The 72,089-nt window shown below is 35.7% G+C and overlaps 1 long non-coding RNA gene across 1 annotated transcript; it reads left to right on the top strand.

The window, feature by feature from the left end:
- Positions 1–12,545: 12,545 nt before the first annotated feature.
- On the top strand, positions 12,546–42,283 carry LOC112661309 (uncharacterized). The gene is made up of 4 exons (XR_003137594.2): positions 12,546–12,592; positions 32,291–32,333; positions 38,566–38,689; positions 42,051–42,283. It is a non-coding gene; the product is annotated as an uncharacterized LOC112661309 (long non-coding RNA).
- The last annotated feature ends 29,806 nt before the right edge of the window (positions 42,284–72,089 follow it).

Genomic DNA, 72,089 nt, shown 5'->3' on the forward strand with positions numbered 1-72,089 from the left:
AAACAAAACAAAACAAAAAACTACCACACTTGGAGAGAGAAAGAAATTAGGTCTTTGTAACCACTAAATTAAGGCAAACCCGGAACTTGTCCTATCTATGGACTTCACAATTTTATGAGTGACTCAATTCAATTTCTTTTTTGTTTATTTAAACCTATTTGCATTGTTTTTATTTCTTTCGACTCCTTGCAACATTAAAAAGCCCTAGTTGACAAATAGGAACCACAAAATTGCATATAATTAAGATACTATCATCTGATGTGATTGAAAGAATAAATGGAAGACGATTTTGAGTTAAGTATGCATTTATGGGAAAGAACACTGCGCTGACATTTAAATTTATTTTAGACCCAGCTGTGAAAAGAACTGGGGCAGAGCAGGGAACGTGACCTGGGGTAAGGGCATAACCTCTTTTGATTTTAGTTTTTTTTTCATCTAGAAAATGAAGTTAAGATTAGAAATCTATTTCAATGGATTTTCAGATGGTAGCACTACAGTTCAGCAGTTAAGAGCATGGACAAACTCTGAATAAAGTTGGATCTTAGTTCAGCTAGCAAATGCATATAATGATAATACTGAGGTCATAGGGCTTTTACAAAAATTAAAGGAGATATTTTATCCAGAGCTTTTTGTAAAGTATATATTTTCCAAGGCTCTTTTTACCTCAGATTTTGTCATCAGTGCTTTATAAACCCAGTCATTTGGGAAGATAAGGGAATTCAAGGAAAACCCAGTATGTGAATTTGTCTAATGGATGTATTTATATCTATCAGAATGACATTTTTAAAAAGATTTTATCTATTTATTTGAGAGAGGGGGGTGGAGAGGGAGAGTGAGAGAGAAAGCATGAGCAGGAGGAAGGGCTGAGGGAAAGAGAGAAGCAGGCTCTCTGCTGAGCAGGATGCCCAATGCAGGGCTCCATCCGGGACTCCAGGATCATGACCTGAGCTGAAGGCAGGTGCTTAACTGACTGAGCCACCCAGGCACCCTGGAATGACAACACTTAAGAAAGAAATTATTCTGGGGCACCTGGGTGGCTCAGTCACTTAAGTGTCCAACTCTTGGTTTCAGGGTCCCAAGATGGAAGCCCTGCAGATCTAGTCCTGCATTCCAGACTCAGCAAAGAATCTCAAGCAGATTCTCTTTCCTTCCCCTTCTGTCCCTCCCCCTGCTCACTCTCTCAATACGAAATAAATAAATAAGCAAAATCTTAAGAGAGAAAGAGAAATTCCTCTGTTGTCTACATTCTCATTATTAGGTTGAACCATATGAAATTGTCTTTTCTAACAGTGAAAAATTGTCAAATAGATTGTTGAACCACCCATTTAGGTTTAGAAGGGAGATTGCTAGCATAAGACTGATTGGGAAGAGATCATTGGTAACAGACAGTGCTGAAGGTAAGCTGACCACTCCATAAACTGAATCGATGCCACCAAAACACCAGGTCCTTAATCTTTGCTAAGGTTCCCATGATGCATTCATTGAACTGTGATTTGAACTCAGTACAACAGAGTCTGTTGCTGCACCATATTTTAAATTAGGCCGTGATAGAAGCCATTTCCCTGTGTGTTTGCTGTGGGCTTGTTTGTAGTAATTAGAATGTAATTTTTATTGTTGTTTTGCTGTTACACCAAGTCATATAAAATTTCTGGTGAGGAGGGAGTTCTTAACCATAAAGCTTTTTATTTAAATAGAAGGAAGAAAGGAGATGAAAGGAGCCTACTCCCCTAACAATAAAGATCTCTCCTATATGTCCATAATTCTGTGCTGGGTCTGATTTGTCTATCTATCTGCCTCCTCTGGACTATTTTATTCAATTTCCTAGTTTTTAAATTACAGTTCCATTATAAACTTCATGAGATAATGATAGATTTTGACTTCTATACCATGTTTCCTGTGGGCACCTGGATAGCTCAGTTGGCTGAGTGTCTCTTCAGCTCAGGTCATGATACCAGTGTCCTGGGATCAGATCCCACAGTTTGCTCCCTGCTCAGCAGAGGGTCTGCTCCTCCCTCCCCTAGCTTGTGTTCTCTTGGTCACTCTCTGTCTCTCAAATAAATGGGTAAAATCTTAAGCAAAGCAAAACAAAACAAAACCTAATCAACACAACATGGACTCAAGTCAAGAGGGCCTAAAGATATTTTTTAATAATCACAGGTAAAAAGAGGCTGTCACACAGATCTCCAAAGTCTGAATATCATCTTAAATTTTGGCAATAATAGTCCAAGACACTTATTTTAATGCTCATGACTTTCCCCTTGGTATTTGGGTACTATGTTCAGTTTTGCTTTGATTTAGAAATTTTAAAAAGTGAAATGCTGAAATTAAGTATAATAATAATAAAATTCAAGTGCTGGTCAATAAAAAAATAAATATAGCTCCTATGATTCCTTTTTTAAAAATGTTATTGGACAAGAAAAAGTTATTCTCAAAATCTGTCTTAATCCTAAATCCGCTTATATTTATGAAAGAACAACATATTTCATCATCCTCCATAATATAGTTATTTCATGTTCAAATCAATATGTTTATATCTATAAAATACTGAACTGTCAATTCATGTTTAAATTGCATGAGAAATATTTAAAGGAATGATGGGAGTTTTCACTTTTCAATTAATCAATATAAAGGCATTTATACACAAGGAGGGGGAAGAAAAGAAATTCTTTAGTGAATTTAAGATACAGAACAGAGAAAATTTAATGACCCAAAGCTCAAAAGATGGAATCAATACTTGGTAGGAAAAGAAGAGTCTCTTAGGAAATAAAACACACAGGCCCCATAGGATGTGTTTCTTGAAGCGTTCCGTTCATGTAAGAAATATTAGTAGAGTATTGTTCACGGAGTGAGGTAAATTTTTCTATTTCTATCTGTAGTCAGTGCTTTCTTTCAGAAATAATAATGCATTCCAGTGGAAGCTAAGAAATCAGCCTTAAATTACTCTCCTATTGATGACTACTGCTGTTTATCAGTCATTATTGATACTTAACAATTCATTGATAAATATAAATGAAATCCAAATGAATGCTGGGTAGACATGAAGCTAAACAGATAAACACAGCAATCCATATTTACCAAGTTTTCACCTGAAATCCATGTGACAAACAATGGCCATGGAGTGAATTTCACATGATTGCAGACAAGAAATGATCTGTCTTCTAGATTATTTTTCAAATTTCTATTTTTAACATTGGTTATAATCTTTTCCATGAGGAATTTTTGAATATGGATATGTGTTGGCTTTTTTTTATTCTTTTAACACAAAGCTCTTCATTTTTTCCTTTCATATTTCAACCTTTGGGATTAAGCTTGAAAAGTCATCCATAAATGCATTGCTTTCTAGTAACTCACATAAAATAATTTACCTTCCTAGATTTATTTTAATTAATAATGTGAGGTAAATACCTAATTTTGTTTTAAAAATAATTAATACGTTATGCATAATTATTTATTGAATTAATATGCCATCTCTCCGCCGATTTTATATAATAAGGTTTTATATCAGAGGCTTGATCCATTCATTGATGACATATTTATTTCTAGTGTTTTAGTTATCAGGCACAGTGTTAAGTTCAGGATGAGATAGCAAGCAACAGACAGATGTCCTCTCATGCTCTTTATCATATGGAGGGGAAAGATATGTTAGCCAAGTATTACACAAAGGGGTATCATAGGAGAGCATATTAAAAATGGAACTTGACCCAAATAGCTTATGATGGAAGTCTTCTCCAAAGAAGTGATGTTGAAGTGCAGTCTACTGGATAAGTAGGATTAAATTAACTAAGCAGAGGAAAGTTCCAGGCACAGGGAACCACCTGTAGATATGCCCTGGGTTTAGAGGGAGCTGGCCTCACTAAACTGTAGAAAGAAAGCTAGTGTGGCTAGACTGGGAGAGAGAGGGACAAGGTGGTACAGGATAAGGTTAGCAAAAGGATGGGAGTCAGACCATGCAGAAATCTACAGGACAATATAAGAGTCTCGATAATCCTAAAATCATCCAGAAATCATTGAAGTATTAGTTTTGAGTCAAATGATTAGCAATCCACTAAGGAAAGGTGATTCTAATAACAATATGAAGGGCAGATGGAGAAATGGGCTAGACAAAGGAGAAGGTAGGGTGTGAGATGATGATATTTTGGACCAGGATGATAATATTGAAATAAATGTTAGTAGATGGATTTCAGAATGCTTTAGATAATAAGGCATAATAATAGATTGGACATGGGAGGTAAAGGTGTACAAGCATGAGCACTAGGTTTTAGATGTACCTGCATGAGTGAATAATGATGTCACTCACAGAGGAAACATTATTTAGGGATGCAGAATATCCAGACTATGAATTCTGTCATAGTCTATGGATTTTTAGGGGACTTTATATCACTTAAAATAGTAGTTAACAAATTTTGTCTGTAAAAGGTAGAATAGTAAATATTTGGAGTTCTGTAGGCCACATACAGTCCCTATTACATATTCTTCTGTTTATTTTTTTACTTGTTTTTGTTCATTTATAATTTTTTAAAAGATTAAAAAAACATTCTAGGCTCCTGGGAAATAGAAAAATGGGGTCAAACTTTGGGCAACAGTCTTAAGCAATGAATATAGGTATGTGGAGTAAGAAAAGGCCATTGCAACCAGCAAGAGGTACGTTCAGCCCTAGGTGCCATCAGTGTTTACACAGTAAACACTGTGAGGCTGCAGATTTTGACGAATTTGCCCTATGAGAAATCACAGAATGAAAAGAGATGAGAGTGGGTCCCTAAGAATAATAGTCTAGTAGAGGCAGAGAATCTTACATAGAGCACTCAGAGGACCCCAGAGAAATGGTAAGATGAGAGTCTGGAAGTTGAGAATGGAGAGTGTTTTTAAGGTGAAAAACTCAAGAAACTTACTTGCTTATGAGACTCACTCCATTGAACAATATTTACTACGTACTGGAGAGATAATTAATAATGAGAGGTTTCCAATAAGGTAGAAGGGGTATAAAGACCAGACTTTATTTGGAGGAGGCATACCTCTCCTATAACATTTTATAAGAAGGGAGGAATGCAGATGGAGGTGGGCTGTAGATAGAGTAGCAAGAAGTTCCCATCTGGAGAAGTTCCCATCTGGAGAAGTTTCTATCTGGAGAATCCAGTAGGAGGACAGGAAGGAGTGAGCGTAGTAGGTCTAAAGAGAGACAGAGAAAGCTAATAGTGCTGGGTAGTGCTGAGAGCCTATTGGAGGTTAATGATCATATATTTATGAATGTACTTGTCTTTATTTCTATGAAATTTTCTAGGACAGTGCTTGATTCTCAGATATAGTACAAATATCAAATGAAAACAAATGAGTGAAATGATATATGCATTTATTCTTTGACCCAACAACATCTCAAATGAACTCTAGCAAAAATATTAAATAACATATTTTTGATATCAAAATATTGCAAACAGTTCATTTACCTACATTTGATGCAGTGAAATAAATTTTCTTACATGAAGTATACTCAAATTACCATGAAGTGTTATGTAATTTATTAGGATGGATGTGGGAAGAATTCTGTGTATGTATTTGTGAAAAAACAAAACATGCAAATCAGTGCCTAAAGGACAGAGGTATGCAACCTTGCTGGGTGGTCTCACATTAACTTTCTGGCCAAAACCTCAAACCATTCACTGTCTCGGTCTCTAGGCTCCTCAAACTCAAACATTTCCCATCCTCTTACTTTCAACAGTTGACTTTGCTTTTTATTTCACTTAGATTAAGAAATTCAGAATAAGCATCTTTATACTCCTTCCACCAAAGCTAATAATGTAACTAACACTCGACCAAATAGGAAGATACTCTGAGCGACCATTGGAGGAAAGTCCCCCAACGTTGGACTAAGTCACTTGTCTCAGGCTTCTCACTGATTTTCCTCTGCTAAGTTCTCCTCCCCACCCATCCTCTTGAATCCTTCATTCATTAAACAAACATTTATATCACATTTACTACGAGCTAGGCAATATTCCAAAATGCTTTACAATTATTAACTCATTTAATTATCAGATTTTTCTTTCTACTAAATTATTTCTATTAGAAAGCACGACCTCATCTCCAATTAGTATTTCTCAAGCACAAATCCTCTCAAGTGCATTTTTCTGCTCAGCTCCGTAGGAAAAGTCTTTGAAAGAGTTGTGTATACTTAGCATGTCCACTGTCTCTGTCTTCATTTTGTCCCTTGCAGCCATGCCAATCAGGATTCCATTCCAACAACTCAAACAAACAACTTTAGAATCTCAATGATCCCTACAATGCCAATTTCAATAGTTGAATTAGCTTTTATTTTGTGGACTCAAGAAAGGCAGCATTTGACAAAACTAATCCCTCCTCTTTTTCAAGTCACTTTCTTATCTTGACTTCCAGAACATCATGCTCCCTTGATTTTTCTTTTATTTCACCTTGCTTCACTTTATTGGACCCCTTTAATTTTCCTTACCTCTATCCAGTGGTCTTTCCATTGACTGCAAGTTATAATCAACTGGGGATTTTTTTTTTAATTCTCAATGCCCAACCCACACTAAAAACCCATTTCTGAAACTGAGACCAAGGCATCTATAGTTTTACAAACTCCTCAGAGGATTCCAGTGTGTAGCCAAAGTTAGGAGTCACTGCTAGGCAAAGGAATATCAAGGATACCACCAATGATTTCCAATGGCACAACCCATTTCCCAACCCTCTCCCCACTGGCTACTCCTCTTTAGCCACACTGGTCTCCCAAATGTGCCACAAACACATCAAACATTCTTTCATCTCAGGCTCTTTGCATTCACCTTGAACTCCGTCAGCATGACCACACTTCCTTCATTCAGATCCCTACCCAGACTCCACCTTGGCTGATGACTTCTCTGACCATCCTGTGACAACTAGGCACTCCTTCTCCTCATACTCTGCCCCATAGCTAGCTCTCCCTACCCTTTCCCCTTGCTTTGTTTTCTCCACAGCCTTATCCTCATTGGATATGTTATGGGATATGTGCTAATCGTGTGTTTCCTTCACCAGACTGTAAGTTCTGTGAGGAAGACACTGTGTCTATTGTCTGTTTTGCTCAGTGTTGAATCTTTGATCAGTGGTAGACTCCACCAGAGAGCTATAGGTAATCTAGAACAGTCTACATAATAAATGGTTGAATTTCTCTTTCTTTACTTAAGTTTACTTTTTCTCTCTTATTTATATTATCATAAACTCGGCCTCAAGTTTATTTTCCTTCCTGTTCAATGATGGCATCACGGAATTAATTTTTCTTTGACAGCCTATGTACATACATAAATTTTGTTCCCTAATGGTCTTGTTATTTTAATTTCTGTTATCTCTTTACATTTACCACTATGATCTAAGACCAGTTTTATCAAACTTCTGGTGGAGAAATGCTTCCTGTTCTCTCTTTTCCCCAAACCCCAATCATCTGATTTTTGTTTGTTTTAGTTATACATTAGTAATTTCACAAAATGAAGATTGCAGTATATATATTCTGATCTAGAGCTTATTGAATCCCTCAATACTTTTTCCATAAGTTCAAAACAAATAAAGTGAATTTAAGATCTATGATCATGCAAATATTTTTCATTGTACAAAAAGTAGAGGGATGATAGCCATAATTTTATCTTATTTTTTTTATAGCCATAATTTTAAAAGGTAACCTTTTGTCTTCTAGATGTATATAGGTTGAGATGAATCCCAGGCATTAAGCTAATTGATTTTATTTTATTGTTGCTAAATATACTCATTTGTTCCGGGTCAAATTCAACCATTGCTCTCTCTTATATCTCACATGAATTCATGAGTCTTTTTCCCTACAGCTTATGTGAATAGTAAACCAGCCTTTGTCCCTTCCATCCTTCACTATCCTGGTTACTGGTAAACCATCTTTGTGTTCTTTCTATACTTTGAGGATTTCCTTTTCATTGTGTGTGTGTGTGTGTGTGCATTCACAGATGTGTGTGCACACATGCAACCTCATCTGGAGAAAGACAGAGACAGAGAAAATGAAAAGAAATACAAACACATTTTTTAGGAGCAAAAGCCAAATTTGAAACCACATAAATATTTAACTGTGGGACTTAAAAAATAAAAAGGCTATAGCCACACAAATGAAAACTATTTAGTAATTAAATAATGATGTAAGTCTACCTCTTATTTGTATGGTTATGGATCTATAACATATAGTGGTATTAAAACAGCAGTGTATAAAAAACTTGAATATTAAAATCTCATTTTAGAAAGTCTTATGTATATGAACATTTCATGGAAAATAATTAAAATCTATACATTATCATCTCAATTTGCCTTTAAATGGGCTTGTAAGTAGTATTGCTTCCTCCTAACTTCTTTTGTAATATTTTAACTGTTTTCCAATGAACATGAACTAATTTTAAATTAAGAAATAAAAGCATTTTGTTAAGAAGTGCCTGGGTGGATCATCAATAGAGCATGGGACTGTTGATCTTGGGGCTGTGAGTTTGAGCCCCATGATAGGTGTAGAGATTACTCAAATAATAAACTTTTTTAAATAAGCATTTTGTTAAATGTTGGATAGAATTAGCTCTTTAAATTACTGATGTGTATCTAAAATTCCAAATCAATTTCTGATCAAAGCACACTTAATATTCAATAATTGTGTCTTAATTATAAAACACAAATTTAAAACTACCATTGGCCTTACATTTAACCCCCAAGTTCCCCAAAGATTTCTCCTAAAATAAAGCTTAAGAAAAGCATGCCTGAATTCATTTACATTTCTAAATAAATATGAGAGTTCTAGCAAAGCAATATGACAAAAAAAAAGAAGAGGTTCTTAATTGAAAACAGAGGAATTTTTTTTTCATTTTTTTATTCATAATATGATTGCATTGCCAAATACCAAAATATAAATTTTTTTTTAAATAATGGAAGAGATAAGAGTACATGAAGATGATAAGTTATAGAATAATGATACAAAAATCAACTGTTTTCCTTTATATCAGCAAATACTCTTTAAAGACAATAAAATTGATCTGTAGTTTATTCTAAGTTTTGATATTGAAATAGGGTATTTTCCCCACCAGCTTAGTTATCTCAGTAGAATTATTTATAAAATCCACATTTTCCACTAAATAATAACTACTGAATATAAGAAAATGTTTTTGAAATGAAAAAGTTTGAGATTTGGCTAACACAGACAAGTACTGATCTTATAAAGTCAGATATCAGCACAGTACTTCATCACTGTAGTGAAGTTGGCAGGTCTCAGAGCTCCCCAGTAATGATCGTCACATAAACCAAGTCCGTCTACACAGAAAGCCTGCTTCCTCACACAGGTCAATCCCATCCTTTAAATAAATAATTGTTACTTGTTTTCCCGATGCTTCACCAATGCATTTTAATACATATATGCCAAAGGGAAGAGAATACAATTGATATTTGTCAACCTTTAATGATGAGGTTTTTTATGAGACTTGCAGATTTACCAATAATTTACCTTAAAAAAAGAATGAATAATTGTTAAAAGTCTAAAAATTTTGAAGAGAAAAATAGTTCTTTCAAGATTAAAAAATAGTATATTTGCTTTCTTCCTTTTGGTGGTAATTACATAAAACTTGCAAAAATTGTATGACCCATGTCAAATGTTTTTTGAAAGAATATGTTATCAACAAATCTTCTAGACAAGAAATTATTACATAAATAATTCATATAGTTTGAAGTAAAATGAAGAAAGCAAGGAAAGCTGCAATGTGATGTGTCATAATCTGTTTCAAAGTTTTGTAGGCTTCTCAACACGACTTATATATGTTAACTGAGAAAAAATAATACAGAAGAAAAAAACACTATCCTTTAAGAAAAATTACAAAGAAATAAGGTTTAGTATATTCTTCTAGTTTTATATCACTGGCTCTCTACTTCAGAAGTCTAGGAAAAATATTTTTATTGCTATTCCAAATGAAGCTGTATGCAATGCTATCCAAAGTCATCAATACTTAATAATGCTAGGGTGTGTAATGAATTCTGTATAAGTGTTTTAAATATGCCAGTTTGATTTGTCCAATGACACAAGAATGCTGCAATTTACCAAAGACATCGTAATAAAGTTGAGGACTGGTTATTCCATTGGTACAATATGCATCACAGAGCTAAAGTAAACTAAGGCAGACCAATCTGTTTGTCGCCATGACTAATGAGTCACTTTTTTGTTTGAAATCTATATACTTTATTTCCATTAAATAATCAGACAATACTTTCATATATAATATGTTGTTTGGTTTCTGCTGCTTTACGTTTTCAGCAAATCCCTGAAACACCGTAAATATGTAATGGACAGTCCAATACAAATGTTAGTAATTCTAAATGTCAAGGATCTGAATAATGATCTTCTTGTCATAAAAAAATAAAAATCATGTCAGCAAGATTTGTCATCATGTGACCCTGAAAATCAATACCTGGCAATGCTTCCAAAGCATCACAAAATCCCTTATGTATCTATTTTCAAATAAATGTGACAGGGAAATGGTTTATGGACTTCAGATAATATATAGACTATTTGCATTGAGTTTTAACTCTACTTAACTAACTTTCAAAAAAATGTTTTCTTATGAGTTCCATTTCATACCATCTTCCTAATTTTAAAGTAATACTGTGGAAAATTAGAGAATATAAATAAATTAATATTTTATAATTATGCTCTATTTTAATCTGCATATAAATTTAGATATTAATTTGATTACATTGTACAGAAAAATTTACAGTCTGGTTTTCAAACCTAATCTAATAGTGTATACATTAGTGCAAAGTTTTTAAAAAGTGTCTATACATATTCTGGAGGGGATAGCATTTTTATGTACAAAAGTTGATTGTATGAATCTCAGAATGTACGTAAAATAGAGGGAAATGTTGAAAAACTAGCACTCATGGGCTCAAAAATATCCTCAGCTAAAACTATGCTGTATATTTCAGATTCTTTAATTTTCTTAAAGATTTACCTATTATTTATTATTTTAGAGAGAGAGGGAGGGGTAGAGGGAGAGAATCTTCAAGCAGACTCCTTTCTCAGCATGGATCTGGATCTGGGGCTCCATCCCACAACCCATGAGGTCATGACCTGAACCAAAAGCAAAAGTTAGACACTTAACCTACTGAGCCACCCATGTACCCCTCTTTCTCTTTATATTTATCTAGATGTGAGTATGTGTGCATGAATCTGTGAGTACACTTTATACTAACGATTTATTGTAAAAAGTTGAAGCTTCCACATGTAAACTTGTGTTCACAATCCAGGTCATTGAGATAAATTCTTAAAGATAAAGATAAAATAAAAACTATTGCTAGTCCCAGAAGTAAACAAGTACTATTATTATAAAACAACTACCATTGAAATGCTATACATACTGCCTGTAATTCCAGTTGTTCAATTATCTGCATGTACCAAGATATACTAAACCCCAAATACCTACAGGAGTACATTAAGATGCATTCTTAGAATTTTTTGTACATATTACAATGTAACCATGGAAAAATGAACAAATAAATCTTTAAGGCCATAAGCAGTGAATGAAAATCCGCAGTCCTCATACCTCTGTCAATATTGTATATTTTCTCATGTATGTTTGCTATCTTAATAGTCCATAAATAGAATGTAATTGTTTTTGAAGTTGCTTTTCTTTAGTTACAAGGGAATTTGACTATTTATTTGAAAAAAAAATTAGCATCCAATGTGTTTCTTTAGTGGATGACTTGCTAATGTCTCTTTCTGTGATTTGTTGGTGTGTCTGTCTTGTCCTCAGTGATTTGTGAGAACATTTTCATTAAGGATGTCATCTTTGTTATACCTGCTGCATTCTTCCAAGTTTGTCACATGACTTAATGTCATGCTAATGGCAGTTTCTGACACACGATATATATAGTTTCATTTTTGTTATTCTTAGGGAGTTTTTTTTTCAGCTTCAAATTCATAAAAGTATTTATTGGCATCTTACTTTACTATGGATGGTTTACTGTTATTTGCTTTTAACTCATTTTCTATATTTTGAAACATGGAGTGTCTTAACTATTTTTGCTTATTTTTTTCTAAGCAGCCTTTTAATATAGAACTACTATATGAATCATCCATTTTTCTCTGTGTGTAAGTGCTATCTTTATGGTACAATAAAAATAATATCCATTTTACAATTCTGTGTACTTAAGGGTACTTTCAGACATAAGAAGATATTCACTGATAGTCTCCCTTATCTATGAGAGATACATTCCAAAACCCCAATGGATGCCTGAAACCATGGATAGTACTAAACCCTATATACTATTTTATCCTATACATACGTATTTATGATAAAATTTAATATATAAATTAGGCACAGTCAGAAACTAATAATGATGGCTAATAATAAAATAGAACAGTTACAATAATATACTGTAATAAAAGTTAGGTGACTATGTGATCTCTATCAAAATATCTTATTGTACTATACTTACCCTCTTATGATAAAATGTCTATGTAATGAGGTAAAGAGAGGTGACTGATTTAGGCATTGTGACATAGCCTTACAGTAATACTGACCTAACAAAACATCAGAAGGATCACCTGCTTCTGGACCACTGTTGACCAGAGGTAACTGAAACTGTGGAAAGTAAAACCCTGGGTTAAGAGGCGTGGGGATTACTGTATTTCCTTCAGCTCATTGGTGATAGGGGGCACCTGGGTGGCTCAGTCAGCTAAGCATCTGACTAATGGTTTAGTTCCAGTCATGATCTCAGGGTCATGAGATGGAGCCCCATGTTGGGCTCTATGCTCAGTGGGGAGTCTGCTTGAGGATTTCTCTCTCTCTCCCTCTGCCCTTCCCCAGGCCCCACTCACTGTCTGTCTGTCTGTCTCTTTCTCCCAAATAAATAAATAAGCCTGAAAAAAAAACCCACAAGTGGATAAATAAACAAATTTGGCATCTTGACATACATGATGAGATAAGGCTGCTCACTGGTCTCAGACCACCTTAAATTACTAATAATTAAAAGGTACTTTCTAAATGATCTTGCACAGTGTGACTTTATCAATTAGGATATGTCTTGTCCAATATCTATCCATATATCCTGACATAACATACGAGATTTCTTTAACTCAGAATTTTATCAAAACAAGTGGAGAATGACTCAACATCTTGTGATGAATACTCCAGACAATTTGTTATAAAGATTCATGGGACAAACTGTAAAGGATTCAAAGTGGACTGAAATGTGTGTCTTTAGTTCCTTCTCATTAAAGAACTAATGATATTTCTTCAATACAGTGGCTAGAATCTTACTCCATCTGAATTTATTTCTTTTCTTGTTCCTCAGTTGAAGCTGGGAGAGAAGTTATTTCTGTCAGGACTCTTATTTAGAGTGTCAGGCAATTGTTTTCCTTCATGACCAAGCAACTATTTAGACAATTATGCATTGCTCTGTATATAAAAGTAGAGTGCAAGAGACTGCCTAGTTTGGGGCAGCAGTGGTTCACCTGTGTGATCAGCTACCCATGGGGTGGCAATCAGGGGCAGTAGGAGGATGGGTGGCCCTTCCTTTTTACAGAAGCAGCTACCTCTTGTTTGTTGCATTTAGGAAAAACCGGTAGCTTCGAACTGACATAGTTTGTATGTATGAGCCATCATGAGATGATATCCATCAGTCAACAACTTGCCTGACATTGTATATGCTACAATGCTAGTTTTTATTTTTTCTACTAAATACACCAGTTCTATTATTTAAATTCGAATAGTTGGCTTATGAAAATATAGCTTCTGCCAGAACCCAGAACTGCCCTAAACCATATCAAATGAACAATGAATCCTCAGGGGTCAGTATTGCTCTGTGTTCACTGACAGCTCACATTATTAAAGAAAATGTTTTTTTGTGCCTTTCTGTCAAATCAAAATGTTTCTCTAATATGTCAAGCAATTGCTTGTTTCGAATATCTGTCGGATTTGCCATTGCTGCTAGATTAAGGTCAAAGTTGACAACTGAGCAAGACATTGATAATACTTCCCAATAAGCAGAGGGTATGATCCTGACAGCATATTTTATGTTGGAACCTTAGTTCTTATTTGATTCTATTTAACCACTTAAATATTGTACCAAGTAGGAATATATCTGCTAAAAGTATAAAAAAGCAAGTTTGACATTTAACAGAGATTAAGTTCTTCAAACACAGTCTACGTACCATGTTTGTAATCTTGAGTGTCATTATGAATTCAAGCCAAGTGTCTAGAAATATTTAATCCATGTGCATCTAACAGAGAGGCAATAGTTCCCAAAGTATGTTTGTTGTAAGCACACATCTGTTGGTTGCACATGACTTGCTAATCCTATTTTAGGACTGATTATGTAAAAATACTTGCACCATATGTCATTATCCTGGAATATTTGTATAGGCAAGATCATTAAATTTTTCAGATGTCCTTTCTAAAAAAAAATAAGATACAATTGTTTGTAGAATTAAGAGCAATGTCGTTTTTTTAATATGCATAAGTTTTGATGAAGATAACATTTGTGGATTATATACTGATACATATACTCATTCAAATGAAACTTGTTCAAAGTCACCTCTAAGACACTACAATTGATTTTCTTGCAAATGTCATATGATAAGATTTAATAGCAAAAGGGAAATGTTTCACAAATTAAAGGATGAAATTCATTTTCAAGTACTTCAATATGTCTGTTGATTAAATTACTTTCAATAAGGTGACTTTATTTTGAAGGTCAAAAGATTTCCAGCACTGTAAGGAAGGGACTTTCCCAACCTCCCAAAAAAGGTAATTATAAAATGTCTCCATTTTTACTAGAAAAACTTAAAATCATTTGGGACCATAATATACTTTATTTTTTATTTTTATAGTATTTTCTCATATACTTATAAACAAGTTTCCAAAAACTTGAAAAGAGCTATTTTTCTTGACCTTATTTTTTAAGAAATAAAGATAAATGATATAACTAAAACTCCACCTCTATATTTGTTGAATACATTCATTTTATTTGTATCTGAGATAAAATATGTACTCTAAGTACAATCACAGTTCAAGATAAGTCCACAAAGGAACTCATCTACAATAGCTTCCCCCCTAAAACTTCCCAAAGGCTGCTTAGTTCACAATCATCCATAGTAGATAACAGTCCTATATTATGTTCTTTCACTTTGATCGAATACCAGGAGAATCTCTGAATTGCAAAGGACTGAGTAAGTAGAATTCTGTCAAAAGGAATATTCTGTTAGGTTGTGTATATTTGAAGTAACTCCAGTCAGAGCTGAGAGAGTTAAATTTTCTTATATTCTAAGAAATACCAACAGATAGTTTTAAGTTTTTGTTTTGCACTGTTCAAGTCTTGCACGCCTTCCCACATTTTATGGAAATTCAGAAGAAAAATGCAGTTGGATGATTTCACACTGCTTAATATATTCATTGTGGTCATTAATAAGCAAGAATATCTTTAGATGTAATTAGTGGGCACTTCTACACTAGGTTTTGCTTTAATTTAAAATACTTTAAAAGTTTAGTTTCTCTGATTTTACTCTATATTATAAACTTTTAGGAGAAAAAATTACTATTACCAGTGCATCATTAAAGCATCTCACATATTAAAACTATTTACAGATATTCATAGGTCATAACAACCAGAAATATTTGTACAGAGAAAAGCTCTTTTTTTGAGAGAAATGATATTAACAAATTAATTTATTATTTAAAAAGTGATTTTAAAATAAAGAATAAAAATTATTGAAAAGTTTATTATGATTAATAGCAAAGTCTTTCACTGTAATGATATTCATTACATTGGAAGAAATCAGTTTCTGAAAACTAATGATGGTCAATATGTCAGATAGATAGATAGATAGATAGATAGATAGATAGATAGATACCAAAGGAGACTAGAAGAAAACAAATTTTGAACGTTTTTTTTTTGGTCTCTTAACACAATGTAAAATTCACATAGCATAAAATTTATCATTTTAAAATTTATAATTCAGTGGCATTTAGTGCATTTACAGTATTGTACAGCCATGACTTCTCTCAAGTTTCAAATGATCACCCCTTCTTATCTCCTCCCACTGCCTGTCAACCTATAATATATTTTTTGTCTCTGGAGTTGCCTAGCCTGGATATTTCATATAAATAAAATCATGTAATATGACACCTTTTGTGTAAAGCTTCTTTCACTTAGCTTAATGTTTTTAAGGATTATCCAAGTTGCAGCACGTGTCAGTACTTCATTCCTTTTTGTGACTGAATACTTTTTCATTGTATTGTACACCACAATTTGTTTATCCATCCATCTATTGATGGATATCTAGAAGAACTGTTTGGCTGGTGAATAATGGATAATGCTGCTCTAAACATTTGTGTATGTGTATACTTACTTGTGTCTGTATGGTCAGAAGTTTTCATTGCTCATTGGTATACACCTAGGAATGGAGCTGCTGAGTTATATAGTAATTCTACATTTAGCTTTTTGAAGAATTGTCCATATGTCTTCCACAGTGGCTGAGCTATTTTGAATTCTCAACAGCAATATAAGAGTTCCTATTTCTCCATGTTCTTGTCAATATAGCTATTTTACACTGTTTTTATTATAGTCATTCAAGTCACTGTGAAGCAGTGTCTCATTGTGGTTTTGACTTGCAATTCTTTAATCACCAATGATGTTAAACATCATTTCATGTGTTTGTTGGCCATTTGGGTATCTTCTTTAGAAATATGTCTATTAAAAAAAAAGAAATATGTCTATTTAAGTTGTCTTTTTTAAAATTGAATTGTCTTTTTGTTGTTAAGCTGTAAAAGTATAAAACTTCTTTAATTTAAAGTTAGTATCTTTGTTAGTTATATGATTTTCAATTAGTTTTTTGCCATTCTGCAGGTTTTCTTTTCATTTTCTTGATAATTCCCAACCGGTTTTAATTTTTATGAAGTCCAATTTATCTGTATTTTTCTTTTGGTAACAAATTTAAGAATCCATTGACAAATCTGAGATCAAGAAGATTTACTCCTATATTTTCTTTCTAAGTGTTATAGTTGTAGCCCTTCTGTTTAGATCACTGATCAATTTTAATTAATTTTAAATATGAAATGGGGTTAAGAGCTCAATTTCATCCTTTTGTATTCTATCTCCCACTAAGTAGTCTTGGCACCTTCATGAAAAACCAATTGGCCATATATATTTGAGTTTGTTTCTGAACTCTCAATTCTATTCCATTGGTCAATATTTCTATCCTTATGCCATTATACACTGTTTTTATTATTGTAGCTTTGTAGTAAGTTTTAAAATCAGAAAATGTGTCTTCTAACTTTATCTTTTTCAATATTGTTTTGGCTATTTAATACCCCTTGTGATTCCATATGAATGAGTTACTTATTTGTACAAAAGAGATAATTGGTAGACATTGCCTGATATTCAAATAGAACCTTGAGGATAGGACCCATGTTGCTTTTCATTTGCATATTTTCATATTTTGAATTTCAAGGTTGTTGGTAATTCAGGCTGTGTCTATTCTAAAAATGTTTTCAGCAAAATCCAATTTAAGGGCACATTCTAAATAGTCTTCCTATTTTATTTTTAACTTATGGCTTTTTGATTATATTGTTGGGATTAAGATAGGACCCATATTTATTGTAAAAGTTTTTAAAAAAATAAAATAAAAGTTTAAAGACTTTGAGACAAATAGGTGGCTCAGTGGTTGAGCATCAGCCCTTGATTCAAGTCGTGATCCTGGGGTCCTGAGATTGAGTTCTGCCTCAGGGTCCTTGCAAGAACCATGCTTCTCCCTCTGCCTATGTCTCTGCCTTTTTGTATGTGTGTCTCTCATGAATAAATAAATAAAATCTTTTTTAAAAAGTTTAAAGACTTTCAAATAAACATTGGGCTAAAGTATATCTGATGAAGAATAGATGACATGTCAATGTTTTGGCCAGAAATTAGCACTGTCCTGGCTATTTATTATTATTATTATTATTATTAAAAAATACTTTTGGTTAAAAAATGCTAACCATTGTTTGAGCTTTCAGTGAGTCATAACATTTTTGCTGATAGAAGGTCTTTCATGTTGAGGACTGCTGACTGATCAGGACGGTGTTTCCTGAAGGTCAGAGTGGCTGTGGCAATTTTTTAAAATAAGACAATGATGAAGTTTGTCCCATCAATTCTGAATGCCACATCAAATGTGCAGGAATACTCCTTGGCCTATACCCTTTCAGGGAATTTCTTTGATTGGGTATGAAATTTCTTCCACAAATACCTAGATTGCTGGATCTATGAGGCAGTAAAGAACAAGAGTAAATTAAAAATATTCTTCCCATCCCCTTACCTTAGATTCACACCTTTAAAATGGTATGGAAAACCCATCTAACTACCAAATATGGGATAAAAACAGGTGATTTCATGTAAAGGTGAGATGGAAGAGAAAGTAGTCATAAATAAAGAAAAGGATTGGGATGGCTGGGTTGCTCAGTGGTTGAGAGTCTATCTTCAGCTCAGGACATGATCCTGGAGTTCTAGGATCGAGTCCCACACCGGGCTCCCCACCGGGAGCCTGCTTCTCCCTCTGCCTATGTCTCTGCCTCTCTCTCTGTATCTCTCCTGAATAAATTAATAAAATCTTTTTAAAAATGAAAGGATTGCAGTTTAGAATACTGTATCACTTTAAGAAATCAAACCAGATTCTTAAAGTTTATTTGAAAAAATAAGAACTTTTTGGAAAATGTTGCCACAATGAAGAAGAATAAACTATCATGTAAAAGAAACAATACAAAGAGAAAGAAGTTATACAACTATCTTCGTTTCTATCCAGACGTTCCCTGGATAGAAACGTCTCTCAGTCGTTCCTGAAGTTTGTGGCTACAGTGATCCTTGCAGAAAGAGAGGAAACACCTGGAAGCCTATATGTGGCCTCTCTTGCCTTCACTAAATATACCTTTTTCCTAATATAAGTATTAGTCAAATGAAAGTATGAATAAACAAAATGAAATTCAGGAAGATAATATGTCTAACATAAATTGCACTAAAATCCCTGCACAGAGATTTAACACTTGTTGTGACTCTATAATTATAAAACCAAATAAATATTACTTGAGGAAAAAAAGGCATCAGAAGGCAAAGATATGGTAAACTCAGAACATACAAGCCAAAGAACTCTCCTAAAGGAAGAATTAAAGGTAAAACAAACAACCAAAAAGCAAACAAACAAAAAATACAAGACAACAACAACACATTCCTGAAAAGTTACAAAAAGAGATACCACATCTCACCACTTGAAGAGAAAAGTCACAGTGGAAAGGGACAAAGTGATAAATTTCAGATATCCAATTAATAAAGCTGAGGGTGATATTAAGCACATTAATAGAAGCAAAATGGTTGTGCAATGGGGGAAAGTTAGAAAGGACAAAAACGGTCAATTGGGGACTTATTTTCCATATTATTATTAAGGTAAAATTAGGAAAAAAAGGTTATTTTGCAATGAAGTTGTGACTATCTGGCCCCATTCATGGCTCTTTTGTCTTCTTTAATCTGTAATACTTCCTGGGTCTTTCCTTGTCTTTATCATGTGGACACGTGGACAATTCCATTCAAGTGTATCTGATGTTGCCTCATGACTAGGTCCAGGCTGTGCACTTCTAGAAGGAGGACCACATGCTCAGGGTATCCTATCAGGAAGTACATCTCTCCCATTTCTGGTCACATTAGTTTTGACCTCTGTGGTTAAGGTGATAGCTGTTAGATCTCCCACTGTGAAGTAAGTAAGTTATCATTAACATGTACTGAGGGGTTAATATTTTGAAGCTATGTAGCTATGTTGTTCCTCATCCAACTTTTACCACCAGTTTTAGTATTTGTTAAGGTCCTGCCCTGAGTCAATTATGGCCCATGAAGGATGAAGAAGAATGAAGATTCAGTTACAAACCTTGGTTCTGAAAAAATAAAATGAAATAAAAGTTAAAAAAAAAAAAAAAAAAACCTTGGCTCTGAATACCCAAGACCCTGCTCCAGGAGGACCAGCTTGAAGAAGGGTGATGAAGGAAAGAGAAAGGAAAAAGGATAAAGCTAATATTAGTGCATATTGATTTTATAATAAAAATATAAATGTTTCTCAAATCATTTGTGATTATCTTGGGTATGTTCCTTCCAGAACCTACCATGCTCTACGTATTGTAGATTATTGTATTAGGCAGAAATTATGCATCGGAGAAGAGGACAGATTGTCGTCTGGCAGTGGAAGTAAGACAACTCACTTAAGTAAACGTAAACAGTGATTAAATGTGCCGTGGGAGAGGGAAGTTGTAAGGACTCTTATCTAATGATCACTGTTTTCCCCACAGTAGAAGTGACATTTATTTGCAGAACATGAGCTGGAGGAAGTTGGAATTTAAGCCTGCAAGGATAGTCTCTGCAGGCTGGACAGGTGCTGAGGGCCCAGTGGCTTGGTAAACTGGCTCTGAGAGGGAGATTTGTCTGCACCAATGCAAGGACAGGATGGGCAGGGGGAGGCGTGGAGCTATGACATCACAACGGGCTCAGCCATCCCAGCGGAGCTCTGGGGCCAGATGCTCGCCCCTTTAGAGTCTCTCGACTGGATGAGGGGCCCAGGCCTTTATCCATCTACCACTGGTCCATCATTGGAGAACAGCTGCCTCTGGGAAGGGAGTGTGACCCTTGGTCATGACAATTTTCTTCACAGAAGGATAATCACCTGGAGGGGCAGTGCAGCTCTAAGCTCCCAGATGTCCTCACAGCTGGTCACTGTAGTAAAGGGTGCTTAGTCCTGGAAGGGAGGAGGGGTGGGAGGGATGGGAGTAAAGCACAGCTACCGTTACACAAGAACCCAACACTCCTTAAGTGCAGCGGGATACACCAACAGAAGGGAAGGGCCTGCAGCAGGAGCACGGTGTACACAGATCACCGGAAGCAAGGCCTGTTTGTCATACCTTTGCAACTTCCACTGAGTTCTATGCTTCCCTTATGGTAATCTATGACAAAAGTAAACTTGGCTTTAAACACTTGTTTACAAAGTGCTGGCACCTGAATTTCTTGGTTGTTGTAAATTAATTTATCTGTGGAGAGGAGGGAAATATCTGAACGTTAAAATCACAGCTGAGGATGCTTTATAATACTCAGAGGAACATGCACGAGGAAAAACTGGTGCCAGAAGAATGGAATAATTACAATCTCCCTGTCGATTGGCTTTGGGAGTGAAATATCTTCTTCCTGTGTGATAAATAAATAAAATCTCAATATTTAAGGCCTCGTCAGAAACATCCAACTCTGAGCTACAGGAATTTCCATGCTGCCTGCAGGGTGATCGGTTGCCATTGAGGACCAGTGACTCTTAAATGATGAGATGAATTAAATAAGTGCTTACAGACTCTTCAATTCCTGATTAGACAATGAGACAAAGATTAAGATGATATTTTTAAAAAGGCATTTTACGGTTTCTATTTAGAAATCTTTGGGTGTTGAATCTGTGTTGACATTAAATACTACATCAATGTTTAAACTCATGACCATTCTTTCTCATTGCATTATATTTTGGAAAGAACATATTCTCATGTATTTTAATACATCTATACAGACAAAATAAACTGTAGTTTCAGTGTGTTTGGTGAACATTACCCACCGTCTAATTTTGGAGTTCTCAAAAAAATTTTTTAGTTGCAACGTTTTATTAATATTTTTTTAAATTGGCATAAAAATTCTATCTGTTGAGGCATAAGAGATTGGTTGATATATAAATATTTGCCTCCACAAGGAAGTGAAATTATTTTTTTTCCTTTTCAATTAGTTCTTTTTTTTTTTTTGTATATATTTTATTGGAGTTCTATTTGCCAACATATAGTATAACACCCAGTGCTCATCCCATCAAGTGCCCACATTGATGGTCTTTCTGACCTCTCCGACCATTAAAAATGACCAAAGATTCCAAAGAGCTTTTTTAGGTCATGTGAGTTTTAGTTATCATTACTTACTACGTATCAATCATTATTGGAAACAGAAACAGAAATTTTCTAAATATACCACTGAAAAATAGCAGCTATAAAATTATGTATCACCATAAAAACATATTTTTGAAGAAAAACAAACATTTTAAAAACAAAAGTGTACATACTGAGTACAATGGCATCGCTTTACATTTTTGCATTAAAAAAAAATAAACCTGGCTAAAGAGAAGTCAGCCATTTGAACTTCTACAGTCAATGATTTGCCAAATGGTGTTTTGGTTGAAGATATGAGGAAAATTTAGCCTCATACAGAAATAGGTTAAAAAGAGAGAATTTTTTAATTATCTTTTTTCTTATTTTCTTATTTTGAGATAATTATAGACTTACATGCACATACTGGAAGCAATGGGAGAGATCTTTTGTGTGCCCTTCACTTAGGTTCACCTGGGGGCAACATCTTCCAGAACCAGAGTCCAACATCGCAGCCCAGGATATTGGCTAGAATGCTGTCAGCATCTAGGTATCCAGTTGCCTCTCGTGTTGCCCTCTTCCAGCTGCACCACATCCCTCCTCCACACACACGGCAACCATTAGTCTCTTCTCCCTCTTGATGGCACATCATTTGCAGACTATTATATAATTGGAATGTCACCTCTTAGGATTGATATTTTCACTCAGAATAATTTTCTGGAGTTTCATCCAGGTTGTTGTGTGCATCAGTAGTTTGTTCCTTTTTATTGGTGAGTATTCTTTATAACGTGAATCACCATAATTTGCTTTGAAGGACATCTAGATTGTTTCCAATTGTTTTGTTTTTTTGTGTTAGTTTTGGTTTTTTGCTATTATAAACAAAATTTCTAGAAACATTAGTGCCCAGGTTTGTATGTCAACACAAATTTTCATTTCTCTGAGATTGGATCATATGGTACATGCATGTTTAGGTTTTTAGGAACTGTTTTCCAGAGTGGTTGCACCATTTTACCTTCCCAATGTAATATACAAGCAAAGGGTTTCTGTTAATGCTCATCAGCATTACCATTGTCACTATATTTTCCTGAGAAATATGTGGAAATACCTCATTGTGGGTTTAATTTACATTTACCAAGTGGCTAATGATGTCAAACATCCTTTCTTGTGCCTATCTGCCATCTCTACATCATTATCATTGACATGTCTGTTCATGTATTTTGCCTGTTTTCTAATTGGAATTTTTTTTTTACCACTGGGTTTAGAGAGAATATAAAATATTCTAAAGACTAACCCTCTGTTGGACATATAATTTGCAAATATTCTGCCCCCTTTGGTATTTGATTTTTGGTTTTTAGGTTTTTTTTCCCTCTAAACAGGGTTTTGATGGAGCAAAAGTTGTTAATTTTAATGAAATTCAACTTTCCAATTTTTCTTTTATGGATCATGTTTTGGTGTTAGGTGTAAGAATTGTACAGTATAGACATTTTTTTGTTTGAAAACTTTGTCTTATTTTTCCCCCTTTAAGTGTTGTATTTTTCTATTTTACACCTAAATCTATAATCCATTTTGAATTATTTTTTGTATAACAAGTTTATACACTAATACTTTTTGTATAATTTTATTTTGTATTGATTTAGGTTGAGATTTTTTTTTATCTTATTTTGTTTTGTTTTTTGCCAATGGATGTCCAGATACACAAGCACCATTTGTTGAGAAAGAAACTTGTGTCTGATGAATTGCTTTTGGACTTTTGTCAAACTAATTTTGTTATATTTTTGGGGGGTTATTCCTGGGTTCTCTATTCTGTATCTATATCTTTCTCTCTGTCAACATCACACATCACCTTGATTACTGTAACTATATAATACACTTTCAACGTGGGTAGACTGATTATTCCCACGTTACTTTTCTCAAAGTTGTTTTAGTTACTCTACTTCCTTTGTTTTTCCATATAAATTTCATAATAACCTTGTTTCCTCTTACAAACATTATTTCTGATGTTTGAGTAGAAATTTTGTTAAACCTGTACATCAACTTTTGGCAAATTGACATCTTTACTATATTACCCTTCCAATAAATGATTATAGAATGTCTATCCATTTATTTAAATCTTTTTTTAAACACAATCTTTCATCAATATTTTGTCATTTCTAACATACAACTTGAGTACAAGTTTTGTTAGATTTTACACCTATTACAGGTTTACACCATTGTAAAGAGCATTATGTTTTTGACCTCAAAACCCATGTGTTCACTGCTACTCTATAGAAGTATTGTTGGAAAAAAAAAAAAAAGAAGTATTGTTGATCTTGTATCCTGTGATCTTGCTGAACTCAATTATTAGTTCTGGGAGTAATTTTATAGATCCCTTGTATTTCCTATGTAGACAATCGTGTCATCAGCAAAGAAGGGCGGTTTTCTTTCTTCCTTTCCAAACAATATGACTTTTTTCTTGCCTTATTGTCCTAGCTAGAATTCCACTCTTGACATCTGTAAGCCCCTCTGGTACTAGCATGTTAGGGAGAATGAGTGAAGCCATCTGGAAGGGATGAAAGTCTCTTCTCCCCGCTGCCAGAGGCTTTGTTGTCTCTGTGAGGATGGAGACACAGTTTTGTCTGGGTTTTTGGCTAGAATAGAGCTATTAGTGTCTAAAAGTTTTCCCTTTCACTCTCCTTGGCTAGAGAGCAGGCTTCTGGGAGGCTTTATTGTCTGTGTCAGTTTCCACCGAACCCACCACCTAGAGACAAACAGGATAGCTAGGAACTCACTCTCATGCATTCCTTTTCTGAGGTCTCTGGTCAGTTGCAACCTTTCAGAATATTCTTAAATTTTATTTTACATAGAGCCCATGATTTTTATGGATACGTAGAAGAAAAGAATAAGGAAAATATATATCTATTCCATCTTCCTAGAAGTGGAAGGCTGAGTCAAAGACATCTTGAAGATGCTTTCCTAAGAATATATATTTTTAATTTTTCTCATTACTTTTTCTCAAAAATGAGACCAATTAAAATAATCTATTTGGAAAATACCTTAGTGATATTAGCTTATGTAAATCTGTGACAATGTAGAATGCTATTTGTTATCAGTATCTATTATAATATGTTTTTAGACCAAAGCATTTCAGCAAGTGCTTATCTAAAAAGTAGACATTTATAGAATGCAGTTCTCAGATAAATATTCTTCTTTAAACCATAAGAAAATGATTGATAGTTTGAATTTATCCAACAGATTCACATAAAACATTTATAGGTAAAATGCAGTTGGGTTTTAAAGCATAATAATCAAAATAGGATTTGGTCATTTGACAGTTTACATAAATCAATAATGGTTTTGAGGTTAGTTTTTTAGTCAATGCAACAAGATATATCTTGATTCTAACTCAGCAATACCATTGATACCTTATGATACAAACCTGGTGTTATCAGGAACTCATACTACTTTATGTTTTTTTATATTAAATTTCAGTTAGTTAAAATACAGTATAACATTAGTTTCAGGCATACAAAACAGTTGAGTCAACATTTCCATACAAACCCAGTGGTCTAAAAAAAAAAAAAAAAAAATACCCAGTGGTCTATCATAATCTCCATCACCTGTTTCACTTATCACTGTCTGAACCCATACCACTTTAAAAATCATTGCTAATATTACAACTTGTTCAACACATATACGTATTTTTTAATAAAATTATGATTTGGACAGTCTGGGTGTTTCAGCGGTTTAGCGCCACCTTCAGTCCAGGGACTGATCCTGGAGACCCGGGACGGAGTCCCACTTTGGGCTCCCTGCATGGAGGCTGCTTCTCCCTCTGCCTGTGCCTCTGCCTCTTTCTGTGTGTCTCTCATGAATAAATAAATAAAATATTTTTTAAATAAATAAAATAAAATAAAATAAAATAAAATAAAATAAAATAAAATAAAATAAAAAAGTAAAATAAAATAAAATAAAATAAAATAATAAAATAAAATAATAAAATAAAATAAAATAATGATTTGAGTGTGCCTGAAAATATGTGGAAATACCTCTTAGTGCAAAATAGAATGTTAATGTCAGTAAAAAGAGAGCAATATTAAACAAAATTCTCTGGGGAATATTTTTTTTTTAGACTTATTTATTTATTTGAGAGGGGTGGAAGGACAGAGGGAGTGAGAGAGAGAATCTCAAACAGACTCCCTGGTAAGTGAGAAGCCCAATGTGAGGCTGGATTCCAGGACCCTGAGATCCTGGTCTGAGCCAAAACCAAGAGTCAGAAGATCAACTGACTGTGCCACCCAGGTGCCTCTCTGAATAAAAAATATAGAGATATTTTATCTCTGATTGCAATTTGAATTAATTTTGAGATATAATCCTTCTGACATGTCTAGCTTTACCCTGAAGTAATCAAATATTATTATTATTATTCCAAACCTTTGAATTCCACCTCTCATTTTTCAGTTCTTTCCACATTTCAAATGGCAAAGCAAATTTCTTTCCAGGACTCTTTCCTTGCCTAGGTTTGCCCAAGAGGAAAGAGGAAGGCTGTAATGATGAATAGAAGCCACTATTCCTACACTGTAATTATAAAAGTCTCTGTGTTATGTTCACATAAAGAGGAGAACTTTTCAAATGTGTCCCAAGGGAACATTAAAAATGGAGTGTAGGACAAGGCAAGAGCTCCAAAGAAAAAGAGAGAAAGGGAGAGAGAAAGCAGAGGTGAGGTGACACGAGCAGAGAGCAGAGAAGAAGCAGAAGAGTGGGCACTCACATTCACAGGCCCAGGGTGGCCATTTACACCCCACAAGAACAGGTGTGCAGCAAACTTTTCTCTTCAGGTAACTTACTCCCTGGAATCTTATTAGAACACATTGTTACCCTAGTTATAATCATCTCCCATACTCCCCTGGAGAACCAACTTCTGGCCAGGCACCTCAAAGGACTCCATGCTCCTGCTCAGATCTCCATGCTCTGCCAAGAGACAGGGCCTCTAACTCTGAGGGGCCATGGAAAAAATTGAGTACAAGTCAGATGGTTCATGTCTTCATTGGGAAAAACATTACACTGTTATTTTCCCTAATGTCTGAAAAGGCTGATTAGGGAAACTGAATTTTCCCTAAGGAGTCCCATGCCATTCCCTGCTCCCCATACCCGAATTCCACAGTCAGTGGAGACCACCTCATCCAGTAGGAGGAGGAGCACACAATCAAAACTACTATAGAAAAATGAGGCTATAGGTCAGGATTTTCCTGTTTGGCGGATTTTTTTTTTTTCCCTAACTGCTCAGTTTTCCTAATGAAAGTAGGTTTTAAGAACAATAATAACAAGGTCTGTCTATGTTTCTCACATTCTGAAACACAATAACAACATTGTAGGAATTAAGCAGAACGTAGGAAAATACAGTGCTACTACCCTTTGTTCTATTCATAGCTCAGCAGCCTAATTTCTAATCCACTCAAAGAAGAGGCAGCCATTCAACAATTTAGGAGTATTTCCCCTTCCAACAACTGGTTCACCAGAAAGGGAAACTGGTGGTAATTTATTCCATCCCAACATGTGTAGTCTATACATTAAGAGGTGGAGACTATATGCGTATTAGGTATAGAATTTCATATCCTGCATTTTTTAGAAAAACCAGAGTCCCTCTTATTTTTAGTATGTGGGTTTTATTTCTTATCAGTGAACTAGGTGACCGGGAGATTTTATCTTGAAGTTGAGCAGTGCTACAGTCTATTACAGTGACAGAATTGGGACGAACTTGTGACAACCTGAAACAAAAGACAGAGGGTTGAACATCTACAGGTACATAGCCCCTGTTCTCTCTGAGTTCCATGGAAAGATGCTTGCTCACAGCACCTCTGAATGTACTTTGGGTCTATACTCCATCAGAAGGACACGTGGCCCCTGTTGCTTCCTCCTTTTGGAGGGGCAAGCCTGATGGTGGCCCACAGAGATATGAGACACTCTGGGCTCAGGGAGAAAATTGTAGATTTTAGGTGCCTCCTACTGGTGTAGGAAGCTCTAGGAAGGGGGGCCTGTCCTACTCATTTCTCTTTTCAGGTAACTCATCAAACTCCACTTCTCAAAGTCCATCCCCTGACCTCAGGGGCTCCTTAAATATAATCCCGTCTTCAGAACTACAAATGTATTGACCTTCTCTTATTTAAACTAGGAAGAAACTGGGTGATTGGCCTCATCCCACTTCTATTTTCTGGATGAACCAAGCAGGTTCTAACTGGATTTGCACCTGGGAATGCAATCACCAATGTGGGATGGTGAGCAGTCTAGACCCAGGCAGCTCCTACTAGGAATGATCACACAACTGGCTCCACCTGGTGGGAAGGTGGATGGCTAAAGGCAGGACAAAATGAATGAGCTCAGTCCGGCTGGAAAGGCACATCAGTCCTTTTTTCCTCCCCTCGGGAGTCTGTAGTCCATGCTGAGGTATCCTAGCCCCAATCCCCACCAATTCCACAATAATCCAAGTCAGTGCTCTACCATGTGGGGCCAGATAGGAGCAGAGGTCATGGCATGTGACTGGAGCACTTTCATCCATGCCAGAACTCTAGAGAATCCATGTGAGTTTGAAAAGAAGACACTTAACAGGAGTTAGAGGACATTATCCCTGTCCCAGGGACCCTTCCCCCATTCTCATCTACAACCCCATGGACACAAGAGCTCTATTAAGGCAAAGGGGCCAGAGGTCTAATGGGCCCAAAACCAAAACCGTATAGTCCAAAATCTCTAGAAATGGGGCACAGGTCTGACCTGAGTGTTTCTTTTCAGTGACAGCACAGCAGATGTCATCTTTGGAATATGGGAACGATTCCTGTTTGCTGGAAGAAAAGAGGAACTGGCTAGTCCCTGATGGGACTCCTCAGTGATCTTTTGGTTGATCCCCCCTTTCCCACCCTTGTGCCTCTCATGGCCCTTTATTTAGCTTCTGGGCACGTGACCCCTAGTGAGCACAGTTGGTGATTCACATCTGTAACAGCTTGCCAGGGTTGTATTCCCTCAGAGAATCTGGTTATTGGCACCCCGCTTCCATTCCAGACTGACCTCTGGGTTAGCAGCAGTCAGAGTTTGAATACGAATTCCCCAGTTCAGGTCACTGGTCTCCCTACTTTTCCCACCAGGCTTTGTGTCTGGTCCACAGCGCTGGGCAGGCAGGTCAGGACGGCCAAGCTCTGGGCACTCTAGGAAAACTCTCAGGAGGAAACCGGAGGTCAACTACTCTATGGGAGCTTTTGCTTTTTGAGCAAAATTTGAGCTTTTGCTTTTTCTCTGCTTTTCCCAGATCCTTACCACACAGGAAGCTGCAATCTTATCACTCTGGGTTCCCCCTTTTACAATAAATCCAATGCTCTGGGATTTCTGTGAACCATTAACTCAGGAATGTGGAGGCTCCACAGTGGGTCCTCAGAGCCAGGTGGTCACCAATGACCCACCCATCCATTCTCAGCTATAGTGACCATGGACTGAGCCTCCATGGTATCCTTCCATAGCCCCCAGGGGTGCTGCTCCATAGTCCTCGGATACCCATCAGGACTGTGTTATCAAGCCTACATTCAGCACTACTCCATCCAGAAAATGACTCAGAAAAACACTAACACCATCATTTGATACAGCCTAGCATTCCCAGATAAAAGAACTGATGCAGGGATCCAGCTTCCTGTGGAAAGGAACCCATGAAAGGATACATACAGTCCATAATGGGGCTCTAGGCATTGTGTTGCTGTGCTGCAGCAGACAGACCTCAGACATGTAGGTCAAATGCTGTCCTCTACATAGGACACACATGGGAAGAAACATACATGGATGAAATAAACAGGTAGGTCTGAGGCATTGAGCACTCTGAGCTTAGATGTCACCACAATAGGAGTGTTACGTTAAGTTGGGTGCTCCCAGAAGCAGACTCTTTAGACAAAGATTTAAACCTAAGTAGTTTCTTTGGGAACTAAAGGACAGTGATCAAGTATAAATAACATGGCTATCCCTAAACCCTTGCACATCTGTACAAACATGACACAACTATCACCAAAAGATGGAGCATATATTTGTTCCCTTTGATTTGGGGCTGGTTCTGTTTTCTTGGATTCACCAGTATAAAATGGTAAAGGTGGCATACTGAGACTTCTAAGCCCACACTTTAAGAGGCAGCTTCCGTTTTCAACCCATGAGTATCCAGTGAAGACGCTTAGGTTAGATGACTCTATGATGAGAGATCATGAGCCCAGCTGTTCTGAGCCGTCCCAGCTGAGGCAACAGACTTGCGACTGAAGACAGTTGGGTAGCGTAGTACCAGCTGAGCTCTCAGCTGAAGACAGCTGTATTAGTGAGCCCAACTGGTACCGCTTATCACAGAAAAACTGCCCAGCTGAGCCCAGAAAATACAGAGATGTAAGAAATTGCTTGAAGCTATTACTTTTGGGGATTGTTTGTTACATAACAGGAGTTAACTAATACAGGAAGTGACGTCAGACAGTACAAATGGGAGAGTGGGGAATTGGAACTGGGAAGGGAAAGAAGCCAAAGACTGTGCATTGATGAACACATTCTTTGTATGCACCTGGGGCTCTGCTTTGTTGGGGACCTCAGGCAGCAGCATTAAGCATGCCTCTGTAGTATTCCGCCTGTTACGATAGAGAACTGGAGTTATTTGGTCATTGGTTGGATATCTTAACCTGGAGATTAATTCCCCAGTATATTGGCTGTCACAGCAAGAAAAACAAAACAAAACAAAACAAAACAAAAACCCAAGTGAAGAATCCTGGGTGGTGCAGTAGACTGGTATGAACAGGAGCCATGACCACTGCAGAAATGCTTCTCATCAGCTGCCCATTCCCTGGAGATCTGGAGGCCTGGCCCCATGGGATAGGTGAAGGATTAGTCTCAGCTTATCCATTTTATTGCTGGAGAAGCCAGAAAACATTCCCAGATCATTTATTCCACTTCCTCCAAGATGTTATGGAAGCCTGAAGCTGGGCTGAAAATAACAGCTCCATGAGAAATGAGACATTTTTCCTGTGAATGTGCATTCTTTCTACATCTAGATGGACGATAGGCAACAGATGATTCCTCACAACATTTCTTTGTACCGTGGGTCACTTAGTTCTAATTTCAACAGATAGTTAATAAGCTGGAAAATCCAAGCACAATACCATGAGCAGGACAGGAGACACTGAGATCTGCCTGGAAGAAGCAGGGACGTACCCAGATGAAGGGGACCCACCAAATAACCAGATGGCAGGAGCTTCTTGGCGGCGTTAGAAACAGAAGCTGGGTATCGTATATACGCCAAAACAAGTGAGGGATAAAACAACAGTTAAGGGAAAACAATGGTAAACTAAATGCAGAATTGAAGGAAAAATAAAAGCTAACATTCAAGTTAGAAGTAGTTGATAATATAGAGGATCGAATCAGCCTTATGACAAAAAAACATGTGAATCAAGGTTCACAATAAAAGGGCACTTGACGGGATGAGCACTGGGTGTTATACTATATGTTGGCAAATCAAACTGCAATAAAAAAAATATACACACAAAAAAAGGGATGCAGAGAAGATGACAGAGGGAATGGAACATATGAAACTTGTGGGATAGAGAAATGTCAATAAATAGGTGAAAAACAATAGTTAAGTTTAAAAGAAAGCCTCTCATATCTGAAACAGGTATCCCACTCCAACTTCTGGTCAAGTTGGATGCAGAGAAGCTTATTTTCTGAGTGAATGTGGAGAAAAAGGAGCAGTGTGCAGAGAGGCATCACGGAGGAATGATTGAAATTACATGTTTTCAGGACTTGAATTTAAGCTCCTTGAATTATCAGGTTGCAAAGCCTTGTTTTTGTATTTTTGTTTTGTTTTGTTTTGTTTTTTGCTTCTGTCCTTATTAACTCATTTGTAAAAGGGACACAATGGCACTGATTTCATAAAATCGAATGTGTTACCTCTTTTATTTTATTTTATTTTATTTTATTTATTTTATTTTATTTTATTTATTTTATTTTATTTTATTTTATTTTATTTTATTTTATTTATTTTATTTTATTTATTGGAGTTCAATTTGCCAACATATAGCATAACACCCAGTGTTACCTCTATTTAATACATATAACAGTGTCTGACACATAGTATTAAATAAATATTAGCTCTTATGATTTGAGGAATCAGTGTTCAGCTTCAGAGGGAAAAAGATTTAGCTGGTAGCTGCTAATTTAGCATTCCATTGCCATCAATGCTAAAATCGGTGAGCGTTCCAGCTGGACATGGGCTTAAACTATTTATACATTGGGTTCTGGTATTGTTATTAAGGGCTATCTTTACAATAATGACACTAATTATTCCTATCATTTTATATATTTTAATGAGCATTTCAGATAAAGTAAGTTAAAAAGTTATTGTCTTCTCCTAGGCTAATCCAGACTTTTCAAGTCAAGATCTAAGCAAAACAACAGGTAGGGATACTTGTCTTTATTGTGTTATTATCCTTTAAAGATACTATCATAGTCTCCTTTAAATATCTTTCCCAGAATTGCATTTATCCACACTTTTCTTCTCCTATCAATAAAGAGCCTTTTGCTCTATGATGCAATAGTTAATAAGTTAAGTCCTTTCCACGTGGTTTTCAAGTGAGAGAATCACCCTCAAGTACCAAGGAATGGCACAAAGGAAATAAACATTTTTTTAAGCTGGAACATTTTAGCTACTACGCAGATAAATGAACAATGAGTAATCTTGTTGGTCTGTATAGCTGAATGCGCATATTATTATCAAATTCCACATTCAGATATCTTTTAAGACCAAATATCTTTTCCTGAATACATTGGCTTCTGTCCAGATCTTAACACAGCTTACTTAATACATTCTGTTTGCCAACACTTTTATCAATCGTACTAGTTAACATAAACCTTTATTATTACTCATAAAATTACTGAGACTTGATATTTATTTAGCCATCTTACCATGACCATGAATTCCACAAGGTGACTATCTGTTGCATAAAGAAATATTCATTTTACTATGCCCTGTATTTACTACCCTCTTAATTTCCCTTAGTGTCTCTATGACAAACTTTATACTCAGGCATTTGGAATGTCACACTCATTCATCGTGTTGCTCATAATTCATTTATAAACCAGAATAACATTCATGCTCTTGCCAGTCGCTGGAGTGCTGCCCTAGACCTTAACAGGTTTAAATGCCAAATTTTAAAACCACAATTAAAATATTTCATCACCTCATGAGGCTGAACTCTTCCTTTTTTATAAGTGCTTTAGATAATGTGGCTCTTTTTGCCATCTTCTGCACATTTTGTTTAAGCACACTAACAGATAAGATGATTCAAATAATCATTCATTTAGATGTGAAATTATGCTTAAAATAATCAAAGTAAACAGATTTACACTACATTTCAAAAAATTGTATCTATGCAATTTACCTAAGCTCTTCTCATCTCATCTTTATTACAAAAAATTATCCTGACTTAATGGAGAATTAAGAAGTTATACTCTAAAATGTGCACTGCTACAACTTCTTGGTAATTTTTTCTCATTATTTTCAAATATTCCTCCATCTTCTTATGTTTGTTCCTATGATTTTTACTATGAACTCAAAATATTTATAAATAAATAACAATGTGAATTAAACGCCCGTGTTTGTGAAAACACTGTTGTAAAAATTAATATCCATTTATATCTTCTTGTATGAGGACATACATTGTTCATACTGTTGTTCTTATTTTTTCTATCTCTTTATTAGTAGCTTTATTGAGATATAATTCACATACCCTACAATTCATCCATTTCAAGTCTTAAATTCAATTGATTTTAGTGCATTCACAGAATTGCACAACTGTCACTATAATTACCTTGAGAACATTTTCATCACTCCAGAAAGTCATAAGTAATCATTCCCATTCTCCCTCAAGCTCCCAGAGGAAGAATAGGACATGTGGTGATGGAAGCAGAGAGTAAGAAGATGCAGGGAAGGGGCCATGAGTCAAGGAACCCATGTAGCATATAGAGCTTGAAAAAAAACAAGGAAACTAATTCTCGCCTGGAGTCTCCAGAAAGGAATGCAGCTTTGCTGACCACTGGAATTTAGCTCATTGAGATATATATCAGACTTCTGACCTATAGGACTGAAAGATAATACGTTTACTTTTTTAAGCCACAAAAATCGATGGTAACTTATTACAAAAGCAATAGAATACTATACTAGTCTATAGAAGAAAATTAATTTTTGTATATTGATCTTGTATCTTGCAACCTTGCTTTACTTACTTATTTGTTCTAACAGATTCTTAGTGCATTCTGTAGAATTTTCTATAACAAGATCATATTATGTTCAAAGATTTTCTTAGTTATCCTATCTAAACCTCCAGCATAATCATGAATAGAAGTAGCAAAAGTGACATCCTTATCTCGTTCCTGAGCTTAGAAATAATCGTTCGGTCTTTCACCATTAAGTATAAAGTTAACCGTGGGCTTTTTGTAGATGTTCCTTACTAGGTTGAGAAAGTTCCCTTCTAATCCTAATTTATTACACACTTTTCTCATGAAAGAGTGCTGGATTTTTTCAAGTGTTTTTTTCTGTCTATTGAAGCAATCAAGTGTTTTTGCCCTGTGTTTTGAGGGTACCTGGGATTTCTTGTAAACAGGTATGGTAAGATATGCAGACTTGAGGGGATCCCTGGGTGGCGCAGCTGTTTAGCGCCTGCCTTTGACCCAGGGCGCGATCCTGGAGACCCGGGATCAAGTCCCACATCGGTCCCCCTGCATGGAGCCTGCTTCTCCCTCTGCCTGTGTCTCTGCCTCTCTCTCTCTCTCACTGTGTGACTATCATAATAAATAAATAAAAATCATTAAAAAATATTGAAAAAAAAAAGATATGCAGACTTGGAAGTGACTGCTATGAAGGAATAAGTTTGCTCACAGTTCCCTAGAAACAGGAGGCCTAGAATGTATGCAGGGCCACACAAGGGGACACCAAGGTCAGTAATGAGGCAGGAAGAGTTCAGGAAAAATGTTGGTAAGAGACTTCATTGTCGTATATACAGGAAGGAATGGGCTAGGCAGGATAATCAGGTTTAAGATTGACTAATTTGAATAATTTCAGTGGGCTCTGGAACATAGGGAATATCTCTAGTTGTCTGGTACCTGCCCCTGAGGTGATTAGGGCAGGGAGATAGTACCCATGGGTTTGACAGCCAGATAAAAGAGGTGTGTGAGGGGGTGGCCTTTGGATTGATTGGCTTGCATATGAAAAGCACACTTACAGGCAAGTTGTTATTTCTAGGAATTAGCTAACCTTGGGGGTGGGGGGCAGTATCTACAGAAGCAGCAAAGCCCCAGATGGCAAAGCACAAAAAAGCAGAACAACAAAAAAGACATGCTTAATACACTGTGTATTCCAGTGAAATGGTGTTTTACATCAATTAACTTTTTAATGTTAAACCAACATTGTCCTCTTGGGATAAATTCCATTTGATCATGATGTATGATCCCTCTTATATGTTGCTGTATTTATTAGTTTTTTAAGGGATTTTTGTATCTAAGTTTCTAAAAGATACTGTTCTACAGCTTTTCTTTTTTTTCTCTTTTTTGGGGGTTTTAGCAGAGGAGAGTGGTTTGTTTGGTTGATTTTTGTTTGTTTTTTCCCTTGGGATGCCTTAGCCTGGTTTTGTTATCGGGGTAATGATAATCTCATCAAATGAGTTGGGAAGTGATCCCTAGTCTTTAATTTTTTTGCAGACATTGTGAAGAATTGATATTCATTCATCTTTAAATATTTGGTACAATTCACTTATGAATCCATCAAAGTCTAGGCTTTTCTTTGCGGGAAGTTAACAAATTAACAGTTCAATCTCTGTTTTATGGGCTTAATCAGATTTTCTGTCTTTCTTGAGTCAATTTCAGTTCTTTGGGTCCCTTTTCGGTATTTTCCCGTGCTGAAATATTTTCAGTCAAAGTTTAAATTATTACGTTATTACATGAAAGTTTTCAAACTTAAACACAATTGTATAAACATTTCTCAAATAAGTTGTATCTAATTTATATTTGGTGTTATGTCCTCTCTCAGTGAAACACAGTGGGAGACTATGCAGACGGGAGAATCAAGCTTAGAGTTCCTTCAAAACAAAACTGCAAATATTTATTAAGTTGTTTCAAATGAAACTGCCTTTTACAAGAGTGAAAACTTGACAAAGGTTGTCAATTTCATATGTTTGACCTTATTAGTTACCCTAAAAACATGTCTATCTTGATCTGTTAAAATCCTTTCCTTCCCGTTGGCTGTTGCTATTGTCTTACTTTACTCTGCTAAGGTATTTGAATACCCACACAAACACAAGTGTTACTTCAGACTCCTTAGTCTTCTAGTTTTTCTCCTTCTGTACCAAGTCAATCTTTAGTTACTATAGATTCTTACACTCTAACATGCCTCCATGTCTTTTGTCTGACTCCTCTGGACACTCACAACATGGTTTTGGTTGAAGTCCATGTTTTTTTCTCCTTTGGATTATTTCTCCTATTCATTCCCTCTTCCATCGCCTGAAATCCCTCCTCTTCTCCACAAATTGAGAGATTATTCTTCTCTTAATATAAAACATATACTTCCATCTGCTTCAAAAATCTTCACTAAGACTTCCAGGGAAGATGGCAGAGTAAGAGGACTCTAAAGTCACCTTATCCCATGCCTACAACTAGATACAATCAAATCAGTAAAGATAATCCAGAAAATGATCCAAAAAAAGGAAAAGCACACTTCACAACTCACTGTAGAGGAAAGGCCACATCGAAGAGGATAGGAAGTGCAGAGACATGGGTGGGGGTTGTGGGGGGACCTGTACCTTGAAGGTCTGGCTTCCAGGTAGAGGAGCTACAGCAAGGAGAGGGGCAAGAAACCCACTATCACCCTGAAGAGCCTGGATGAGAAGGACAAATCCCCACAGCATTTAGCTTTGAAAATCAGAGAGGCTAAATTTTGTGAGTTCTTAACAACCCGTGGAACTTAAAGCCTAGAACTCTAAAAATTAGAATGTTCAACTCTGAGAGATCCCAGAGGGTGAATAGAAGCTGAGTCCATGCCTTTAAGAGAGAACACAACAAACACGCCTCGGAGTTAACAGTGTAGAAAGAGCAATTTGACACATGCCTGGGGCATAAGAGAGGGAGTTAGTTATTAGTCTCAGAGTTTACTTAAGGACTTCTCCAGGAACAACAGAGCTGGCAGGCATCATTTCCCTCCCCCACCCCCAGTATAATCAAATAGCCACCTGTGGGAACAAACACAGCAGAGGCATTCACTACCTAACTTGGTTACACCACACCCCGGCCCCTTTAGCCAGGCCTGCCTCAGACCTAGCAAGGCAAGTCCCATCCCCTAGAAAACCAGCACAAACCCTACAAAAACTGGATCTCTTGAACTCCTGTAAAGGACACATGCACCTTGTTAAAATTGCACCCCCCCCCCCACACACACACTCAATTTGTAGAGCCACTCATGATGCCCCAGCCTCTGCAGCAGGTATGCATCCCCTGCACCCTTGTACTTCAGTGCTTTGTGGAGTGGCCCAGCTGGGTCAGTTTCAGTAGCAGCTGCACATCCCCCGTGAAAGAGGACCAGCTCCACCTTGTTAAAAATGCATGTGCCACCCACTGCTTTCAAGATCAAGAGACATAGCTGACACAAAAACAGACACAGACAGGCAAAACAGGGAGACAGAGGAATATGCCCCAAATGAAAAACAGAACAAAATCATAGCAAAAGACAACAAATTCAGAAAGACTGAAGTCATATTATACATTTTTTCTTTTTTTTTTTAAGATTTTATTTATTTATTCATGAGAGACACAGAGAAAGAGGCAGAGACACAGGCAGAGAGAAAAGCAGGCTCCACTCAGGGAGGCTGATGCAGGACTTGATCCCAGGACCCTGGAGTCAGGACCTGAGCCGATGCTCAACCACCAAGCCATGCAGGTGCCCCTGAAGATCCCTTAAAAAGTTAAAAGTAGAACCATCTTATGATTCAGTAATCTCACTACTAGATATTTACCCCCCCAAAAATACTAAAACTAAATACTAATTCAAAGGTATACGTGCACCCCTATGTTTATTGCAGCATTATTTGTAGTAACCAAATCATAGCAGCCCAACTCTCCATCAAGAGATGAATGGATAAAGAAATAGTATACAATAGAATATTACTTGGTCATAAAAATGAATGAATCTTGCCATTTGCAACAACATGGATAGGGCTAGAGAGTACAATGCTAAGTGAAATAAATCAGAGAAAGACATGTGGAATTTAAGAAACAAAACAAATGAACAAAAGATAAATAAAGAGAGACCAAAAAAAAAAAAAAACCCTGACTTAACAATGAAGAACAAACTGATGGTTACCAATGGGGAGGTGGGTGGAGGGACAGGTGAAACAGGTGATGGGCGTTGATGGGCAAGTACGCTTGTCTTGATGAGCACTGAGTACCATACAGAACTGTTGAATCACTGTATCGTACACCTGACACTAATGACACTAATGTAATGCTATATGTTAACTATACTTGGATTAAAACTTTAAACTTAAAAAAAAAGACAAAGCAGGGGTTTGGGTCCCACTGGCTTTTTTTTTAAATTTATTTATTTTTTTATTTTTTTTCCACTGGCTTTTCTTGATACCCTGGTGAGAGAGGAGAGCTGAGCCAAAGTCAGAGGCCTCGTATCTGTAGAATGAAGACCCATGAACACAGAGAATCTTGTTTGATTTGTTTACCAATGAGCCCTCATGCCTAGAACTGTGTTTGGTAACATGGTAAGTGCTTAATAAATATTTGTTGAATGAAAAATGCGCACATACACACATACATATAGATATACATTCACACATACATACATACACAGTGCATCCATATATACACGCATGCATATGTATACATATGGACACACAGACATACATGCACATATACATTCACATATCTACATATATACACACAGACATATGTGTATACACGCATACACATACACACACACAATCATCTTCACTGACTATAGAATGTAGTCCAAGTCTACTTGAAATTTTCCCTTCAATGCCTTTCCCTTGCCTGGGTCTGCTTTCTGTACCTTTTTGTTCTCTAAATTCCAGTGGTCACAAGTTACTTCTGGTGCCTGAGTCCTTTATGATTCCACTGCTCATTTTTACTTGACTGCACAGGATGTCTTCCATGCTCATATGTTAACTGTTAGCTCAAATATCTAAAATGCATGTATGTACACTCTCCTGCCATCCCTTCTACCCCTATAAAAGTTTATCAATCACCTACATATCTCCATTCCACCCTGTACAGGTTCTATCATAAAAACTACAACATGTTCTTTATAAAACATATGAGTGCGCACACAGTCCGCCTTCCTGTTTCAGATTCTAAGCTCCTTCAAGCCAGGAACATGCTCGATTGGTATAATTTTACTTACTGTTTATAATTTGATAAGAGTTACAAAAATCTGAGAAGACAGACTTACATATGCAATAATGAGTTGCTTTTGTCGTTTAACAAACAAAAAGCTTCAGCAAACAAATGTGTTTTCTTAACAATGGAAGTGTGCAGAGGGATTACACAGAAGCCCTGAAGGGAGGGGAGGGCTAATGGAACATATAAGTGATAATCAGTGAATAAAGTTATTAATCAAGGAAATAATTTTCACCAAAAGGAATAAAGTAGGCCAAGAACTTTTTTTTTTATTTTATTAATTTATTCATGAGAGACACAGAGAGAGAGGCAGAGACAGAAGCAGGCTCCCCACAAGGAATCTGATGTGGGACTGGATCCTGGACCCTGGGATCATGACCTGAGCCGAAGGCAGACGCTCAACTGCTGAGTCACCCAGGCATCCCAAGTAGGCCAGGATTTGAATGGGATCTATGTTATTTTGAACCCAATATGTACCAGATACATTATATTTTGTTTGTTCACACTTAATACAAAAAAATTCTTATAGGGTGAGTAGATTTTTCTCAGGTTAGCTGTAAAGTGTGATAGTTAATGATAATTCAAGGACTGCTTTAAAGAAAAAAAAAAGCTTCTCAGTTTTATTTGTATTTTGTGCAGGCTTGGTCGTCATATGTTACCTTAAAGGAAAATGTCTTAAAATTGTAAATATCATTTTTCTGTAATATTAAATTATGAAGACTCCGAATATCATGAGAAAATTTTATTCATTAAAACAAGTGACTTCCCCAAAGTAAGTTATTAAATAGGAAAAATAACCAGGTGTGTCTCATTCCAAATTCTGTAGCACCTCCCCCTGCATTCTCCTGGGCTAGATTTAGGCATTTGTTATAGAGGGAAGGGGATCATGGATAGAGCAACTTCTGGCAAAATTAATCATCAAGTTTGTAACATATTACATGTCACTAGTATACTTTAGATTAATTCCCATATAATAGAAGGGTTTGCATTGGCAAACTATGGATACTGCTTCTCCTGGCGGATGGGTTAATGGGCCTGGAGAAATGCTTCACAACATAATTAGAGCAGAGAATCCATCCTGAGGGTATTTGCAAGCTACATTCTTTCCATTTGTTGGGTAGGGAACCAAAAGTCAAGTACTCTCCTTAGACTGTGAGGCTCTGTCCTCTGGGTTCCACCGGGCTACTGTTGTTCCCTGAGGAATTTAGGCAGGTCACACTGGAGTGGTGCAAATTTCACAAAAGCTTATGGGGTGCTGAGAATAACATTGTCAAGACCCGAATAATTGGGTCCCACCAACTAGGGGTTATATATGCTTGGCCCTTTCAAGTCCTCTTTCTTGGTTTGACTCTTTCATTACTAAAACAGTGAGAATAATTTGTACTTTACCTATTTCTCAAGACAGATGTGAAGATTAAATGGGAAATTATGCATAAGTGTCTTGGAAACTATAGCTATCTTTCCAATATTAGGTGTTATTATGTAGAGCAGTTGAATAAAAGATTAAATTTCAGTAAAGGCAAAGTCAGTCACACAGCATGAAGAACATGCAGCTGTAAAAGATTATACCAGAGAGAGTAGACATCAAATGTTTTCCCTAGATTAAATGTAGATTGTACTTTTAAGCCTCTTAAACATCATTTAATCCTTCTATGTTTTAAATAAACTATTTCATTTTCAAAATAATTGTTCTTTGAAGTGAATGTGAAAGATAAAAAAGAGAGAGAGAGAGAGAGAGAGAGAGAGAGATACCCAGTTTATATAAGATAATAGAAAGTACCTGTATCTAAATGCTGATTTAAAATGCTGAGGCTGGGCAGCCCGGGTGGCCCAGCAGTTTAGCATCGCCTGCAGCTCAGAACGTGATCTTGGAGACCTGGGATCAAGTCCCGTGTCGAGCTCCCTCTGTGGAGCCTGCTTCTCCCTCTCCCCCTGCCTCTGTCTCTGCCTCTCTTTGTGTGTTTCTCATGAATAAATAAATAACATCTTTAAAAATAAATAAATAAATAAATAAATAAATAAATAAATAAATAATAACTAGAAAGATGCTGAGGCTATTCCCAACCTACATGGATTTATTTTTAATTGTATTTATTTATTTGAGAGAGAGTGGAAGGAGGAGCAGAGAGAGAGGGAGTGAGAGAATCTCAAGTAGACTCCCCACTGAGCATGGAGCCTGACACGAGGCTTGATTTCATGACCCTGAGGCCACGACCTGAGCCTAAATCAAGAGGAAAATGCTTAACTGACTGAACCACCCAGGTGCCCCTATATGAGTAGTTTTTTTTTTAACAACATACTAATATTTTTCTAGAGTTTTAAACATGTCCATGTGCCTTTAAAATTCCATGTGAATTTTCATTTAATGGCTACAGAAAGTTCCTATAATGCACATTTGACTTCTCTTCTTTTATTTTTTGTTTAATACCTGTCCTCCCTTCCCTTAGCCAGCTCCAGTTTCAGAGAACTTTACTTTACCTGAGCCCATTGTTTTTCATCACTGTCCATTCTCTGCATATGGTTTCATGGTATCGTTCGGTGGAGAAATGTACTCCTATATGTACCTGATGGAGTTCAGGACACACCACCCGAAAGATGCTGTCTTGGCATATTAAATGTGCAGTTTCTCAAGGAGTTTGAGAAAACAGCAGACAAGAAGGTCACGTTGACCTTCCTCACCCCTTTGTTTTTCTTCCCTGAAAGCAGAAGATAAATCTCCTTGAAAGTTACCATCTCTGTACCGGGAGGAAGAAGATGTCCTCAGCACCAGAGACAGAATTTAGGGCCAAGAAGATTGTAAAAGCAAAAATTGTTACTTCTTCATCATTTTACCACCCCTAACTCAAGCTCTTACATCTTATCGATCCTTCACAAATTTATTGTTTCACTGTCTGAAAGGTATAAAATCAGCCTGCTCTTTTCAGTTCTTTGAGTCTCATATCATGGGGGGGGAGGGGGGCTTCCTCATGTACACATGTAATTAAATTTGTTTTTCTCCACTTAACTTGTCTTTTTACTACAGGAGGGTCTCTGCCAAGAATCTAAAAAATTAGAAGGAGAATTATTTTCCTTTTTTTATATATCCAACTCCTGCCTGGATTTCCTGTTGACGTAGATAAGAGATTGAGGTCAGAGAGACAAGCCCCTATCCTCCCCCCTTCAACACACACACCTGGCTCATTCTGTAAGGGCAGCACTGAGGGTCTCCCTCTTTCCCACCTCACACTGAATGCTTCAATCCCCATCATTCCCATTAAAATAAACAATGAAGTTTCCATGGCTGATTCACTTTCTAGGGTCTAGACTAAGACCAATCACTTATCTGTTCTCCCCCATGTACCCACATGCTCTAAAATCCCAGGATGCTTCAAAGGATAGATCCATTTCCCTCCCTCCCTGGACTTGGGCTTTCTTTGGATGTGGGAAGCTGGCCGCGACAGGGAAGACTGGGCTTGGGGCTTTGAGCATCCAAAGACAGGATGGGTATGTTTGTCTGATTTTGCGAATCTTCAAGCAAGAGGGCTGCAGGGCAGGGACACCTAAATCTGTCTATTTCTGGGAATGGGAGTTTGATTTATGGGATTTCAGCATCTCAGCTGATTGTGTTTCTGCTTCCTCTTTCACTAGCCCTTTGATTGGCAGAAATCCTTTCCTGATCCTGGGAATAAGTATACTGGTAATCTTTGCATTCTTTCTTGTTGTGACTTTGCAGCTTTTTTCCCTATCTTTTCACAGGTGGAAAAACATTTTGAGAAGCCATGGCTAACCACATACATTTTATCCTGGAAGTATAAATCATTTTCTTTATGTATTAGGGAAGAAAACATTCATTTTGGCTAGAAGAGAGGTAAAGTATGATACCGAATGCTTTATACGATGTAATTATAAAAGATATAGTAGCAAAGCAAATAATTTCCTATAATTACTCATGCTATGTCACAGATAATTTGGCACAATGATAATTGTATTAGTTTGCTAGGCTGCCATAACAAAGTATCACAGACCAAATGGCTTAAATAACAGAAATTTATTTTCTCATAAATCTGGAGGCTACAAGTCCAAGATCAAGGTATTGGCATGTTGGTTTTTCCTAAGGCCTCTTTGCTTAACTTGTAGGTGGCTGTCTTCTCTCTGATTCCTCTCTCACAAGGTCTTCCTTTTTTGAATGTCTGTGTTCTTATCACCTCTCCTTTAAAAAAAAATTATTTGAAAGAGAAAGAGAGACAGAGAGCATGAGTTGGGGAAGGAGCAGTAGAATATGGACAAGCAGACTCCCCTCTGAGCATGGAGCCTGACATGGAGCTCCATCTCAGGACCCTGAGATCATGACCTGAGCCAAAATCGAGTCGGACATTTGACTGACTGAGCCACTCAGGTGCCCCTCTTATCTCTTCTTCTTATAAGGACATCAGTCACTCTGGGCTAGCGTTCACCCTAATAACCTCCATTTAACTTAATTACCTCTCTTAAGACCTTATCTCCAAATACAGTTACATTCTGAGGTACTAAGGATTACAACTTCAACATATGCATTTGAAGGGGACACACTTCAACCCATAGCAGATGTGAAGATGAATCCAAAATGATTTTTACAAAACTGATTAATATATAATAGTATTATACTTTATTGAAAAATAATTATCTACTTTAAGTAGCTACTGATTTATTTTAAATGTAAATTCATACATCACACTATAATTGTTATTAATTCACATAACACTTAAGCTATGCACTCAAGTATTATTTTCTTCAAGTTCATATCAAGACCATGATCATTCATTATGAAGTCAAAATGAAAATGAATTAGTACCAGAAAAAAACCCCTTCCACTGGGTTTCATAAAAGTTACTTTAAAATCTAGCACTCAAGATAATCAAAAGAACCAGTGTTGTACGTTCTGTTTCCAATTCCCTTGTCTGCTGGAAATGCGGACAGACAAGTTTCCTTCAAGGAAATGTTTGTAATTATTGTACTAACATGCTTCAGTATTCTGCATGTTAAGGAAATACAACCGAATCTTAAGTAATAGAATTTTAAAACCGAGCTTACTTTTTATCATCATCAGCATTCTAATGGTCCCTTGCCAATAATATACCAGGATATTTTTTAAAGCTTTGCAGATAGTACTAAGAAATGAATGCTTGTTTTCACTCCTGAAAGAAAAATCACATAAAAGAACTTAAATATCCAAAATAAGATATATATAACAAGCCTGACTTCTACAATAACTTTCTCTATTATGATAATTTGTAAAAACAAATGTATTTGGTATTTTAGAAGGAACAAGGAAAGTTCAAACAATTTTTGGAATTTGGAAATTAAGTATGTCATTTATAGTCAGACAAAAAGTTTCTGTTCTGTGATTTTTTTAATTCTAAATTCTTCAGTATTGGATACTGAAAAAAAATGAATTTTTTATATCCAATACTCCATGTTTGGTAGAATTGGTTCTTTTAATATTAAGCTATTAAAAGTTTGTGTTTTGTAATAGTTTTAAATTTTTAATATTAGATTTATTTATCTTAAAACTGGAAGTTTGTACCTTTTGACTACTTTAACCCTTTCCCTCCACCTAACCCCATCCTCTGGCAATCACCAATCTGTTCTGTTTCTATAACTTTTATTTTGTTATTTTTAAATCTTTTTAGTTTCTGCATATAAGTAAGATCACATAGTATTTGTTTTAGCGTGTCTGATTTTTTTCCATTTAGCATAATGCCCTCAAGGTCCATCCACGTTGTTGCAAATGACAGCTTGTTTTTGTTTTGTTTTGTTTTGTTTTGTTTTGCTTGTTTATGGTTTTTCTATGGCTGAATAATATTTCATTGTATACATAGACCACATTTTCCTTATCCATCCATTAAAGGACGCAGGTTTTATTCATGTCTCAGCCATTGCAAATAATGCTGCAATGAACACAGGGTTGCAGATATCTTTTTGAGATTCCTTTGATTCCTTTTCCTTCAGCTATATACCCAGAAGTAGAATTGATAGATTGTATGGTAGTACTATTTTTGATTTCTTGAGGAACCTTAATACTGTTTTCATGAGGTTTCTCCTTTTGCCACATACTCATTAATGTTTATTATTGTTTTATTTCATAAATCTTCTATGTATATGCAATAACATTGACTAGTTCAGAAATATTTTAAAATACATAAACATTTATGGTTAATTGGTTTTTCCTAATAAACTCCACTATTGCAGCACAGAATGATGTGAAAAGTTGAAATTTATTTTATTCCATATTTATGTAGTCTATTATACATTCCCCACATTAATTTTGAACACTAACAATTTGAAATACTTCATTTTACTTATCTTAATATGAACAAAATAGATATATGTGCTATTTTTCATTATAATTTCCTCTTCTCATCCATTTGCATATTCTTTTGTTGTGCGGTGGGAAGATTAATAAGAAATATTGTAACAACAAAGTAGAAGACTTCCAAAGAGTATTATAGTTGACCCTCAAACAACATGGGTTTGAACTGCATAGGTCAACTTATACGCAGATTTTTTTCAATAAGTACAGTACACTACTGTAAAATGTATTTTCTCTTCCTTATGTTTTTCTCAATAGCAATTTTCTATAGTTTACTTTATAATAAGGAGGAGTATATAATATATATATAATGAATGTGTTATTCAACTGTTTATGTTATCAGTAAGGCTTCTGGCCAACAATAGGCTATTAGTACTTAAGTTTTGAGAAAATCAAAAGTTATACAGAGATTTTGACTATGCAAGGGGTAAGCATCCCTATCCCCCCATTGTTCAAGAGGCAACTGCAATTATGAAATATTACTCAGCCATAAAAAAACAATGAAATCTTGCCATTTCCAAAGGAATAGATGGAGCTAGAGTGTATTATCCTAAGTGACATAAATCAGTCAGAGAAAGACAAATACCATATGATTTCACTTTATTTTAATTTAAGAAACAAAACAGATGGATACAGGGGAAGGAAGATAAAAAGAGAGAAGGAGGCAAACCATAAGAGACTACTAACTATAGAAAACAAGCTAAGGGTTGCTGGAGGGGAGAGAAGGGGAAAGGAGGGACGGAGGGGAAGGAGAGGGGAGAGGAGGGGAGTGGGGGATGGATTAAATGGGTGATAGGTATTATAAGAAGGGCACTTGTGATTAGCACTGGAGAGTGCTAATGAAAGACATGAATAAATAAATGAAATATTTATTTCATAAATAAATGAAATATTTTTTTAAAAAAGAAGATATATAAACACTTGAATATAAATGAGAAAACTGTTGTTAAAATTACTGTATTGACCTTGGAAAAATCAAGTAGCCAATTATTTAAAACAATAAGAGTCCAATTAGGGGGCAGGTAAGGGGTTGAAAAAAAAATGTCCTCCACCACAGATAAAAAATGACTAGTTTGAAAACATAACATAAGAAAAAAAAATCCATACATAATGGAAACAAATATTATAACTTATGGAAGTTAACTTGAAATACACCAGACCTTGTGAAGGATATGTGAATAGAGAGCTACTGCGTGTGTATAGATGAGAAAGCACAACATGCAAAAACTCAATTCTCCCTAAATTAATCTATAAATTCAGGGCCATAACAATCAAAATTTCTATAAGATTTTTTTAAAGAAAGTGGCAAACTGAGTCTACATTTATAGAGAAGAGTAAATGTACACAAATACCATATACATGTATGTGGATAAAATATATTTGTGTGAAATGTAATAGAGAAACATAGACTATTTATGTAATACACAAATATAGGCTCTCAGGGATAGTAAAAGTCTCTCTTTTTTTTTTTTTTTTTTTAACAGAGACAGAGTGTGTGCAGAGGTGAGGGGCAGCAAAGTTAGAGGGAGAGAGAGAATCCCAGGTGCCCCTAGTGAAAGTGATTCTTAAATGGAAAAAGTAAACCATAACAGAAAACAATTAGTAATTTAACTACATAAGCAATTTGTGCAACAAAAGCTTTCACAAAATCAAAACAAGTAAAAGATTTGGGGGATATATATTTAAAATATATAATAGACAAAGGATAAACATTCAGATTATATAAAGAATTTCTATAAATTGATACAAAAACTGAGCTATAAAATAAGGAAAAAAATATATAGAATAGAAAGCACAATGACTAATTTATACATGAAATTATCTTAACCTCACTAGAAATTAAAATAACACTGAAATATTCTTTTTCATTGATGAAAATAGGACAACTTGAAGTTTGATAATATCGAGTTTTGATTTATGAAAGAATAAATTGGTATAGCCTCTCTGATGAGTGATCTGGAAGCAGGAATACATTTGCTCCCACCATTTAATTTCTGGATATCCATCTTAGCAATAGTCCTACAGCTACACAAAGGGGCACAAACAAAAATATCTATTGAAGAGTTCTAATAGCAAAAAAGTTAGAAATAACTAACATACCCCTTAACAAGGGAATGGTTTCAGAAATTGTGGTATATTCATACTTTGGAATACTTTCACACAGTTGAGTATAAAGACAGGCAGATCCAGATAAATCTCTTGTATATCTCACCAAGATACACTGTAAAGCAAAAGAATAATGTAATACAAGATACAATATATGCCTTAAAAATACCCTCAAAACAATACCATATGGTTCATACAAGTACATATGTGTGAAGAAAAATGTCTGAAAATATCACATGTAATTAATATATATAATCAGCTCCAGAAAATAAACAGGGAACTGGAATTGAATTAGAAGTCAAAAGAGAATTAGCCATCCTCTATAGCAAATCTTGTGTTTATTTATATGTATTTGCTTGTTGTTTGTGTGTTAATTATGTAATTAAAATCTATTTAAAAATAAAATTCTGAAAAAAAAATAAAAATAAATAAAAATAAAATAAAATTCTGCAACATGAACTTAACTTCACACACTATATTTGGGACCAAAACCAAAGTTAGCTTCTGCACTGTTTTCTTTTTAGAAGTACCTCAAATTTAAATGTAATATCCTGGGCTTCAGGATGTAAAGGCTAGACAAGACAGAGGTATATCACTGAGGTCACACACCCTTGGCTGGTGCCAGCGGGCAAGTCCTCCAACAAGGTAGGCGTGGAACAACGTAGCAGGGAAGTGGGAGGGAAAGGTGCCAGGGACACATGCCCCTTTCAGGGAGAGGCAGATTTTCTGCTGCTGCCCTGGTGTGTCAACAGCCTGTGCTTGAGCATTTCTTCCTCCAGCCTGTGCAAGGAACTCAGAGTTGCGTTACGATCTGCCTCATTGTCATGGTCCACAGGAAACCCATTTCCACACTCTCTATGAGGTGCAGAGATTGACGCTTTGTCAATAGCTTGACTGGCCACGCTATTATGCTGACACTTTTACCAAGTAGCACAGGAGCCTTCTTGCAGATCCTTGAGTGTCTCCATGTCCTTTCTTTCAAACACATGAAACTTGTTTACACATAAATAATAACATAATGAAAAGTATATCATTCCCAATAACTAAATTATAAAATAACTAAAGTTTAAAACCTCTGTAAGACATATAAATACCACTGAAATTCCCTCACAAATTGAAGGAATATTAGTAAAGTGACTGCACATAGGTTTATTGGTGAACTTTATCAATCCTGAGAAGCTATTGATTATCCCCAAATATACATGAAAAAATTGTTCTTATAAAAATTTTATTAATTTCTTCCATTTTTAGAATAATTTTCCTCTTGTGCTTTTTTGGAATTTTCTCAAAATTTTGCATGACAAACCTATCTAGGTTTTGGATCGAGCACATGTCACTTCTGCCGAAACTCCTTTCCCATGCTACACTCTTCTCAGTTTGCCAAATAATTGTATAGCTACACTTTTGCTTTCATGTCTTTTGCACATCTGTGAGGTTCGGGAAGGCTATTGTAACTTATCCGTGCCATTAATTTAAGATGAGGAGGTCACTGATTTTGCCTCACAGGATATCTACCCCACATGTATGTGAGAACATTCTCTGTCTATTCCACTCATGACCCAAGACGGTTGCATCTCCCTCCCCTTAGCATATGCCTTAATTTAACCTATTTGCAAAGCACTTGGCTGGCTTTTCTTAGGTAAAATTGTGTTTATAGGTATTTCCTCGTTTCAAAGAAGAGTTTCCTGATCCTTGTGCTCAGAGTAGCATGTTATTAGTTTGAGGGTACAAAGATGGGCATAATTTGTATTCTCTTATTACCTAGACAGTGCACTGTATTTTTGTGTAAATGTAGCCCAGGTTACTATGTATATAAGTAACTGTTTATATATATAAACATATATCTATATATATATGACATTGAAAAATTAAAGAAAAACATCAGTTTGTTATAAATTGCAATATTTTGGTAAAATAATATAATTGAGATAATATGCTTGTTTTGAGATACACATATCCTATGTGCTATGTAAATAAAAGCCATCTTATATGTAAATATAACTGTGAAATATGATATGCACATATACCACTAAGTGAAAGATATTAAGCAAAAGCCAACAGTTATCTATAATAGAGAAGTATGCTTGATGAATTCTGAATTCCTAAATTCTTGTTGATTATTTACAACTGTGACTGACATGTTAATTTCTGAATTTTTAGCCAAATCTAGGGTGGTATAATTTGTATTATATATAATTTGTGATATAATTATTTGACCTTTCTCTGAAAAAAGTCAAAATAAGTCTTTGTCACCAAACTTTATTGAGTCTTACCATAATAATAATAAAATGAAAGTACTGCTTACTATAGGATCCTTGCCTGATTCTTGTTATGGGAATTGGCAGAAATAGTGGTGACTAGCATTTTATCATATAGTAATGACTAGCATTTCTTCATACTCAAAAATATTTAGAGTCTGGCGCTTACTGGAAAATTGGAATGAATACATTCCAAAATCAATTTTTGTTTCTGAATGTACAAATTTTAGAATCAGACCTGTCATAGAACATGCTTCATATTATGGATATCTATGTACTGAAGAAAGTACCACTTCATTGGGCATTGAGCTCTATGACACTAAGATGAATAATTGAGTATCCCTCCTGGATAACCCTGAAGTTGAAATTTCTAGCATTAATCATGGCTGGGGAAATTTGGCTATGTCATTGGAACAACCAGAGTCATTAGGGCCAGGGAGCTTGAATTTCAGGTTGTTCTGATCCTTCAGGCAAGATATTCAATATTTCCTGAGTAGGATCTTACTCTCAAGCAAAATCTTTCCCCTATACAGAGAACTCTGAACCTTGGATTTTTCCATGATCCCAATGAGGTCTTACCTGAGAGTGTCATGGCATCTTGATGCTGAACCACGATGTCCAGGATAATTTTGTTGCATTGTTGTTCTACTCTAAATGAGATTAGATTGGTTTGTAGGACTATGACATATTGAAATGTCCATGATTCTTTTCTGTTTCTATTCTCTAACCTTTTTCTTTCTTTCTTTCTTTCTTTCTTTCTTTCTTTCTTTCTTTCTTTCTTTCTTTCTTTCTTTCTTTCTTCTTTCTTTCTTTCTTCTTTCTTTCTTTCTTTCTTTCTTTCTCTTTCTTTCTTTCTTTCTTTTCTTTCTTTCTTTCTTTCTTCTTTCTTTCTTCTTTCTTTCTTTCTTTCTTCTAAACTTTGAGCTCATTAATGATACGTGGTCTCATTGGAGGCTTACGCAATAAATAAATGCATTACTGACCTCTGCTTTGTAATGAAGAGAGAGAATCCAGAAATCTGAGTTCTCCCAATGATTTCTTGCTTTAAACATTAAAAACATACGCAAGCCTGAATGTAAAAGAGCTAATTTAGTTAATCCAATTAACTTCATAATGCAAGTGCAACATATCATTAATGCTATTTCCTCCCATTTGTTTAATGGATTATCTAATTTGTTTAATATAAAAAAGTAAGACAGAATTAGATTCAGATGTTGACAGGTTTTATGGAGAATGTGGGATGGAAAAGGAACAATGCACTAATCTGTAATGCCAAAGCTAGACATGAAACACATTTTATGCATTTCCTAAACCTTAACTAGATTTAAATTTAACAGAACTAAGTGATGTCATTTATATAAATTATTTGCATTGCCATGTCTGCTTTACCATATGTTTCCCATATATGGGCTCATCTTAAAGTCATCTTTACCTTAAGCTCATCTTTACCTGAAGCTCATCTTTACCTGAAGCAGAAGAATTTGAGTAAATCCAGAGACAAATTAGGTGATTGGACGTTGTGTCAAACTGAACGCCATTGCCTCATTTCTCTTGTTCCCTTCATGCATCCCGAAATTAATGTTCAATTTTGAAAACTAGACCCTTAGAAAGACTTCTCCCACATGTTAGTATTATTGGGATATTACCATCTACCCTCTCTCTCTCTTTGTCTCCCTTTCTTCTTCAGTTCTTTCATTTTGAGAAGGTAAATACCTATTCAGGTAAATTTTAAGCTTTCAAAGTATAAAGTATCATAAGTCAAAAAAACAAACGAAAAACACATATTAGTATATTCTGGCAGCAGAGAGAACCTCTCTCAAAACTTTGTAGCTAAAATACAATCTTTTGTTTTGTTGTGTTGTGTTTTGTTTCATTTTTTTAATTTGTTTTGTGGTGGAACAAGAACACAGGAGCTATGTTTCCTGGGTCCTTATATACCAAATATGCACTCTTGCTCTCTTACCATGTCACATTAATCTCCTATGCTTTAGATATAACTGTCACATAAAACATGTGACCCTAGCCTTAATGAAATTACTTTTTCAAACAGAAATTATCTTATTTAACATTTTTAAGAAGATCTTATTTATTTATTTGAGAGAGACAGTGAGAGGAAGAGCACAAGCAAGGTGAGGGGAAGAGAGAGAAGCATACTCCCCAGTGATCGGGGAGCCTGATGTGGGGGTTGATCCTGGGACTCTGTGATCATGAACTGAGCAGAAGGCAGATGCTTAACCAACTAAGCCACCCAGGTGACCTTATCTTCTATTTTTAAGATTTATTTATTTATTTGACAGAGAGGGAGAGAGAGCACAGAGGGGAGGGCCAGAAGGAATAGGAGAGATAATGTTAAGCAGGCTCCATACTTAGCACAGAGCCTGACTTGGAGCTCAATCTCATAATCCTGAGCTCATTACCTGAGTTAAAATCAAGAATCTGACACTTAACCAACTGAGTCACCCAGGTGCCCCAGAAATTATCTCTTTAAATAAAACATATGCACTTTAATTTTGTTCTTCTTTTAAATCTTATATATATATTTTGTACTTTTTCTTTCTCCATATCTGTTTTTGTTAGTACAATTTTTTAAGTTAATTTTTCTATTTTGTGTGCTATTTTATCTTCCTAATGGACACCCTTCACGTTGTATAATTAATTATCAATCCATATTGTTCTAACAATCTGAAAATTTATTCAGTGTCTACAAAATAGAAAAATGTAGAATTATTTCCTTCCCTCATTTCTTGGTATACAGAGTTTGTTGAGATTAGCTAAAATTTTAGTTCCAGATTATTGCTTGTGTTTATGTCAATAACTTGCATACCATTCTCTTTCACTTTACTTTTACTGATGAAAAAAAAAAGTTGAAAGGTAAACAAATTATAAGATATTTGCAAAACTCATGTGGAAGCAAAATATTCCATTCCCCTTATAATCCATTTTTATTTCTTTTTTCCAATTTAAAAGTCTTTTGTTCCCTTCACATATCACTGTTTCACCAGCGCTAAAAAATGGGATTTCGTACAGAGCTCTGAGACCACAGGCTCTCCTAATTAGCAACTGCTTGTGAGAGAAATGCAGGACAGATACAAAAGAGGAAAGAGTGGTTGACTGTGGTGGATGAAATAGAATTTTAAACAATGAAAGCGTGTTGAAGGAAATAATTTATTAGACTTAGAAAATGAACTGATATACACAAAGACTATGATCTTTTTTTCTGCATGAAATAATCATAAAATACTTGCCCTTGAATTTCCTCTGGTAGGTAACCTTTAATCTCTAAGGAAATTTCCCCTCTAATTAATCATTATGAGTGATATTCAAATTTCTAAATTTATGTATATAATTTTAAAAGATATATAAACATCCTTTCTTTTTTTTTTTTAGTTTAAAGAATCTTATGTTTTCTTATCTTCTTTTATGCCAAAAAAATAAATTGATGCCGTCTTTTTTTAAAATAATGAGTATGAATGATTGTCACATCTTCTGTCACACATAGGAGATGAACAGCTTCAGACACATCTATTATTTTGGAACATTGTATATATCAAGAATAATACCTAAGTTATTGGCTTTTTATTGACCTTTGATCCCATAGAAAGTGATCTCAACTGCATCTCTGTTCATATGGAATCTATACCATGGGAATAATCTATGGAAAGTTCAGTTAAGAACTTCTACTCATGTAAAGTACTGTTGATATTGTTATTATTTTCTTTTCTTTGTTATTGGTTTCTAAATTACCTGATAATCTTTTGAAGGAACTGAAGGCCCACTTCAATGTTAAAAGATAAATGCTATACACAAATTGTATATGCAAGTGATAAAGAAGGCCCAGGGCAGATGAGTCTAAGAATTGTAACATTTACTCCTTTGGTCACAAAAAATAACAACATTTTAAGAGAGAAGATTCATGTTAGCCAAGCATGAGAAAAAAACAAATGACCAACTAATTCTCTGGTTTCTAAACTTCTACAACACTTCTATCTTAGGAAAAGCTCTGTCCACTTGTGCCACCTCAGCCGCTGTTTCTATACTGGAGTCTAGGGCCAAAGCCCAGCTATGCTTTTAAAAAAAAAATGTTCATTTTTTAGTCTTTGTCTTATGTACATGTAATTACTTTCTGGGTATTAAAAGGATATAATTCAGGTGTTCTTGACTTGATGTGCTTTCTTAATATCACCCCTTCCCTAAACTTCACACACACATACACACACACACACATGCCTGCACACACAAAAACCCTATAAGCAAGTTTGCTCTGTGATTCCATTGGATACATGTGTATAACCCGCAATACACTGTCACTCATTATTTAACAAAAGCTCTGTCAAGATGCACCTTTCAAAGCAAAGTTTTTGAAAGAAATACAATCCATCTGCATTCGCACTGTATTCTAAAATTTACTTTTTCACATATTTTCCTTTGAAGACCAGAAGCAAGTGAATAGTTTGAACAAATCATATTGACCCTCTGTATAATTAATTTTATGGAAATGAATTTTGACTTATTGCCAGCACCCTATATTCATATTTAAAAAAAAACACTCAATAAAGATATGCTATTTATATAAATAGCAAATGTTTAAGAGGATTGTCATCTAAAGAAGCACGGTTGAATATCCATCACCAATAATACAGGTAATATCACCAATAAGGTCACCCTTTTGTCATTGCTTGCTAAGAAGTTTAGAACCAAATTAAATCCTCATACTTAGCTAGTTTACAGATCAGTCTGTTACACATTTTGAGGTCATTTAGGTCTCATTTCTAAACTCACTGTTCCTTGTCATTTTTAGCGTTCAGTAAAGGGTGATGAAATGACTAATTTCTTGATAAAATCGTGTCATTACATGTATATGTGTGGGTGTGGGACATGTTATATAAATATCCTTAAAAACGTTCATGTACTTTGACTCAATAATTTAATATCTGAGAATATACTTACGGTCATAACAAAATATGGACATGATGACTTATGAGTGGTAATTTGTTATAAAGATGTTAAAATTATAAAATAACATCATAATCCAACAATAAAAGAATCGCTAATTAAATTCTGTGCCAGTCGCATAAGATATGTTATCATAACACATTTAAGGTGAAAGATAAATTCTCATGATGTTAAATGAACAAAGCAGAATATATACATAAAGTAATACACTATGGTTTCGATTTTATGAAAACTGTGTGTATTTAATGGAAAGATAAACTGAAAATCCCTATATTATAATGTTCTCAGAGGTTTTCTGAGTGACAGGATTTTGGATAATATTGTTGGATTATTACATTTTTCTTCATTTTCTGGATTTTCTAAAATGTATTATCTTCTATAAATGGAAAAAAAGAGTATATTAAAAAGGTCATTATGCAAGACTAAAAAAAAAAAGAAAATTACGTGGAATATCTAGAAGAAAGCTAGGTTTCGTTTTGTTTTCTTTGCACTTGCCCTTCCAGTCTGCAAAGACTAAAAGAATAAAAACAAACATTTGACATTTGTCTCATGCATTGAATGATTACATTGCTACAGAAGAGACAGATAATTTACTTATGAATTTGAGTATATTTTACAAATTCTAAAACATTGCTAAAACATTTTCTGGGAGCTGTACAAAAATTCAGAATACAAAATCAATCATAATTAAGAAAATTACCAACAAGAAAAGACATAGGATTCCAACATTACCATTTGGACAGCTGATCAGGCAAGGCAAGTAAAACAAAATATTATGTTTTGGGATGGAAGATTAAGAACTGACCTTTGTGGCATTAGTAAAAAATAAAAAGAATAAGAATCTCCTAACTACAGAAAGGTGACTTCGCATATGCATTGATTCCTTTTGAAGTTAAGTGGATATAAAGCAGTTTTGAAACCATGCTCAGTCCAGGTCACTGAGCGAACTTTGTGCACGTACCTCAGTCTGGTAAACCTTCTCTCAAGATATAGGATACTACACAAAAGTATATGTGAAGAACAAAATGATATAATACTCTATGTCCTATACTATAAACATTGTGACTGAGAACAGCAAGCAAACAAGAAACTTGATATGTTTCTTCATAAAAACAAATGAATAAAATCAATCCATGTAAATTTAAAAACATATTGAAAATAAAGTCTTGCCTTCAGTTTCTGAGTGTTTTTTATGAAGAAATAATCAAAGATGGAAATACGATAACAACACAGACTCTTTAAATTTATATAGTGGTGGTGTCGTCAGCAAGATGGTGGAACAGAAAACCTAATCTTTAGAAAGAATGAGGTTGCTTTTAATTCAGGGGTTTAGAAAAATATTACATGAAAGATTTCAATGAAAGTATATCTTTAGCCCAAAGCAAAATATCCTGTAGTTATATATGTAGATGTATATGCACAGTATGTTTATATTCAGAAATGCACACAAACACAAATCTACCTAAATTTTTAAAAATCTTAATTAAAATATAGACAGTAGAGTTTAATAGTGAGAAACAAACAAAAAAAAAAACAAAAAAAATTTTTTTCCACAAAATTTTGCCATTCCTCTGCTAAAAAGTCTTCTCCAATTTTCTCTTAATCTTCCTAAGAAAAATTAGTGCTAATAGCTAAGTATTTTGAAAGTTTGTAGTATTAAACAGACTTAGATATTACTTTAGAAAATCAGCTGAAGCTGTAATGAGCCTGACTATGCCGGTCTTTTTTGACTGATGATGAGTTATTTAAACAAACAAACAAAGCCTCAAGGCAGCTATTGAAGTAGACACAGTAACCCATTAAATTATTTCAAGATAAAACCATAGTAAATGTCTCAGGCCGTAGATTATAGACATGAGATTTCCCTTATTTATTTTCATGAGAGCAAGGTACATATTTCAAACCTTTATGTTAAGAACAGTTTTCATTTAACTCTTGTTTTTATTTTGAACTATTTAGTAAGTTGGAAAGCAAGATACAAAGTTAAGTACTGGCAATTGACAAATCAAGATATACTAAAATGTATAAATTACAAAACTACTGTAGATGTAAATTGGTAATATATTTCTTATAAATATTATGTGTAGAAAGAGATAAAAATGTTAGATCAAAATCTGCATTATCATGGCAACAAATGTTGTCACAAAAAGTATACTATATTTTTCTTAGTAATTTAATTGCCATATGATTCTATTCCATAAAACTCTGAGATCTTATCATTCTAATTATGGGGGAGAGAGCAAGATCTTATTCCCTTGTTCCATCTTAACCTACCTTGGAGCATACATATAAAACCAAATGATTGCTTGGGACATTTCTAACTAAACTGCTTTCACTCTATGCTCTCTCTCAGGACTACCTCATTTACTCCTAGATATCTCTAAAATCATTTTAGAAATTGTCTTCAGGGCAATAAGGATAAAAAAAGGAATGAAGGTCCATGAGCTGCAGATATTTAACATATAAATATGCTATTTATAAGCAACAGATTTTTGCACTCTGGAATTTCAAGGTAGGTAATGGTTTATGATGAGATATACATTTAAGCTAAAGGACCCAAATGCTTTGAGGGACATAATATTCTAGAATGTTCTGCTTCAGAGAACACTGTTTCTGAAAATGACTTTGAAGGAAAGGGTCTATTTTGGCTCAGTTAAAAGATTTCATTTCCATTGCTGATATCCACTGGGATCTCTGTAGTGTCAGAGAGAGAGAGAGAAACTATAGCAAGATTCTGTTATTACCTCAGAAGATATATAAGAATCTGTATGTCTATTGGGCCTACTTAAATCTATGAATATGACTAAAATATTTGGAAATTGTCTATCATACCAAGAAAAGTAATAGCCTTCTGAAAGCAAAACATTTAAATACTTGGAAAACCATGTGGAGAAAATAGAAAAGAAGTATTTATCTTTGGGGATAGAACAAAGTTAATCTTCTGAATTTGAACTACTCTGCACACCAGACTCTATAGGCAAACTTTGTCTTTACATTAAAAAATAATTATAAATGCATTTGATTTCCAGTATATGAATGACTACATAGTTCTGATAATATAGTAATGACTTTATTGAGTTACTGTCTAAATACCTCTTTCAAATAATTTCTGGTTTTTAGTGTGTGTGTTTAATTATTTGGTTTGTCAATGAGTTTTTCTTTTCCTTTTTTTTTTTTTGTTTCTGACACTAAAAGCACACATAACAAATGCAAAAATAAACAGGTGGGACTGAATCAAACTAAAAATTTTCTGTACAACAACTACAACAACAAAAAACAATCAACAAAAAGGCAACATACAGAATGGGAGAAAATATTTGTAAACCATATATTCAATAAATGGTCAATACCCAATATATATAAGGAGCTCATACAACTCAATACCAATAAACCAAATAACCCAATTGAGAAATGGGCAAAGAAGCTGAATAGATACTTTTCCAAAGAAGACACAGATACATGAAAAAGTGCTCAGAATCAGTCATCATCAGGAAAATCCAAACCAAAAACCACACTAAGACACCACTTTATACCTCTTTAGGGTGTTTACTACAGAAAGGCAAAAGATAACAAGTGTTGGTGCTGATGTGTAGTAAAGGGAGCCCTGGAGCACTGTTAGTGGAAATGTAAATTTGGATAACCACTATGGAAAACAGTATGGCAGTTTCTCAAGAAATTAAAAATAGGACTTACATACGATCTGAATATATGTATCCCAAGGAAATGAAATAGCTAACCTATTAGAGACATATGCACTGTGATGATCACGGCAGCATTATTGACAATGGCCAAGGCATGGGAACAACCTAAGTGTCCATGGAGGGATGCGTGGGGAAAGAAAATGTGGCACCACTGAAAATGAACCTCTTTTCCTGGAACCCAATTTAGGGCATGGTACCCCTCAACATGTGGCTGTGACCAGCCCTAACAGTGGTTTAATTTAGCGTGTATTATTGTTTTTCCCATCAACATTTTGCATATATACTTCACATATTTTAATAATGTGTAATTTTTTTTGTCAAACATCGGTTTCCAAAGGCCTCATTTTGAATTTTTTCTGCATTCTTTAGAGTTGTTATTCCTATTTTAACTGCATTCTACTCTGCTAGTACTTTACTTACATAATTATCTTCTTTAAAGGCTTACAGAAACAATTGAGCCATTTTGGGGGAAATCTGTGGCTTTTAAATGAGGTTGCTTTTTTTGGGGAAATAACCTATCAGTTATTGATCCATTTTCCTGTCTTGCTTTATCAAACATATTTTCTCTTTTTTATGTCTTGTTCTAAATACTGAATATAACTTCGCTAAGTTAATCACCACAGCATTCTTTTCGAGATAGGCATTAACATCAACTTTTACAGGTAATAAAACTAAAACTCAGTGGTTCAAGGAATTGATTTAAATTACCTTGTTCATAAGTGGATGGGTCAGAATTCAAGAACAAGTGTGCGGAATCTAAATGCTCGTTCTCCTGTTAGTCATAACATAACTGTTAAATGGGATATGGTCTAAACATTCCCACCTAAATGTGGGATTTTTTTTTTTCATTCATTAAACTTACAACTTTTAAATTTATTTTCGCCCCGGGGTGCTGGCTTCATCAGATCATCCCCCAAATTTCCAGTAGAACCAAAATTATCTTCTCAGCATGTGCAAATCAATACTATACCTGATGAATTACTTTTTTTTTATATTTCCCCTCGGAGGCAGCACTTTCTTGCTCTCCATCATTCAGTTCCAGGCAAATTGGCTGGTTTGGCCCCAATTCCTAACGGGTAGCTGCTGACAGTCATAGATACTTCATCACACAATGAGTTCCCACTGCTTCTCTGGTTTTTAATCACTCAGATTCCTAAGTCTCAATTAGAATTTTAAAGATATTGAGAATGAGGGCACAGGAGATAGATGCCTTGAGATCTTGTATTGCTAAAAATGTCTTTATGCTTTCTCACACTATGGCCATAAATGTCAGGTTGAAAATATATTTTTTTCTCATAATTTGAAGATATGTCTCCATCATCTCCTGATGTGTTTTGCTGGCTCTCAGTTTCTTTTCTTTTTTTTTTTGGGGGGGGGGGGATCTGCATCTTTCCTGCCTGGCACTCTTGGTGTATCCACTATATGTGGATATATGTGTGGAAATTTTCTCCTGGGCAGAGCCAAGGCACAGGACTTCACACCAAGGCCTATCTAACGTATATCCTCATGTCAGCATATCTCTGGGCCTTTCTTTGGGGCCGAGCAGTTCATAAGCCTGACTGATGCTTATGAGAACATGTAAAGGGAGAGGTCTGGAGATCTCAATTCAGTACTCTGAATGTCACTCGAGCCCTGATTCCAATGCTAGACCTCGGTCTCCACACGGTGCTTCTCTGATTTAACATTTCGAGTGTCTATTTTCAAATTTCCAAGAAAGTATATCAGAGGAGGTAATTTTCTTCACCCCGACATTCAGAGATACCCGACTCTGCCAATGCCTCACCTTTCTAGACTTCTGCAACATAGATCCATTGCCTTTTCCTCCCTTCCCTCACAGACACGGGTGTCACGGCCTTTCTTGTTGTTCTTCAACTTTTGTTTTCCAACAACTTTGTTGTGCTGCTACTCACTTACTCACTCTACAGATTCCAAAATTCTGTTGATATCTCTTTGATTGCTCTCTATTCTCCTCCAGTTTTTGTCTTTTTTTTTTTTATTGGAGTTCAATTTGCCAACATATAACATAACACCCAGTGCTCATCCCATCAAGTGCCCCCCTCATGTTTTTGTCTTTTTATATGTGACTGATTTTTCTATGTTGCCAATTGTGCTTTATGAAGAGACGGGAATAAATATGTACGTTCAAACCGTCATGTTTTACCTGAATCTTTTTCTCTCACCCCCATTCTTTTCCCATCTTATTCTTCAGTGAAATCAGAAAACAGTTAGGGATCTATCAATCATGTCGTTTTATTTCTGAGATTTTTGTCTAGTTCTTTTGGAGCACATTCTTCTGTCTCTCCGTTTTGTTTGCCTTTCTGAGTTTGCTTCTATGGATTAGACTAGAACAGGTGCTTCTAAACTTGAAGGAACGGTCTCTTGCATGATGGCTGCGTGGGCCGACTGTGAGGGCTGATGACTTCTGCTGGCTGGCTGGAGCTGCAGCTCGTGTGGGCTGAGAGTCCTGGGGCTTCCACACGGTGCTGCCTTGGCACGACAGCTAAAGCTGAAGTGGGTGCAAGCCAGAGTGTTTCAAGGCCATGGATGCAAAAGGCACTTTGGTAGAATAGCTGAAGGTAAAGTGGGTGTTAACCAGGTCTTCTGGGGCTCTGCATGCAGACAGTGCCTGGGGTGGCTGCAGCTGAGGACCAGCAGGTCCCAGGGCTTTCTGAGCTGAGGGCACCCTGGCGGGATAGCTAAAACTGAGGTGGCTGCAAGCTGGGGGATTCTATGAAGTAGAAACAAGCCGTGCTGTCCCAAGGTGCTCCGTGCAGGGGGCACCCTTGTGGGGCAGCTGGAACCGATGCAGGCACGGACAGGGTGTTCCTGGGCCACTTCACACAGGGGACACTGGCAGGGCAGCTGGATCTGAAGCAGTCAGCCAGGAAGTTTCAAAGCACTCTCCACCAGGGGGTATTCCAGCAAACTGTTTACAGTTGAAGTGGTGTGGGCCTGGAGTGCTCAGGATGCTTTGTACCTGCGTCACCTCGACGTGAAAGCTGGAGCTGCAGTGAGCACTAATCAGAGGTGTCCTAATGTGCACTGCCTTGCGCTCACCTCGAAGGACTGGCTGGGCTGGCGTGGGCTAGGTGCCCGGGACTCGCTGAGGCAGCAACCCAGTTAGGGCCCCAGACGGTGCTTTCAAGGTAGAGAGGGAGCATAGACCATGTGTGAGCCCTTCCCACCCAGAGACTTCCAGTAGCTCCGTTGACATTTGTAGGGCTCTAGGCTCTTTCCCATGATAGTCGTTGGTTTAAACCTTAGCCTTTTTGTGTGCCCCAGGGCACCCAGGGCTGGGGTGAGCAGACCAGCGATGGGGTCCAGGCCCTGCTCTCATTCACAGTGGTAAGGCGCAAGGAAGGGGTAAATCCTCTCCAGTCCCGCTGACCCAGAGACCATTGCCGCAGCTCCTCTACATCTTGGCAGAGTTCTAGGTCTGGCTGTTTTACAAACTAGTTGCTCTTTACACCATGACTTTTTTTTTCCCTTGTGGCTAGGGACAGACAAATCTGGTCCCAATCCCTCAGTACTATCCCTCCCCACTAGAGTTCACAGCATCAGGGTAGGGGTTCCTTCATTATTACATCTCTGTCTTGCTGTTCTTAGAGATATTTTGTTGTGCAGAAGCTATTTAGTTAGCCCTTAGTTCATCTTCAGGAGGAAATCTTCCATAAATCGGTGCAATTTAGTGTGTCCTGTGCAGGAGATGACTTCCTACGTCACCATCTTGAACTGGAACCACTGGTGCTGAGTTTTAATGACAGTTTTTTGTTTTCTGATTATATTTCAGTAAATATAAGCCAAGCATGATGCTTGAAGTAAGAAAGAAAAATTGTGACATTTTGCCTGTGTTGTGTGTTTTTCTTACTTCTTCCTGATGAATGTTAATTCTCTCGATAGTCTTTATTTTCTGGACCTTGGGCTACCTATTACAATTCTGGAAATGTCTATATATGATTTCTTCTTCCAGAATCAGCATGTGAGCTATGCTTCTACGTAACTATTATTACCAAAAGGGCAATTTGGTCTTCTCAACATGACATCGTTCTTTAAATACAACCCTAAAGTCTGTTGAAGATCTACAGTTAGAAATTGATTCCTTTCAAATAAAGTTAAGCCTTGTACCTCTTGTCAGAATTTTCCCTTCCTCTGTTGTCTTGTTTAACTGTTCTGGACATCGATATCATGATCTCAGGTGTTATTTTCCTCCTCCTTGGGTTCTTTTATTAGCATCATCCTGTATGAACACTATAATTAGCTGAAATTCATTTAGAAAGGGTTAGTGACTTCTGCAATAAATGGGAAGGATTAGTGAATTTTGCAGTGAATAAAAGTATTAGTCCTTTGACATAAGTAGAATTTATAATATAAACCCCAGAAATATAATAGATAAGACACAAGGGCAAACACTGCCACTTAGGAATCCTTAAAAATCCCAGGAAAAAATATTTTGTAAACCAATATCTTAAATAATTGGGAATTAAGGAAAATCTCCTGGAACCAAAATTGACACAACCCTTCACAAATCTTAAAAATTGAAAAACTATTAAAGCAAATGTGTGCTAGGGAGGAGAGGAGTAGGGCATCTGCAGGTAAATAAGCTTCTAACCCCTCCCTGAGGGGCGCCTGGATGGCTCAATGCATTAAGTGTCTGCCTTCAGTTCAGGTCATGATCTCAGGGTCCTAGGATGAAGCCTTGAAACAGGCTTTCTGCTCAGGGGGGAGCCTGCTTCTCCCTCCCCCCTGCCTGTTCATTCTGGTGCTCTCTCTCTCTCTCTATCTCTATCTCTCTCAAATAAATAAATAAAATCTTTTAAAAAGAATAAATAAACCCTCTCTGAGTAGACTGCAAAAGAAAACAAATAAAGCAAAACAAAAACCAACTATTTATATGAATTCCAAGCTATAAACTGCCCTTTTCTTGAGGGATTGGAGTGAACACCGTGTGGACCTTAAAACATCAAATCTAAAATTTAATTTAAAGTGACCCTTAGCTGGTAGTGAACATAATCTTATTTTTGAGGAAACATTTTAAACCCATGCCTTTAAAAACTTGTACAGGAAAAATTAAAGCAATATGGCCTCAGAATTAGAAATTGAAGAACACAGAAGGAAATAAACCAGCATGAGGGAGACAGAAGAATCAATACATTTCAGAATGGAATTTACAAAGGTCTTTGAATGATCAATTAGAGAACATACAATAAGATGCCTTAATACAGTTTTGAAAATAAGAGAAGTTTTGACTAAAAATGAAAAGGCAAATGGGGAAGGAAGCCTAACAATGTCTAGAAATACAATAAATGGCTATACAGCATGTGGGACAAAATAAAGTGTTACTGAATTGGAGGGTAGATTTGAAGAAACTACTTAGAAGGCAGCCCAAAGAAAAAGAAATAGAAATATAAAATGGAGATATAAAAAAGATGGGGAAAGAAATGAAGAGGTCAAACATACTTCTGCTCAGATTTGAAAGGAGAAAAATAGAGATTGTAGGCAAGGCTGAAGTAATATTCTAAGAGATAATGGGTGAGAATTTTCTAGAATTAATGAACTAAACCAATTCCTATATTAAGGGGGACTAATGAGCCTCAAACTAGATACCTAGAGAGAACAGAGTAAATTATAGACCAAAGAAGACAAAATATGTAAAATGGTCAAGAGAACAGAGAGATTTTCTACAAAAGGATGGCCATTAGACCAACTGGCTTACCAACAAATCAGTAGAAGCCAAAGACAAGGAAACCATAGTCTCCAAAATTCTAAAGTGCAGAGCTGCCAGCTGGCACTTGTTCAGTACGATATCTTAGATATTTTTTTGTACAAGTTTATCAGGAAACATTTATTAGAGTGTTTATCCCAGTGTGGATAATAGCATGATATTATATCACTTCAAAGATACCGGAGAAACATGAGAATATCTAAACGTGAAGATAAAGATAAACCATTAAATTTGGAAGATGATAAATGGGGGAGATTCAAAGTTAACCATAGAGATTTAAGACTTTTAGATTGGTTAAATCCTTGGCATAAAATAAGGGTATGTCACTATTAGAGAAAATGGGGAACACCCTTGAAATAGAGTCTAAAACACAAATTATTGATAAAAAATAGAGATGGTTCCAGAGGATACTTCAGAAAGGATTACTTAGCCTACAATATTTACCAGTGAAATTACTGACAACCAAAGTTTTAGTGATTCTACTACAGAAAGAAGCATTGTTAATCATTAATGTGTGATAAGACTTGGGCATTCTTTGGGATCCTCAAATCTGATCTTTGTTATGATCTTTCATGCCAATTTTATAGTCTATTTATATAGCTAGAATTTTATAATCCCATAATTAGAAATCCTGTGATTTTGTGTCTGTATATGTGTGTAATATTCACTCACACTTACCACAACACTTTTAACTACTAGACCAACAGCCACCACTTCTTCCACAAACTATACAGTAGCTCTTCATGATATCTGTGTTTCAAATCCTGCTTTTTTGACAAATGATCAATCCTGTATATGAGGCCTGCCCTGGTGACCCAATTTAAAATGCCTCAGCCTATTTTACTCTTATTACACCATGCGTATTTCCTTATTGTAACAAAATATTCCTAATTTTTTCCTCCTGTCCCATGTATCATTACTGTTACTCATTTCACTTATACATAAACTATCAAAATCCAATACATTGGTCCTGATATTATTGTAAATAAATCGTCTGTTAGATGAATTAAGAATAACCAAAATAAGTTTTTCCATTAACAGTGCAGCAGGGTTCCTTTTTCTCCACATCCTTGCCAACACCTGTTATTTCTTATCTTTTTTGACTTTAGCCGTTGTGATGGGTATCAGGTGATATCTCATTTTGATTTTGATTTGCATTTCCCTGATTATGAGCTATGCTGTACATCTTTTCATGTGTCTGTTGGCCATTTGTACACCTTCTTTGGGAAAATGTCTTCGGGTCCTCTTCTCATTTTTAAAATCAGATTATTTGTTTTTTTGGTGTTGAGTTGTATAAGTTCTTTATATATTTTGGATATGAATCCCCTGTCAGATATCGTTAGCGAATAACCTCTCACATTCTGTAGGTTGCCTTTCTGTTTTTATTAATGCTTTCCTTTGCTGTGTAAAAGCTTTTACCTTCACTATTTCTTCTCTAATGCTCATCTTTTGTGTAGATCCAATTTTCTGAAATATATCATTTTCTTTCTCTTCAAGAAATTTATTTTAACATTTTCTTTCAAGTCTGGTCTACTGGCAACAAATTCCCCCAACTTTTGTTTGTCAGAGAAAGTCCTTATTTCTTCTTCACTTTTGAAGAACAATTCCATGGGGTACAGAATTCTACCCTGGTGGATTTTTTCTTTCAATGTTTCACTCTACTCTTTTCTTGCTTGCATAATTTATAAGGAGAAGTCTGATGTACTTCTTATCTTTGCTCTTTTCTTGGGGAGATGCTTTTCCCTCTGGTTTCTTTCAAGATTTTTTCTTTACCTTGGATTTTCTGCCATTTGAACATGATTTGCATAGATGTGTTTTTTCTTTTTCTTTTTCTTTTTTGCATTATTCTGTTTGATTTTCTCTGAACTTTGTGGATCTCTGGTTTGGTGTCTGATGTTAATTTGAGGAAATTCTGAGTCACTGTTGTTTCAAACATTTCTTCTGCTCCCTTCTCTCTTTTTTCTCCATCTGATATTCTCATTATGCTATACTGTATTTTATGTAGTTGTCCCACACAGTTCTTGGATTTTCTATTTTTTTCTCGTCTTTTTTCTCTTAGATTTTAAGATTTAGAAGTTTCTATTGACATATTCTCTAGATCAAATATTTTCTCCTCAGCCATATCCAGTCTAGTAATGAATCCATTAAAGACTCTTCATTTCTGTTACAGTATTTTTAATCACTAGCATTTTCTTTGGTTCTTTCTTACAATTTTCATCGCTGATTACACTGTCCATCTGTTCTTGCATGCTATCTACTTTAACCATAAGAGCCCTTATTATACTAATTATAGTTTTATATTGTCAGTCTTATATTTCAAACATTTCTACCATACCCGAGTCTGATTTTGATGCTTGCTGTATCTCTCCAAACTATCTTTTCTGTCTTTTAGTGTGTCTTGTAATTTTTTTGATGAAAGACAGACATGCCATACCGAGCTTTGTGTTCATGAATTTCTGCTCCTGTAAGTTGTGATTTTCTGTATCTACCTGTTGGTCTCCAATTTGGGTGACTGTAGTTTACCCTGTGACCTCACATCTCTGATATATCTAAGAAGAGTTGTGTATTTTTAGCTCAATTAACTTTTTACTTGTTCGGATGGAGTGACAACTTTTTTGTGGGGGAAGGGGCAGAAGGAGAAAGAGAGAGAGAGAGAGAGAGAGAGAGAGAGATCAAATCTTAGGCAGGCTCCATGCCCAGAGCAGAGCCGAGTGTGGGGCTTGATCTCAAAGCCCTGTGATCATGGCCTGAGCCAAAATCAAGAATCAGATGCTTAACCGAATGAGCCACCTAGGTACCCTGGAGTGATAACTTCTAAGCTCATTACATGCTAGACTGAAAACCAGAAGCACATTTCCTTTGAAGTACACAGCTTATAAATACTTCTTTTTATGACCTTATTTTTTAATGTATCTTCTATGAAACCCAAAAAGACAGAAACTGTGATTCTTATACTAAGTAACTTATCCCTAGTATCAGTCTCAGCTCCTACTACAAAGTACAAAATCTCAATATTTCAGATGTAATGAAAAAGAAATTGGATCTTAGATCTCGTTACTCGCTACAGCAGATAATATGCTACCTCTCTCCTGGTCATTATTTCTGCTTGAAATTTCTCTACTGAGCTGCAGCTTTTAAAATAGTACTAACTAAAACTAAGTTACTTTCATTTGTGCCTAGATACACTTTCATTACCAGTTTATACTCATGTGAACAATATAGTGAAGTAGTTTTTGAAATGCATATGGAGAAACTACTCTCTCATAAGATGGTGTTTACTTGTAACAGCATTAGGCAATGTGTTGTGATCATTGCCTTAAGGTTTACAGTGTTTGACTCCTATTAACATTAATGAGAATCGCTCTGCTGCCTCTGTGCATAAAGTACTAGAATCTTGTCCCTAAGCTATGTCCCCTTTGGGTTTGTATGGCTAATATATGTCATTAAACCATAATGGTAAACATAACTACTTGGAAATTACATTTCACCTTTTCCGCCTGCAGATCTCAAATCAAATTGCAAACAATTAATTGTGCTTATAACACTTCTACAAGGTACTTCTGAAAAGTAATATATGAAGCTAGCCTATACCATTTCTGAAGAGCAGTTTTGGCTGAGGAAAAGTGTCACTCCTTACAATAGTAATCCTTGCAAATCCATAATAAACAATGGTAGGAAATATAAGTATTCAATATAATTGAACAAATAAATTGGCAGACATATTTAACTCAAGGGTTCCACCAAGACACAAGATTTAATAACTAAAGAGTAATTTAACTATTCAAATATATTTTGGACTCTATTTTCATGACCCATCATGAGCAGATACATTTTTTTCCAACAGAAGTTAAGGAATAATATTTATAGATCATTAAGATATGATATTCTCATCTCTCCTGGCTCTAGTGAGGCACAGAGAAGACAGAGCTGATATCTGGGTAACTTGGACTTCACACAGGAAAATAACACATGTAACAAGTAAACAGAAGCCTTTAGGCCTATGGGCCAGTATTTAACAGGATGTGGTGAATTAAAACTTGATTTGCAAGCATGGACAGCGGAGAGAATGTCAGTTCTATTTGCCAAGCCTTGGTTCAGGCAATGGTATACCCATGATGGCAAAGTCAGGCAAGGTTTCTGTTCTCATGAATCTTACATTCTACTGGGAACAGACAAAAAAAAACAAATGGGAGTGTGAACAGTGCCCAGATGTTTGGTCTAAAGACCCTTTTATACTGTTAAAAATTGAGAACTGCAAAGATTGCTTATGTAAGTTCTATAAATATATTTACTATATTTGGAATAACACAGAATTCTTTATTTATTTATAAGTAACAGTATAACCATTACCTGCTAACTTAGAAAATACATATTTTAGTGAAAAATAAAAATATATTTTTAGTGAAAAATAACTTTTCAAACAAAAATGAGAAGAGCCACATTGTTTCACAATTTTAAAAATATAATATCTACTTTAGTAGAACACAACTGAATTCTCACGCCTATGTCTGCATTAAATGTTGAGATACATTGCTTTGAATGAAGTACACAGTGTTCCACCTTGAAAAAGACAAGAATATTTTAATAGATACTCTTTTTTGATACTGCACTAAAACTCTACAATTGGTAGCTTTGTAAAGATGAATTGCAAGGTGGAATCCACAGTCATGTCAATAAACTTTCCACATATTAAATGTATTTATCTGTCTTGCTGTTTGCTTGTTATGTACATATTTTATTGAAGTTCGATTTACCAACAAATAGTATAACACCAGTGCTCATCCCATCAAGTGCCCCTCTCAGTGCCCATCACCCATCACTCCATCCCCCCGTCCACCTCCCCTTCCACTACCTCTTGTTTGTTTCCCAGAGTTAGGAGTCTCTCATGTTTTGTCACCCTCTTTAATTTTTCCCACTCATTTTCCCTGCTTTCCCCTATAATTCCTTTCACTATTTCCTATATTCCTCATGTGAGTGAAAACCTATGTTTGTTTTTCTCTGACTGACTTACTTCACTCAGCATAATACCCTCCACTTCCATTCACATTGAAGCAAATGGTGAGGATTTGTCCTTTCTAATGGCTGAGTAATATTCCATTGTGTACATAGACCACATCTTCTCTATCTGCTCATCTGTTAATGGGCACCTCCTGCAGTTTGGCTATTGTGGACATTGCTGCTGTGAACATCGGGGTGCAAGTGTCCCGGTGTTTCACTGCATCTGTATCTTTGGGGTAAATCCTCAGTAATACAATTGCTGGGTCGTAGGGCAGATCTATTTTTAACTCTTTGAGGAACCCTTCCACACAGTTTTCCAGAGTGGCTGCACCAGGTCACATTTCCATCAACAGGGCAAGAGGGTTCCCCTTTCTCCACATCCTCTCCAACATCTGTTGTTTCCGTCTTGTTAATTTTCACCATTCTCACTGAGGTGAGGTGGGATCTCATTGTAGTTTTGATTTGTATTTCCCTGATGGCCAGTGATGCGGAGCATTTTCTCATGTGCTTGTTGGCCATGTGTGTGTCTTCTTTGGTGAAATTTCTGTCAATGTCTTTTGCCCATTTCATGATTAGATTGTTTGTTTCTTGAGTGTTGAGTTTGATAAGTTATTTGTAGATCTTGGATAGCAGCCCTTTATCTGATAGGTCATTTGCAAATATCTTCTCCCATTCTGTAGGTTGTCTTTTAGTTTTGTTGACTATTTTGCTGCACAGAAGATTTTTATCTTGATGAAGTCCCAATAGTTCATTTTTCTTTTGTTTCCCTTGCCTCCATAGATGTGTCTTGCAAGAAGTTGCTGTGGCCAAGTTCAAAAAGGGTGTTGCCTGTGTTCTCCTCTAGGATTTTGATGGATTCCTATCTCACATTTAGATCTTTCATCCATTTTGAGTTTATCTTTGAGTCTGATGTAAGAGAATGGTCTAGTTTCATTCTTCTGCACGTGGCTGTCGAATTTTCACAGCACCATTTATTGAAGAGACTGTCCTTTTTCTGCTGGATATCCTTTCCTGCTCTGTCCAATATTAGTTGACCACAGAGTCAAGGGCCCATTTGTCTTGCTGTTTGAATGGATTTTTTTTACCAATTAATGATTCTATAAAATCGTGGATTGCTCATTTAGAAAATTATTCATGCATATCTTCCATATTTCATTATGCAATATCTATATATTTTTAAATCACATTTGCTAATATCACCCTAACAACCAAGAGAAAGACTTTAAGTACTGAGAAGTTGTCAATGGCAACAAATGCAAGTTTCCAAAATTATAATTTTTACTTCAAAGTTTTCATTCTATAATTGGGTTCAAAATATAGTCAGTTGTGTGAAAGGTTAACTTCATTCATTTTCAAGAAAGGACTGTGTCTTCACAGTCTTTTTTTTTTTTTTTCCAAATAAGGATAGTTCTAAGTGAAAAGGTGTCTAGTCCAGTTCAAAACTCAATCAAGTTCATAAGTCCTCAAGGACTCCATCATTCTCTGATATGCCGTTGTCTTAGTCCATTCAAACTGCCATGACAATACCATAAACTGGGTGCTCTATAAACAACAGACAAAATCAAAGCACGAGCAGATTCAGTGATGTGTGCCCACTAACTTATTCGTAAATGGCACTTTTTTGCTATGCCCACACATGATGGAAGGGATAAGCTAGCTCTCAGAGGCCTCTTTCATAAGGACAAATTCAATTATGAGGGTATTACCCTTAATGACCTAATGACCTCCAAAAAACCACACCTACTAATGTCATCACCTTAGGAGCTAGGATTTCAACGTGAATGAATTTGGCTGTGAAGGTTGCACAGAAACATTTAGACCATAGTAGCCTCAGATCTGATTAATGTAGATTTCTTATTCTGTAATAGTGTTTTTATTTTTTAAGATTTTATTTATTTATTCATGAGAGGCACACAGAGAGAGAAGCAGAGACATAGGAAGAGGGAGAAGCAGGCTCCATGCAGGGAGCCCAATGTGGGACTCGATCCCGGATCCCGGGATCATACTCTGAGCCAAAGGAAGACACTCAACTGCTGAGCCACCCAGACATCCCTGTAATAATGTTTTTAAAAATCACATACTAAAAGATAAAAGTACAATAAAATTAATATTTTTTTTCTGTTCACTAAGAGACATGCCTATGTGAACCTGGCTTTGTTTTTTTACTGCAAGTTTGTGACAATGAAAAATTCAATGATACAGTTTGTTGTTACTGCCTAAATTTATGGTAAGACATAAATAGTTTTGCCTACAATTGCTTTTGCACCATCAGTACAAATACAAGACATTTGTATTTCCAAATAGCATCTTAGTATTATTATGAAGCTATCTTGTATCTCATTAACCCACTGATAGGGTCATGGTGGACCTATAAACTACCTTTTGGGAACAACTGGAATAAACAAATTATCAGGGTCATTACAGATTATGGTAAGGGCAATACTGAGAATAAAATACATGATTGTGATGATTGATAACTGATCTGTGTTAGTTTCATATAGTATCTTTTATCTGTCTGTAAAGGTGACATTTGAGACATAACCCAATAACACAAAAGCTGTCAGAGCAGTGCTGTGAACCTAATTATATTACTAGTTCCAAGAAAAGAAAGAAGTCAGTGTGACTGAAAACAGTAAATACTGTCCTGAGAACAGGACAATGGTGAACCTGGAGAAGTAG

Source organism: Canis lupus, chromosome 18 (assembly GCF_003254725.2).
Source record: "Canis lupus dingo isolate Sandy chromosome 18, ASM325472v2, whole genome shotgun sequence".
Taxonomy (NCBI): Eukaryota; Metazoa; Chordata; class Mammalia; order Carnivora; family Canidae; genus Canis; species Canis lupus.